Source organism: Heterodontus francisci, chromosome 3 (assembly GCF_036365525.1).
Source record: "Heterodontus francisci isolate sHetFra1 chromosome 3, sHetFra1.hap1, whole genome shotgun sequence".
NCBI lineage: Eukaryota > Metazoa > Chordata > Chondrichthyes > Heterodontiformes > Heterodontidae > Heterodontus > Heterodontus francisci.
The window spans coordinates 173155736-173227824 of NC_090373.1; the positions used below are offsets into that span (position 1 = coordinate 173155736).

Genomic DNA, 72089 nt, shown 5'->3' on the forward strand with positions numbered 1-72089 from the left:
CACCTCCTCAGGCAGCTCATTCCAGATACCCACTATTCTTTGTGTGAAAAATTTACCCCTTTGATCCCCTTTAAACCTCCTCCCTCTCACCTTGATTCTATGCCCTCTAGTTTTAGTCACCCCTACCATGGGAAACAGACTCTGGCTACCTACCCAATATATGCCTCTCATATACCTTTATCATGTCCCCTCTCAGCCTCCTTCGCTCCAAGGGAAGCAGACCCAGCCTATCCAATCTCTCTTTATAACTCAAGTCCTCCAAACCAGGCAACAGCCTGGTGAATCTTTTCTGCACTCTCTCTATCTTAATCACATCTTTCCTGTAGTGCAGCGACCAGAACTGCACACAGTACTCCAAGTGCAGCCTAACCAACGTTATGTACAACTGTAACATGACGTCCCAACTCTTGTACTCAATGCCTCGGCCGATGAAGGCAAGCATGCCATATGCCTTCTTCACCACTCTGTCTACCTGTGTTGCCACTTTCAGGGAACTATGTACTTGCACCCCAAGGTCTCTCTGTTCAACAACACTCTCCAGGGCCCTGCCATTCACTGTATATGTCCTGCCCTGGTTTAACTTCACAAAATGCATCACTTTGCACTTGTCTGCGTTAAATTCCATTTGCCAATCCCTTACCCACTTTCCCAGTTGATCTATATTCTGTTGTAACCTTAGACAACCTTCTTCACTGTCCACTATACCACCAATTTTGGTGTCATTTGCAAACTTACTAATCATGCCCCCTACATTCACATCCAAGTCATTAATATATATGACAAACAACAGAGGGTCCAGTACCGATCCCTGCGGCACACCACTGGTCACCAGTCTCCAATCTGAAAAACAACCCTCCATTACCACCCTCTGCCTTCTATCACCAAGCTAATTTTGTATCCAATTGGCTAGCTCACCCTGGATCCCATGTGTTCAAACCTTCCGGACCAGACTACCATGCGGGACTTTGTCAAAGGCCTTGCTAAAGTCCATGTAGACAACGTCCATCGCCCTGCCCTCTTCAAACCTCTTGGTCATCTCCTCCAAAAACTCAATCAAATTCGTGAGACATGATTTCCCACGCACAAAGCCATGCTGACTCTCCCTAATCAGACCTTGCCTTTCCAAATGCATATAAATCCTGTCTCTCCGAATCCCTTCCAATAACTTTCCCACCACTGATGTAAGGCTCACCGGCCTGTCGACCCCTGGCTTATCCCTGCTGCCCTTCTTAAATAAAGGCACAACATTAGCTATCCTCCAATCTTCCGGTACCTCACCCGTGGCTAATGATGATACAAACGATGGGCGGCACAGTGGTGCAGTGGTTAGCACCACAGCCTCCAGGGACCCGGGTTCAATTCTGGGTACTGCCTGTGTGGAATTTGCAAGTTCTCCCTGTGACCGTGTGGGTTTTCACCAGGTGCTCCGGTTTCCTCCCACCGCCAAAGACTTGCAGGTGATAGGTAAATTGGCCATTGTAAATTGCCCCTAGTGTAGGTAGGTGCTAGGGAATATGGGATTACTGTAGGGTTAGTATAAATGGGTGGTTGTTGGTCGGCACAGACTCTGTGGGTCGAAAGGCCTGTTTCAGTGCTGTATTTCTAAATAAATAAATAAAAAATCTCTGCCAGGGCCCCAGCAATCTCCTCCCTTGCTTTCCATAGCATCCTAGCATACACCTTGTCAGGCCCTGGGGATTTATCCACCTTAATGGTGCTTCAAAACTTCCAAAACCACCTCCTTTGTAATGTTGATACGCTCCAGGATATCGCTGTTCCCTCCCTTGAACTCACTAGCTTCCATGACCTTTTCCACAGTAAATACAGACGAGAAGTATTCATTTAAGACCTCGCCCATTTCCCGTGGCTCCACACATAGGTTACCAGACTGATCCTTAAGGGGACCTACTCTCTCCCTAGCTACCCTTTTACTCTTAATATACTTATAGAATCTTTTAGGATTCTCCTTTATCTTATCTACCAGGGAAATCGCATGGCCCATTTTTGCTCTCCTAATTTCCTTCTTAAGTATACTCCTGCATCCCCTATACTCCTCGAGGGACTTGCTTGATCCCAGCTGCCTATACCTGACATATGCCTCCTTCTTTGTCCTGACCAGACCCTCAATATCCCTCGTCAACCAAGGTTCCCTAAACTTGCCAGCCTTGCCCTTCCATCTAACAGGAACATGCCTGCCCTGAACACTTCCTATCTCACTTTTAAAAGCCTCCCACTTGCCAGATGTCCCTTTACCTGTAAACAGCCTCTCCCATTCAACTTTTGAGAGTTCTTGTCTGATGCCATCGAAATTAGCCTTCCCCCAATTTAGGACTTCAACCTGAGGACCAGTCCAATCCTTTTCCATAACTGATCATTGATCTCTCATCTTCCTAAGCCAGTCCACATTGTCAAGAAAACACGATATGCCAAATGAGGGATTATTAATTCATCAGTTGGAAACTTACATTAAACTTTTAATGGGAAAAAAATCCTGCAATTAACTTTTTAAAAATTAGCAGCCAAGATGGCCACCGCAATTTGTATCTGAAACACCATTTGACATTCCAAAGACTCACTCGGAGAGAGCGTTCTGGGCAGCATGAACCCAGAACAATGGTTTGCTCTAAGTGATTGAATTACCTAAGATTGCTTCATTAGCACGGCATTCAAGGCAATCTTAACACCTTGACTTTAAAAGATAAAACCTCTCCAAGTTTAAATATCGGCATCCTGGGACCTGGGAGCTAATTTCAAATTCATTTGAAGGTTCCAGACTGAGACTGTCATGTGACTGTCTATCCATCTTTATTAAAGCTGTAAGTTTTCCTTGAACAAAGACAGAGGGGCAGTAACTCAGTCTGTGCAGCAGGAGAAACACTACATGCCTCTCTCTCTCTCTCCAGATAACACAAGTTTGAACCTTGTCTGCGACTGTGGACCCTCCAAACTTACAGATTGCTACAGACAGAGAGCAGGGTAAGAGAGCCACCTACAAGTCTGCCTCCAAGAAAGCCTTGAGCCAAGCGGGCCAACCACAAAGTGCACTTTGACCAGCCAAGGACTTCAAGAAAACAACTTCAGCCGAAAGACCACTGAATCATCCAACTTCACAGACTATGAATTTAATTTTCATTTATTCTGGATTCTAATCCAACCACAAAATCTACTTTTCCCTCTGTAATCTATTTGTGTGTGTCTGAGTCTCGTGTGAATGTGTGCGTGAATATGTAGCGTAAATTTATTATTTTTTCTAGACCAGTTTTAGACTGTGACGCATCATAAACTCACCTCTTGTTTAAACTCAAGAAAACCAGTCTGATTGGTTCTTTCACGATCACATTAAAGGGAAAAGGGAAAACACTCACTAAGGTGGTAAGTACAACCACTTTTAAAAAAGGAATAAACCCTGTTGTGGTCAAAAAAGTGGAAGGGCAAGAGGGGAGCCTGGGACCCTCTCCTCACCTGGCGTAACAACATATACAATAATTTTTAAATTAGTACTTGTGTTTAAATAGAATCTCAGCATACCATGCTTCACACTGTTAATTGCTTTTGAAGTGCAGTTGTTCTGTGTGCAAATGCAGCAGCCATTCTGTGCCATCAACCTCCTTCACGTGACAATGAGATGAATTTTTAGTGGTGCTGGTTAAGGGAGGAATGTCAACAGGATGCTGTGAGAATTACCTATTCTCATTTAAATAGTTCCATGGGATCTTTAACATCCATCTGCACTAGCATAGAGTCATAGAGTTATATAGCACTGAAACAGGCCCTTCGGCCCATAGTGTCTGTGCTGGCCATCGAGCACCTAACTATTTTAATCCCATTTCCAGCACTTGGCCCATAGCCTTGTATGCTATGGTGTTTCAAGTGCTCATCTAAATACTTCTTAAATGTTGTGAGAGTTCCTGCCTCTACCATCACTTCAGGCAGTGTGTTCCAGATTCCAACCATCCTCTGGGTAAAATTTTTTTTTCCTCAAATCCCCTCTAAACCTCCTGCCCCTTACATTAAATCTATGCCCCTTGTTATTGATTCCTCCGCTAAGGGAAAACACTTCTTCCTATCTAACCTATCAATGCCCATCATAATTTTGTATACCTCAATCACGTCCCCCCTCAGCCTTCTCTGCTCTAAGGAAAACAACCCTCGCCTTTTCAGTCTCTCTTCATAGCTGAAATGCTCCAGCCCAGGCAACATCCTGGTGAATCTCCTCTGCATCCTCTCCAGTGCAATCACATCCTTCCTATAGTGTGGTGACCAGTACTGTACACAGTACTCCAACTGTGGCCTAACTCGCGTTTTATACAGCTCCATCATAACCTTCCTGCTCTAATATTCTATGCCTCGACTAATAAAGGCAAGTATCCCATATGCCTTCCTAACCACCTTATCTACCTGAGCTTCAGTGATCTATGGACAAGTACACCAAGGTCCCTCTGACCTTCAATACTTCATAGGGTCCTACCATCCATTAGCAGATCAAAACATTCAACTTCCACTATCTAGAAGGATGGGGCAGTAGACACAAGGAAACACCATCAGCTCCAATAAAAGCAAAATACTGCAGATGCTGGAAATCTGAAACAAAAACAAGAAATGCTGGAAATACTCAGCAGGTCTGGCAGCATTCGTGGTGAAAGAAGCAGAGTCAACATCCTGGGATTTCTGCAATGTTCCAATGAACATCAATGCAAGCTCAAGGCACAGCACCTCATTTACCGATTATTGTAATTGTATGATCACAACTGGGATAATGCAAGTGTGCAAAACCATTTTAATGTCCATGTCTATATAACTACTATATTCTTTAAGCTATATATCCTAGTCCCTTAGCCCATGTTGTCCTTGGCTACACTTTTTATACTCATTCGGGGGATGTAGGCATTGCTGGCTTAGCCAGCAGTTATTGCCCATCCCTAATTGCCCTTGAGAAGGTGGTGGTAAGCTGCCTTCTTGAACCGCTGCAGTCCTTGGGATGTAGGTACACCAACAGTGCTGTTAGGAAGGGAGTTCCAAGATTCTGACCCAGCGACAGTGAAGGAACAGCAATATAGTTCCAAATCAGGATGGTGTGTGGCTTGGAGGGGAACTTGCAGGTGGTGGTGTCGCCATGCATCTGCTGCCCTTGTCCTTCTGGGTGGTAGAGGTCACAGGTTTGGAAGGTGCTGTCGAAAGAGCCTTGGTGAGTTACTGCAATGCATCTTGTAGATGGTACACACTGCTGCCATTGTTCATCGGTGGTGGAGGGAGTGAATGTTTATGGATGGGGTGCCAAACAAGTGGGTTGCTTTGTCCTGGATGGTGTTGAGCTTCTTGAATGTTGTTGGAGCTGCACCCATTCCAGCAAGTGGAGAGTATTCCATCACACTTCTGAATTGTGCCTTGTTGATGGCGGACAGGCTTTGGGGAGACAGGAGATGAGTTACTCGCCGCAGGATTCCTAGCCTCTGACCTGCTAATGCAGCCACAGCATTTATGTGGCTGGTCCACTTCAGTTTTTGGCCAATGGTGTTATTAGTGGGGGATTCAACGATGGTAATGCCATTGAACGTCAAGGGGACATGGTTCGATTCTCTCTTGTTTAAGATGGTCATTGCCTGGCACTTGTGTGGCATGAATGTTACTTGCCACTTATCAGCCCAAGCCTGGATGTTGTTCAAGTTTTGCTGCATATGGACATGGGCTGCTGCAGTATCTGAGGAGTCGCGAATGGTGCTGAACATTGTGCAATCATCAGCGAACATCTCCATTTCTGACCTTATGATGGAGGGAAGGTCATTGATGAAGCAGCTGAAGATGGTTGGACCTAGGACACTACCCTGAGGAACTCCTGCAGTGATATCCTGGGACTGAGATGATTGACCTCCATCAGCCATAACCATCTTGCTTTGCGCTAGGTATGACTCAACCAGCAAACAGTTTTCCCCCGATTCCCATTGGCTCCAGTTTTGCTAGGGCTCCTTGATGCCATGCTTAGTCAAATGCTGCCTTGTTGTCACGGGCAGTCACTCTCACCTCACCTCTGGAGTTCAGCTCTTTTGTCCATGTTTGAACCAAAGCTGTAATGAGGTCAGGAGCTGAGTGGACCTGGTGGAACCCAAACTGAGCGTCACTAAGCAGGTTATTGCTAAGCAAGTGCTGCTTGATGGCACTGTTGATGACACCTTCCATCGCTTTACTGATGATTGAGAGTGGATTGATGGGGCGGTAATTGGCCGGGTTGGACTTGTCCTGCTTTTTGTGCACAGGACACACCTGGGCAATTTTCCACATTGCAGGGTAGATGCCAGTGTTGTAGCTGTACTGGAACAGCTTGGCTAGGGGCATGGATAGCTCTGGAGCACAAGTCTTCAGTACTATTGCCGGAATATTATCAGGTCCCATAGCCTTTGCAGTATCCAGTGCCTTCAGCCATTTCTTGATATCACGTGGAGTGAATCAGATTGGCTGAAGACTGGCATCTGTGATACTGGGGACCTCAGCATGCTGAACCGCAATAATGCACAGCCTTGGTAAACTGTTCAACCCTGAGTTAGGTTTCAAACCCCATACTCTATATATCATCAAGGCTGTTTAGCACTACCTCCATGACATCGCACACCTCAATTACAGCTCATTTCCATAGTTGATGAAATCTGCTTTGCCTCAAGACCTGACTTTTCCAACATCTGCACAGCCAACCTATTTATTTGATAAAATGTAAAGTTGTGAATTACAGTTTATTTCTCTCCATTTTCCTTTAAGAATTGTTTCTTAAAATGTTAGTGAGGAGCTCGTAGAAACCAAATATTAGTAAAACAAGAATATTCTTCTTTCAAACCTTTATCTTTTTAAACATATATATTTAATATGGAACCAAATATTCACAGTAGCAATTTATTTGAGGAAACAAGTGGGATATATTTCTAGGACTGAGAGTGTAACAAGCTTTTTAAATTTTATTCTGCCAACATTATTCTCACTCTAATCCATCATCAAGGCCCCTTCTGGTATTCTGCATTCCTGTGTTACGACCAGGTAAGAAAGAGGTCTAGAGTTCCCTTTCAGCCTTCACCTGATCTTACTGTAACAGGGTTGAATTTTAAACACACCATGTTTTTAGCTCCCCCTTGGTGAATCCTTGCTCACCGCTTTCCAATTATAAGGCAGGGAAACCAGCACAAACAGGCTTTCTCAGGTTTAAAGAAGAAAAGTTGAAATTTATTAAACTTAAACTCTAATTCGGTTAACGCCTACGGATACACAACGTGCCCATGCTAACATGAATACGTGATACACTGAAAGAACAGAAGAAAAATAAAGTGGAAAAGTTTGAGGCAATCTCTGAAGAGGGTTTTTTGTTACTGTTCTTCGAGCTCATAGTAGAGCCCTTGATTGTCTAGATCTTGCTTCTCATTGGGGCCCAGTATTCTTCTTAAACCTTGTTCACTGCAGGGGTTCATGTGTCCTCAATGGGTTTTGGAGTTCCGTGAGAAAGTGATGGGAGCAGACAGGAGAGGTCTTTTCAATCCAGGAGCAAACAGCTTTCTGCCGACTCTCAGTTCAAACTGGATAATTCAGAAAAAAACCCCAGACTGCCAGGTAGGTTAGTCATGTGACTAACTGGTTTGACCACATCTGTTTGTGCATTGTACTGGAGCAGAGGATAGCTCCTTTGTTCCAAGTACTGTCGGTGAATATGCAAAAAATGTCTTTCCAGCCAGGGACCTGGCAACTCCTTGTCACAGGTCTTCTCCCCGGCAACAATTTGAAATTTAATGTCCAGGTGGCAAAATTAATGTGCCTCATTCTTGGCAGATGGGGGCCTCCATGATACCTCCACACTCAGGGGAATGAAATGTGATTTGAGAAAAGGGGCATTTCATTAAAAGGGTTGAGAGAAAATATAAGATACTGAAAAAAAACATGCATTTCTCTCATTCATTTCCATTCATTCATAAATCCTAAAGTTTAATAAAATTGCCTGCCTTTTCTTGGTGCCAGTGCTGTTTTAATTGCCCCCTTTTTGGCATCCCAGTATCCATGTGGTTCTTTGGAGAAATTTTTATTCAGTTTGCCCATTGCCATGACTGCCTAGGGTCTTTGTTCCTGTTGAGGTCAGCCAAGGGTGGGGGGGGGGGGGGGGGGGAGCGCAGTGGAGGGAGGGGCAGTTAGATTTAATAGCCCTAAATTGAAGTTTTTTCCAAGAGAGTCAGGAGTGGGCAGTTCCACCCTGAAAGTGCTTTGCTGAGTCATGCAAAGGCTTTTGACTTCAGGGGATGGGTGGTTCCCTTTTTTTCTGACTGTGGGGGAGGATTCTTTGCTAATCTCCCCTTTGTTCTGTGGGACACTCCTGCCTGCAGCTATTTGTGCCAATTCTACTGCACTCCCCTGCAGAACTTCGACTAGGTGAGGCATCACCCTCTTGGTTTCTCTGCCCCTTAGAGGTCTTTCTTTGTCTCTACAGGTTCCTGTAAATGCTGTTAGAATCTCTGCCAGGGTGCTTCTAGAGTCCACATTTATGTAGGAGGATGTGGGGACAAACATTGCAAATTTCTCGGGGTTGGTTGTCCAGACAGTAGGGGTTTTCATCCAGGATTCCTCCCGGACTTCCTTCAACCTGCCCTCTTCGTCACTTTTTCCCCTTCCCTGAATAACCTTTTGCCAGCTGTGTGCCTGCCTGTCCGCTTTTGGTCTCGGCGGGGGTCCCTTACAGTTCACCAGCCCTCTGCTGGAGGGTCCTCCTAACACCGGTACAGGACTTAGGGGTGCAGGTTTCACTGTAGGTTGGGGTTTCCCCTCAACCTGGCACATGTGGCAACTCCTGCAGTACTCTACCACATCTTTGTGGAGCTTTGGCCAGTCAAACTGCTGTCTTATGCAGTCTTTGGTCTTTTGCATACTGGCATGTACAGCCACTGTCGTCACATGGGACCTTCTTAACATTTCTCTCTGGTACCTCTGCGGCACCACTAACCGGTGAACTACTGCCCGCTCCTTGCTCTCAGGTCTGTGAGGAGAACTCCATTTCCTCATGAGTACCTCATTCTTTAAATAAGGGACTTTCAATCAGGGACTCCCTGTGCTTCACTTTCTGACTGGGAAGCCAGTGCTAACTCTCGCAATACTGGGTCGGCTTGTTGAGCCTCACCTCGGGAAAATCCATTTAATTCATTCCCTGGGTCTCCTAACTTTACAAAGAAAGTCTTGGATAGGTAGACATCATGGTCATCTGCCTGCAGTGCCAATGCTGTCTCCTCTGGTGGAGCTGGTTTGATTATGGCCTGATTCGCTACACATGCAGGGGAACTGCAGGGGAACTGCCACTGCCCTGTCTCTCTGACCTCCTGCTGTCTTTCTTTCACTGCTGAGGGGGCTACCACCTTAACCCCAGCCAGAGTATTACCTAGGAGCAGGTCAACACCGTCCACAGGCAAACTATGGACAATCCTTATGGTCACCGGTCCCCAAACTAAATCATCGTGAATAGCACATACAGGGAGGTAGTCACACCGTACATAAAGACTGCTCAGGCAGAAAGCGAATGGGTGACCGCCAGGCAGAGTAGAAGAACTAGGCAGGTAGTGCAGGAGTCCCCTGGGTCCATTTCCCTCTCTAACAGATTTTCCACTTGGTGATAGCTTCTCAGGGGACTGCAGCAAGAGCCAAGTCTGTGGCATCAAGGGTGGCTCAACTGCACAGGAGGGGAGGAAAAAGAATGGGAGAGCTATAGTGATAGGAGATTTTATCGTAAGGGGTACAGATAGGCATTTCTAGGCCACAAACATGACTCCAGGATGGTACGTTGCCTCCCTGGTGCTAGAGTCAAGGATGTCACAGAGCAGCTGCAGGACATTCTGAAGGAGGCTGAACAGTCAGAGGTCGCGGCTCACATTGGTACCAACGACATAGGTAGAAAGAGGGATGAGGTCCTGCAACAAGAATTTAGGGAGCTAAGTAGCAGATTAAAAAGCAGGACCTCAAATGTTGTAATCTCTGGATTACTCCCGGTGCCACATGCTAGCGAGTATAGGAAAAGGAGGATACAGCAGATGAATGCGTGGTTGAGGAGATGGTGCAGGAGGGAGGGCTTTAGTTTCCTGGACCACTGGGTCTGTGTCTGGAGAAGGTGGGACCTGTACAAGTTGGATGGGTTGCACCTGAACCGGAACGGGACCAACATCTTTGCTGGGAGGTTTGCTAGTGCTATTGGGGGGCTTTTAAACTAATTTGGCAGGGCGATGGGATACAGAGTGGAGGTACGGTAGGGGCTGATGCACAGCCAAATTTGGAAGAGAAACTAAGTTAGTCTGGAAGGCAGAGCAAATATAGACCTGTTAAGGCACAAGCGAAAAAATGCAAGTCTGGATTGCATTTATTTTCACGCAAGGAGTCTTACGAGTAAGTCAGATGAATTGAGGGCATTGACTAACACATGGGATTATGATATTATTGCTATCACAGAGACATGGTTGAGGGAAGGGCAGGACTGGCAGCTTAATATTCCAGGGTATAGAATCTTCAGACGTGATGGTGGGGGCTGGGGGCATTGGGGGGGTGTAAAAGAGGAGGTGGCATTGCACTGTTGATCAAGGAGTCAGTTACTGTAGTAATGAGGGATGATATCTTAGAAGGTTCCTCAAATGAGGCCATATGGGTAGAACTTAAAAACAAAAAGGAGGCAATCACTTGGCTGGGAGTGTACTACAGGCCTCCAAACAGTCAGGGAAAGATACAGGGGCAGATATGTAGGCAAATCTGAGAGGTATAAAACAGTTACGGGTTATCCACTGACCACCTCCAGGCGCGTATCCATTGTCTCTCGAGATAAGGAGGCCCAAAAGAAAGAAGAAGAAAGAAAATTAATAGGGTAATAATAGTAGGGGATTTCAACTTCCCCGTTGACGTAGTCTACATGCTCTTCAGTAAGGCTTTTGATAAAGTCCCGCTGGGAAATTGATTAAGAAGGTAAGAGCCCATGGGATCCAGGGCAATTTGGCAAATTGGATCCAAAATTGGATAGTGGCAGGAAGCAGAGGGTGATTTTCGAGGGCTGTTTTTGCGATTGGAAGCCTGTGACCAGTGGTATACTGCAGGGATCGGTGCTGGAACCCTTGCTGTTTGTAGTGTACATTAATGATTTAGACGTGAATATAGGAGGTGTGATCAGTAAGTTCGCAGGTGACACGAAAATTGGTGGTGTCGTGAATAGTGAGGAGGAAAGTCTTAGATTACAGGACGATGTAGATGGGCTGGTAAGATGGGCAGATCAGTGACAAATAGAATTTAATCCTGAGAAGTGTGAGGTGATGCATTTTGGGAGGACTAACAAGATAATGGAATATAGAATGGATGTTAGGACCATAGGAAGTACAAAGGGTCAGAGGGGCCTTGGTGTACTTGTTCATGGATCACTGAAGGCAGCAGTACAGGTAAATAAGGTGGTTAGGAAAGCAATATGGGATACTTGCCTTCATTAACCGAGGTATAGAATATAAGAGCAGGGAGGTTATGATGGAGCTGTATAAAAGGATAGCGAGGCCACAGCTGGAGTATTGTGTACAGTTCTGGTCGCCACACTATAGGAAGGATGTGATTGCACTGGACAGGGTGCAGAGGAGATTCGCCAGGATGTTGCCTGGGTTGGAGCATTTCAGCTAAGAAGAGAGATTGGATAGGCTAGGGTTGTTTTCCTTAGAGCAGAGAAGGCTGAGGGAGGACCTGATTGAGGTATACAAAATTATGAGGGACATAAATAAGATAGATAGGAAGAAACGTTTTCCCTTAGCGGAGGTGTCAATAATGAGGGGGCATAGATTTAAGGTAAGGGGCAGGAGGTTTAGAGGGGATTTGAGGAAAAAAAATTTCACCCAGAGGATGGTTGGAATCTGGAACACACTGCCTGAAGGGGTGGTAGAGACAGGAACACTCACAACATTTAAGAAGTATTTAGATGATCACTTGAAATGCGATAGTATACGAGGCTATGGGCCAAGTGCAGGAAAATGGGATTAGAATAGATAGGCTTAATGGCCGGCGCAAACACGGTGGGCCAAAGGGCCTGTTTCTGTGCTGTATAACGTTATGACTCTATGACTCTAGGTCGCACTCCAGGAGCACCCAGTGTATGGGTACAGGCATACATTGTCCTCCAATACCATTCACCACCATTCTGGTGTTCATTGCACTCAGTGAGGGAAAGATCAGGCCTTTTCCTAGTAAAAAGGATCTAGTGGCCCCTGTGTCCCTGAGAATCACTATGGGCTTGCTTGGCCCACTCGAGGGTATGGGGTTACTTCCCTTCGGACACAAAGCCCTGACAGCCTTCAAGAATCCCACTAACTTTTCCTGCATTGGCTGTATTAAGCTTCCAGGGTCTCACTCTTACTGCAGTTAAAGCCACAGCTTGTAATGCTGTGCTCTCCTCCAGGATTCCTTCTTCACTGAGTGGGTGTACCTACAGGTTTTCCCTTTAGTTTCCAGCACTCAGCTCTTAAATGCCCTGCTTTATTACAATGGAAGCACACAGGTCTCCAGGTATCACTCTTGCTCACAGCCCCTTCCTTTTTGGCTGGAGGAGGGCCCCCTGTGTCTCCTGCTTTCCTTTATCTCCCAGGACTGCTTGGACTCCTATCACTTTCCCACCCTATCTGGGGGTGACTAGGAAAGGCCGCTTGCCATGCTCTCTGAACCCACTGTTCCTCTGCATGGGTCTTTCTGGAGAGTGGGAGAGAGTGTTTAAATTCCTCTAACAGAATTACTTCTCTGAGATTCTCATGGCTGAGCTGTACTTTAAGAGCCCTCAGCCACTGGTCAAAAGCCAGCTGCTTGCTTATTTCAAACTCCAGATAAGTTTGATTAGCTTGCTTTTTGAGGGTTCTAAACTTTTGGCGATAGGCTTCGGGTACTGATTCATAGGCCCCAAGGATAGCATTTTTGGTCAGTTCATAATTTGATGAACTCTCATCTGGCAACAGGGAATAAACCTTTTCCAGTTAGCTTGCTTAGCAATAAAAGAGACAAAGTCTCAGCTGGCCATTTTAGCTGCCTTTCCAGTTTCTCAAAGGACACAAAAAATTCTTCTATCTTCCTCATTGAATTTTGCAATTAGTTGAGAAAGTTTTAACAATTTTGTACCCTGCCCTGAATTACGCTTCTCCATATTGACCATGCTTTCACTGGGGTTACTCTGTCATCCCCTAGTTAACTCAAGCCACTTCAGCTCTCTTTCTTCGCATTCTTTCTGGAATATTCTTTCTGTCTCTCTGTCCTCTCTCTCTCGTTCCTTCTCCTGTCTTTCTATCGCTCTCTCCTCTCTTTCTCTTCACGTTCCTTCTGGAAGGCTTTCTCTTTCTCCCTCTCTCTTGCCTCAAATTCAAGTTTCCTCTGTTCCAATTGTATCTTTGCTAACAATACCCTGTTGAGATCTGCTTCTAACACTGTTTTTGCTTCTTCAGATTCAAGGGAAAAATGGTTTTCTACTAGCCTTAGGAGTTCAGACTTCCTAGCCTTGCCACGTACAGTGATCCCCACACTGCTCAGACATTTTCGCAACTCCTCCATAGACAGTGCTTTTAACTTATCCCAAGTTACTTCACCCTGGCTTGGGAAGCTACTGGCTTCAGTTGCAGACATGTTAGTGTTCAATCACACACAACCACAAGAATACCAGTAGTGAAAACTTCTCTTTTTGTTTGGGAACAATTTGGCTTCCCACTTCCAATTTCGTTCATTTGTCTATGGGTCAATTCCAGATGCTAGCACCCAAATTTCTGTTACGACCAGGTGAGAAAGAGGTCTAGGGTTCCCTTTCAGCCTTCACCTGGTCTTACTGTAACAGGGTTTAATTTTAAACACACCATGTTTTTAGCACCCCCTTTGTGAATCTTTGCTCACTGCGTTCCAATTATAAGGCAAATAAACCAGCACAAACAGGCTTTCTCAGGTTTAAAGAAGAAAAGTTGAAATTTATTAAACTTAATCTCCAACTCTGTAACCGCCTACGGATACACGATACGCCCATGCTAGCATGCATACACGATACACACATGCAGATCGGGACAGAAAGAATAGAAGAAAAATAAAGTAGAAAAGTTTGAGGCAATCTCTGAAGAGGGATTTTTGTTCCTGTGCTTCGAGCTCGCAGTAGAGCCATTGATTGTAGGTCGATCTTGCTTTTTGTTGGGGCCTTTCTTAAACCTTGTTCACTGTCGGAGACTTTTCTCTCTTGGGGTTCATGTGTTCTCAGTCGGTTTTGGAGTTCCGTGAGAAGGAGATGGGAGCAGACAGGAGAGACTGTGGCGAGCCAGCCAGGAGAGGTCTTTACAATCCAAACGCAACACAGCTTTTGGCCAACTCTCAGTTCCAAACTGTACAACTCAGGAAAAAACCCAGACTGCCAAGCAGATTAGTCATGTGACTAACTGGTTTGACCACTTCTGTTTGTGGATTGTATTGGAGCAGGGGATAGCTCCTTTGTTCCAAGCACTGTTGGTTAATATGCAAAAAATGTCTTTCCAGCCAGGGGCCTGGCAACCCCTTGTCACAGGCCTTCTCTTCTTCCCAGCAACAATTTGAAATTTAATATCCATGTGGCAAAATTAAAGTGCCTCATTCTTGGCAGGTGGGGGCCTCCATGACACCTGTCACAACACCAATTCCTTTTAAATTGACAGTATTGCTTTACCTTTTTAATAAGATATAAGGTCACTCATGTTTTGATGTTGTCATAAAAATGTGTTTGGTCCTGAGATCCTTATTATATAATACAATTCTTTTATCTCTGTACAGAAGCTAATGTTTTAAATTTCCTTTTTTATTGTGGAGAGCAGAAGCTAATAATAAACAGCCCAATGATTTATTTTTGAAGGTCACAGAGTCTAGATCAGAATAGTTGATTAGAGAAGGAGCCAAAGTTAATTTGCTTTATGCTAGTCATTTTTGTCACTGCTGCGACGATAACTTGAAATCTTTCCTTTTGTTTACTAATGCCAGACCTGAGGTAAAATACTCACATTTCTATTTGACTGTGCACCACTTTTAGAGGGGTTGTCTTCCTCAAATTGGTGCTAAACATGGATGAATATTCTATTTCTTGATTAGCGTTACAACTTGCATTTATATAAAAAAGAAAGACTTCATTTATATAGTGCCTTTCCCGACCACAGGATATCCCAAAGCGCCACACAGCCAATGAAGTACGTTTAAATGTAGTCACTGGTGTAATGTAAGAAATGTGGCAGCTAATTTTACGCACAGCAAGCTCCCACAAACAGTAATGTGATAACGACCAGATAATCTGTTTTTGTGATGTTGATTGAGGAATAAATATTGGCCAGGACACTGTGATAACTCCCCTGCTGTTCTTCAAAATAGTGCCATAGAATGGTTTACATCCACCTGAGAGGTTAGACAGGGCTTCATTTTAACTTCCCATCTAAAATACAGCACCTCCAACAATGCAGCTCTGACTCACTACAGTACTGTCGCATCAGCCTTGATTTTGTGCTTAAGTGTAGAGCAGGGCTTGAACTCACAAACTTTTGATATAGAAGTTAAGTACTAATTGTGCCAGTATAGGCAAGCATTCCAAGACACTTCACATGATTATAGTATGATAAAAATTGACATCAAAACAAAGAAGTAGATATTAAGACAGGTGACTAAAAACAGTAAAGCCAGTAAGTTTTAAGGACAGTCTCAAAAGTGGAGGAACAGTGAAGTTTATGGAGGGAATTATAGATCTTAGACCTAGATGTCTAAAGGCATAGTCACCAATGGAGGAGTGAGGGGAGTAGGGGATGCACAAGACTCCAGGTTTGGAGGAATGCAGAGTTCTCGGAGGTTGTTGCGCTGGAGGAAGTTATGAAGCCACACCTGCCCTCCACACCCTCCCTATCTCCCTGAAAAATCAGGTTGCTTACTTCAGGGACATGACATCACACTGCATTTAGCCCATCTGAAGTAAGATATTTCTATAATGGCCTAATTCAAGAATGTGTTCAGATTTCCTACATAACGGCGTCACTTCCTTTCACGTGTGTGTGTGTGTGTGTGTGTGTAAGTTACAATCCCCTTGGTTTGTAAGGTGCAACTAATGGCTGGATAATCCGACTGAGCCTTTGGAGGAGCTCCATAAACCTGTGATCAAACAGGTAATGGTATCACTGGCCCTTCCGATAGTGATGTAAATATATTCACATAAACAGAGTACAGTGCTCAGGGTGGGTTTTCAAGAGTCAGCAGTATCTAATGGGGGAGGGGTTCTGCAATCATGCAAATAATTTCAGTGTAGGTGAGAAAACCTTGGTCAAGGGACAAGGTGTTGCATCTCCGCCCCTGATCACACGAAATAACACGACACTGGAAGTTGTCAAGAAAACGTGCTATGCCAAATGAGAATTTTTACTTCATTGGTTGGAAATCTACAATAAACTTTTAGAAAGTAAAGCTGGGATCCTACATTTAATTTTTAAAAATCTGGCAGCCAAGTTGGCCACCATAATTTGCATTGAAATACCTCACATTCCAGGACATCGAATTGGAGACGCATGTCTAATGAGGTTCCATCCAGGACAATACCTCATTAATTTGGAATCAGCTAACAGTTTCACTTCTAATGGCAAAACATTCAAAGTCATCTTGGAACATTAACAGTGGAGACGTACCTCCAGGAGTTGAACATTGAAACAATGAGACCAGAGTCAGATTGAGAATTCCTAGACTTGAATCTAATTAAATTGCAAACGAGGACAATGGACAATCATGTGGCTGCCTCCCTATCTGTGAAAAACTAGCAGTCTTTTGCAAAAGGAAAAGCTACTCAGACTTTGAAGCAGACAAGCTTCGAGCGCTAACCAGATAAGACCCCAGTGGGACTGTGTGTGTCTCTCTCTCTTTTTTTCCACATATACAGCATGTTTTGAAACCTGTCTGCAACTGTAGAATATCCAAGTCTACCATTGTTATGGACAGAGAAGGCTAATGGTATGTTAGCCTTTATTTCAAGAGGATTTGAGTACAGGAGTACTGAAGTTTTGTTTCAATTGTATAGAACCTTGGTGAGACCGCACCTGGAGTACTGTGTGCAGTTTTGGTCCCCTTACCTTAGGAAGGATATTATTGCCATAGAGGGAGTGCAACAAAGGTTCACCAGACTTGTTCCCTGGATGGCAGGACTGTCCTATGAAGAGAGATTGGGGAAACTGTGCCTGCATTCTCGAGAGTTTCGAAGAATGAGAGGTGATCTCATTGAAACCTATAACATACTTAAAGGGATAGACAGGGTAGATGCAGCTGTTTCCCCTGGTTGGGGAGTCTAGAACCAGGGGACACAATTTCAAAATAAGAGGGAAGCCACTTAGGACAGAGATGAGGAGAAATTTCTTTACTCAGAGGGTTGTGAATCCTTGGAATTCTGTACGCCAGAAGGCTGTGGAAGCTCAGTCATTGAGTATGTTTAAACTCAGAGATTGACATATTCCTAAATACCAATGACATAAAGGGATATGGGGATTGTGTGGGAAAAAGGCCTTGAAGTGGATGATCAGCCATGATCGCATGAATGGCAGGGCAGGCTCAATGGGCTGAATGGCCTACTCCTGCTCCTATGTTCCTATGTTCCAGGGAAGAAAACCACCTATAACTCTGTCTCCAAGAAAAACCTGAACCAGGTGGGCCAGCCACAAGGTGCACTTCTACCAGCCAGAGACTTCAAGATCACAGCTTCATCCGGAAGACAATAGAATTACCAGATCCCACAGACTGTATATTATTTTTACTTGTTCTGGGCTCTAAATCCAAACCAAAGTATTCCTTATCACTCTGTAACCTATTTGTGTGTGTGTGATTCTCGGTGCATGTGTGAGTGAAAGTTGTTTGGAAAATATGATATGTCAAATGAGAAATATTAATTAATTGGTTGGAAACTTACATCAGACTTTTGATGGAGAAAATCCTACAGTTAACTTTTTAAAAAACTGGCAGCCAAGATGGCCACCACAATTTGCATCAGAAATACCTCACATTCACGAATATCGAAATGGAGACACAAGTCTAACAAGAAATCCGGACAGGACAATGCTTTGGCTAACTGAATGGAGTATCCTGATCACCCTCATTAGTAGGATATTCAAAGCTATCTTGAGGCAATCATGAGTGGAGATGTCCCTCCAGGCGGTAAACACTGACAATACAACTGAGAGATGTTTTGGGCTTTTAGACTTTGGGCCTCATGAAAAACAAAGGGGATTGAGAGAACCATGTGATTGTCTCCCCAGGCTGTGTAAATCTGTGAGTTTTGTTACACACAAAGAGACAAACAGTAACTGAGGCTGCAGCAGCAGAGACAGCTGTGTGCCTCCCTTTTTCTCTCTCTCTCTCTCCAGAAAACATCAAGTTTGAAAACCGTCTGCGACTGTGGACCTTCCAAGCCTACAGTTTGCTACAGAGACCAGGGGAAGAGAGCCACCTACAAGACTGCCTCCAAGAAAACTCTGAGCCAAGTGGGCCAGCCACAAAGTGCATTTTGACCAGGCAAAGACTTCAAGAATACTGCGTCAGCCAGAAGACCGCAGAATCATCCAAGCTCAGACAATGTATCTAACTCTTATTTACTCTGGATTTTAATCCAACCAATAAACCTGCTTTCCACTTTGTAATTTATTTATGTATGCGTGATCCTCGTGTGAATGTGTGCGTGAATGTGTAGCGTATTTTTTATTATTTTAGATCGAGTATAATAAACTTACCCCTTTCTTGTTTAAACTCAAGAAAACCTGTCCAATTGGTTCTTTCACAATTAAAGGTAAAACGCTCACTGAGGTGGTAAGTACAACCACTGTTTAAAAAGGGTTAATCCCTGTTGCAGTCAAATAAGAGGAAGAGCAAGAGGGGTGACTGTGACCCCCTCCTCACCTGACCATAATAAAGTGTAGCATAGTTTATTATTTTATTTACATCAGGTTTTTGGTTAAGTACAATAAACTCACCTCTTTCTTGTTTAAAATCAAGAAAACCTGTACAATCAGAACAAAGGTAAAAGGTTAAGCACTCACTGAAGTGGTAAGCACATCCACTGTTTAAAAAGGAATAAACCCTGTTGCAATCAAACAAGGAGAAGGACAAGAGGGGAGCTTTGTAACCCCTCCTCACCTGATTGTAACAAAGTTGTTAGCAAAGTCTGCTACCTTTGGTCCACGGTGACAGACAATCTGTCCCTTGATGCAGAGCTTGATACAGACGTAGGGAAAGCAGCTACCACCTTTGGCTGACTTGCGAAACGGACATGGAGTAACACCAAGCTGACCCTTAGGATCAAGGCCTGTGTTCTCAGCACCTTGCTGTATGGCTGTGAAACCTGGGCAACTTACAGCTACCAGGAAAAGAAGCCCAATAATTTAGGACAAAATCACAAATGCAGCAGTCTTCTCAAAGGCAGAGCTGCCAAGTGTGTTGGCACTAATCAAACAGAGGCAACTTCGTTGGATCGGACAAGTCCACAGGATGGAAGATGGTCGCATACCCAAGGACCTTCTGTATGGTGAGGTAGCTGAGGCCAAACGACCAGTGGGGCCGCCCAAAGCTTCGCTTCAAAGATGCTTTCAAGTGTGACATGAAGGGCCTAAATATCGATGATTGCACCTGGGAGTCACTATTGCCGAAAGAGGGAGATGGTGACACATCCTGTGGGCTGGCAACTGGTGCCAACATCAAAAACAACAACTCACAGCGTCACTTGGCAGCTTCACGTGCAGCATTTGTGGTAGAACCTGCCTCTCAAAGATTGGCCTTCACAGCCATCAGCAAAGGTGCACCAAGAGAAGACACCCACCTAAATGGATTGTTTGCTGCATGTCCATCATCATGGAAGAATGCCAACCAACCAGGTGAGATCAACACTGATGATAAGCACAACAACTTGCATTTATAAAGCTCCTTTAACATAGTAAAACTTCACAAGGCACTTCACCTGATTGTTATCAAACAAATGTGCATTCACCTGTCTGGGCCCTAAGTTTTGAAATTCCCTCCCTAAATCCCTCTACCTCGCTTTCCTCTCTTAAGACGCTCATTCAAATCTTCCTCTTTGACAAAGCTTTTCGTCACCTGCCCTAACGTCTCCTTACGTGGCCCAGTGTCAAATTTTGTCCGATAAAGCTGCTGTGAAGGGCCTTGGGAGGTTTTACTACATTAAAGGTGCTATATAATAGCAAGTTGTTGTTGTACAGGTGAGCTGAGAGCTCAGCACAGAAGGAAATAATGCTCTCACTATTTGGGGCTGTTTGCAGCTGCCACCTGAGTTGTTTTGCCTCCATAAGCAGAGGGCTAAACCAGCCCGTAAGGTACCAGGAGGCTGCTAGGGGGCTGTGCCACAGTAGTTGTCAGTAATTTAAGATGGGGAGGGACCTAAACTGTAAACAAACGGCTGAAGCTTTTCATCACTGTGTTCCCTGCTGAGACTGACTGATATAAACGGGGTGCCAGTGCAATATAAAAGTGATCAACCCCACAGAGTATCCTTTCCAGAAACAGGAAACTCTCAGTTAGGTTTAGGCCCTTGATTACATCATCCGCAGCTCCAGCAGATCATGTGCACAGCATAGCAAGCATAAGCTTCTCTATGAGTGTCAGTGCCACCTATGGGGTGAAATGGTAAAAACCCAACCAGTTTTATAAGTATATTAAGGGCAAGAAGATAACCAGGGAAAGAGTGGGGCCCATTAAGGACCAAAGTGGCAATCTGTGTGTGGAGCCGGAGGACATAGGTGAGGTTTTAAATGATTACTTTTCATCTGTGTTCACTATGGAGAATGACAATGTAGGTGTAGAGATCAGGGAGGGGGATTGTGATATACTTGAACATATTAGCATTGAAAGGGAGGAAGTATTAGCTGTTTTAGCGGGCTTAAAAGTGGATAAATCCCCAGGCCCAGATGAGATGTATCCCAGGCTGTTATGTGAGGCAAGGGAGGAGATAGCAGGGGCTCTGACACAAATTTTCAAATCCTCTCTGGCCACAGGAGAGGTACCAGAGGACTGGAAGGCAGCAAATGTGGTGCCATTATTCAAGAAGGGTCAGGGATAAACCAGGTAATTACAGGCCGGTGAGTCTAATGTCAGTGGTAGGGAAAATATTGGGAAAACATTCTGAGGGACAGGATAAATCTCCACTTGGAGAGGCAGGGATTAATCAGGGATAGTCAGCATGGCTTTGTCAGGGTGAGATCGTGTCTAACAAACTTGATTGAACTTTTCGAGGAGGTGACGAGATGTGTAGATGAGGGTAAAGCAGTTGATGTAGTCTACATGGACTTCAGTAAGGCTTTTGATAAGGTCCTGCATGGGAGATTGGTTAAGAACATAAGAGCCCATGGGATCCAGGGTAATTTGGCAAATTGGATCCAAAATTGGCTTAGTGGCAGGAGGCAGAGGGTGATGGTCGAGGGTTGTTTTTGTGAATGGAGGCCTGTGACCAATGGTGTACCACAGGGATCGGTGCTGGGACCCTCACTATTTGAAGTGTACATTAATGATTTAGAAATGAATATAGGAGGTATGATCAGTGAGTTGGCAGATGACATGGAAATTGGTGGTGTCGTAAATAGTGAGGAGGAAAGCCTTAGATTACAGGATGATATAGATGGGCTGGTAAGATGGGCGGAGCAGTGGCAGATGGAATTTAATCCTGAGAAGTGTGAGTTGATGCACTTTGGGAGGACTAACATGGCAAGGCAATATACGATGGATGGTAGGACCATAGGAAGTACAGAGGGTCAAACGGACCTTGGTGTACTTGTCCATAGATCACTGAAGGCAGCAGCACAGGTAGATAAGGTGGTGAGGAAGGCATATGGGATACTTGCTTTTATTAACCGAGGCATCGAGTATAAGAGCAGGGAGGTTATGATGGAGTATAAAACGTTGGTTAGGCCACAGCAGGAGTACTGTGTACAGTTTTGGTTACCACATTATAGGAAGGACGTGATTGCACTGGAGAGGGTACAGAGGAGATTCACCAGGATGTTGCCTGGGCTGGAGCATTTCAGCTATGAAGATAGACTGGATCGGCTGGGGTTGCTTTCCTTGGAGCAGAGAAGATTGAGGGGGGACCTGATTGAGGTATACAAAATTATGAGGGGCATAGATAGGGTAGATAGGAAGAAACTTTTTCCCTTAGCGGAGGTGTCAATAACCAGGGGGCATAGATTCAAGGTAAGGAGCAGGTGGTTTAGAGGGGAGCTGAGAAAAAAAATTTTCACCCAGAGGGTGGGTGGAATCTGGAACACACTGCCTGAAGGGGTGGTAGAGGCAGCAACCCGAACAACATTTAAGAGGTATTTAGATGAGCACTTAAACCACCATAGCATACAAGGCTACGGGCCAAATGCAGGAAAATGGGATTAGATTGGATGGGTGCTTGATGGTTGGTGCAGAAGCATTGGGTCGTAGGGCCTGTTTCTGTGCTATATAACTCTAGGACTCTGTGACTCAGTTCACTACCTGGTCCAGACTACACATGACTCCAGTCCCACACTATGTGGTTGACTCTTAATGCCTTATGATGTGTTGCTGAATAAGATACTCAGTTGTACAAACAAACTGTATTTGAAGGAGAAAGCCCACTGCCACCTTCACAGGGCAACTAGGGATGGGCAATAAATGGCAGCCTTGCCAGAGATGCCCAAATCCTGAGAACAAATTAAAACAGAATACACCCTGGGCTATATTAACAATGAACATTCTTAAGAAATTCCTTTGTCCACTATTTTAACAAAGATATTGAGCTATCCCTAATATCCCTAATAAAAAAAAATCTTGCGGCATGGATTCTCCTCATTGTGTTGTGATGTGGCCATATCTAGGAATGCCAGCTGACCAGTGAATGATAGCGTTTGATCAATCTGACCATATTTGGCTGTGTTCACTGTACCAGATGGCCTGTAGCTGAGTACACCAATAAAAGAGTCATATAATTGTTATTCCATGTGTATAATTCCACTAGCTCCTCAGTACCAACTTCAACCCTCCTCAGTGAGCAGGCTGGAATGTTAAACATTTCTTGTGTGACACTTTGTATTAGTGTGATAGATGAGCATTCAGTCTTTTATCCCTTCCTTTTCTATGCAACAGTACAGACAGCAGATCCCAATCATCTTTAATTGATCTTAGTTTTCCTGAAACAAACGTGTCAGGCCAGCGAAACATTAACCATTCTCAGACTGGAGCCTCTCCGGCACGTGCTACATTCCCCTGATAACCAATGCTCAGCAAGTTTTTAATCACCCCCTCCACCAATGTACTTCCCTCATCTCCTTGAGGCACCTATGCTTGCTGGGGTACAGTTCTCTTTGTGTAAGTTCCCTAATACTTCATCAAGGTTACTATTCTTCATGTACAAGATTAGACAGGGCATGTTGGCAAGGCTATCTGACTGTATCTTGTGATTATTGATGTGCGTGTGAGGGAAAGGGGAAGGACTTGGAAGCTGAGTTTTAACCAGTCCTCACTGAATGTCCCACAAATGCATGCATTTCAACAGAGTCACTGGACAGTGTAGCAAACCTGTCTGACTTGTCTGTACCTGCACCTCCTTTTCTAGACTTAACAATTCCTCTTCCACTTTATATAAAGTTAAGCTTAACCAAAAATCTGTTACCAGTATTGTAATTTGCACTAAGTCCTGGTCATTCATCACCTCTATGTTAGTTCCCGGCCTGGCAATGCTTTGATTTTAAAATTCTTATCCTTGTTTTCAGATCCCTCCAAGGCCTTGCCCCTCCCTATCTCTGTAACATCCTCTAGCCTACAATCCTCCGAGATCTCTGCACTCTGGCAATTCTGGCTTCTTGCGTATCCCCGATTTTAATCACTCCACCACTGGGGGTTCATGCCTTCAGCTGCCTTGGACCAAAACTCTGTAATTTGCTCCCTAAACTTCTCTGCCTTGCTACCTCTCCTCCTTTAAGACTCCTTAAAGGCTACCTCCTTGACCATGCTTTTGGTCACCTGTCCTTATGTGGCTCGGTGTTAATTTTTGTTTGATGGTACTCCTATGGAGCACCTTGGGATGTTTTACTACAGTAAGAATGCTATGTCAATACAAGTTTTTGTTGTTGTTAAATTGAATCATTTTGTTTATATTGCTCACATTCTTCCTACCGGAATTAATCACTTCATACTTCTCTACGTTAAATTTCATCTGCCATGTGTCCTTTTCACCAAACTATGTCCTCCTGAAGTCTGTTACTATCCTCATTACTCTTTGCTACATTTTGAAGTTTCATGTCATAGAGTCATAGAGAGATACAGCACTGAAACAGGCCCTTTGGCCCACCGGGTCTGTGTTGACCATCAACCACCCATTTATACTAATCCTACATTAATCCCATATTCCCTACCACATCCTCACAATTCTCCTACCACCTGCCTATACTAGGGGCAATTTACAATGGCCAATTTACCTATCAACCTGCAAGTCTTTGGCTGTGGGAGGAAACCGGAGTACCCGGCGAAAACCCACACAGACACAGGGAGAAACAGGGAAACCCACACAGTCACCACTGCACCACCTAAAAACTTTGAAATTATGCCCTATATAATCCAAGTCCAGGTCATTGACATATTTGAAAGAGCAGTGGTCGCAACACTGAACCCGAAACTACCCCTCTGTACATTTCTTTCCAGTCCAAAAAAACGAACAGTCATAACTCCTATATGCTTTCTGTCTCCTTAGGCAATTTCTTATCCTCTTTATTTCTAAAACTTCAATTTTTCTAACCGTGTTCACTATCTGGTTAAGCTCAGCTGAGTCAGCACAGATCAGGATTTGATTGTGGAATCTTCTGGTCTATATGCCTCAGTGCCATAGCAGGTGACATATTTACCACATTAGTGTGGTTGCCTTTTGCAAAATAAACATTCCAAAGCACTTGGTAATAGAGGAAGAGAGGTGACTCGATGTTTACCTAAGAAAATGGTATTTGTGCAGCCTTGTCAAGATGGAGAGAGACGTGGAGAGGCAGAAAGGTTTAGGGAGGGAATTCCAGAGATAAGGACTAAACAGCTGAAAGCTCTACCACCAATGATAGGACAAAGGTATTGGGGGTTGGGGGGTGGGGTGGGGTGTCGGTGCGGTGGTGAGGGGGGTGCGGTGCACTAAAGGTCAGAATCAGAAGAATTTATTTAGCATTTGTTTATTAGATTGCTCAACTTTACAATGGGTTAATCAGGTAAAACACGGGTGGACTCACTATTTAGTATGATCTCATTTCCACAGTACTGATAGATTTATTTGATGATACTGATTAAATTAGTTAATCTACAGGGGGCACATTGTTAATAAAGCAAGACCTCAAACAGTGTAATCATTCTGAAGGATGCTGACGTGGAACACTGCGCAATAATGTTGCTAATTTAAAATGAGTAGTTATAGTCATTTGTTGAAACTATGAAAGTAGCTGTTCTGTTGCCATTAGCGAAGGCTGCAACTGACAGTTTTACCACTCACAGGAGGCTATAAACACGTCACTGGACTATCAGAGTAATGGATTTGTGAAATAAAGTTCGCTACTGATCGATTCCAGCTATATTAGGTCATTCATGTTTCAGCAGACAGAAGCCCAGTTATTGTGCATTGACTTGTGAAGTAAATTGACGAAACTCTGCCAGATACTGAGGCGAGGTATCAGGGGACAGTCCAAAGTCAAGCAATTAGGAAGACAAATGGCATGTTGGCCTTTATTGCAAGGGGATTGGAGTACAAGAATAAAGAAGTCTTCCTACAATTGTACAGGGTTTTGGTGAGACCACATCTGTGTTCAGTTTTGGTCTCCACATTTAAGAAAGGATATATTTGCACTGGAGGTGGTGCAGCGAAGGTTCACTAAATTGGTCCCTGGGATGAGGGAGATGTCCTATGATGAGAGGCTGAGTAAATTGGGCCTATATTCTCTGGAGTTTAGAAGAATGAGAGGCGATCTAATTGAAACATACAAGATTCTGAAGGGGCTGAATAGGGTAGGCACTGAGAGATTGTTTCCGCTGGTTGAGGAATCTAACACACAAGGACACAGTCTCAGGATAAGGGCCCGATCATTTAGGACTGAGATGAGGATAAATTACTTTACTCAAAGGTTTGTGAATCCCAGAGGGTTGTGGATGCTCCATCGTTGAATATATTTTCTGGGATAGACAGATTTTTGGCCTCTGAGGGAATCAAAGGATATGGTGAACGGGCGGGAAAGTGGAGATGAAACTTAACATCAGCCATGATCATAATGAATGGTGGAGCAGGCCTGATGAGCCATATGGTCTACTCATGCTCTTATTTCTTGTGTTGTTGCATCTGATTGAAATATTCAGGTTCACATTAAGTTGGTTCTGATGGTCCAGGTGGACTATTGACACTATTTCTAGATGAGCAGGGGTTCTCATGGTGTCTTGGCCACATTTCTCCCTCAACCAATGCCAGCTCATCTCATTGATTTTTGTGCAATGTTGCTGGTGCAAAATGGCTGCTGTTGTTTGCCCATGTGAAAGCAGTCAGTGCACTTCAGAAAATAGTTATTGTATGTGCAGTGCTGTGAAGACTTCTTGACATGAAGTGTAAGTCCTGATTATATTACAAACAGAAATTCTCAGCTGTAACACAGCAAAGTATCAAGTCAAACCTCTCTCTGGCCAGAGTCATATCCCACTGTCACATTTCAGGAATTTTTGGGGCCATTTTTCCCCAGACAGGATCTTTGGAAAAGGAGTTACATGCGAACATATGAATTAGGAGCAGGAGTAGGCCACTCGGCCCCTCGAGCCTGCTCCGCCATTCAATAAGTTCATGGCTGAACTGATTACTTCACATTTCCACCTACTCCTGATAACCTTTCGCCCCCTCATCAAGAATCTATCTACCTCTGCCTTAAAAATATTCAAGGACTCTGCTTCCACCGCCTTTTGAGGAAGAGAATTTCAAAGACTCATGACCCTCTGAGAGAAAAAAATTTCTCCTCATCTCTGTCTTAAATGGGCGACCCCTTATTTTTAAACAGTGACCCCTAGTTCTAGATTCTTCCACAAGGGGAAACATCCGTTCCACATCCACCCTGTCAAGACTCCTCAGGATCTTATATGTTTCAATCAAGTTACTTTTAATGTTGTGGTTTAACTAACAACAACAGCTTGCATTTATATAGTATCTTTAACATAGTAAAATGTCTCAAGACACTTCACAGGAGCAATTTCAAACAATATTTGGCACAGAGCCACATACGGAGATATTAAAAAGCTTGACCAAAGAGGAGGTTTTAAGGAATATAACCCTTTGTTCTGATACTGCTAAGCGTTAATTTGGTAACACTCTCAGTTTGTAATCAGATTGCTATGGTTTGGAGACCTACACTAAGACTTGAATGCAGCGCACAGGGAGTGTAGTAAGAATAGTATATTAACTGCAAATAGAAAAAAAGGTCTTAAATCACCTGGAACTATCAGTAGAAATTTGCCCCTTAGCATTAAATGGCAAAGACCATCATCTATTACTCCTTCACTTTCCAGCCACATCTCCCATGTGCCTTTGAGCTGGATAACAATTGTTCTGTAAGTACTGCCAGGATTTCTTTCTATTTCTCTTAAATTCGATATGTTTTGGAAAATCACACCAGATAGATTCTATAGTTTTATTTTTTTAAAAGCCCAAGATAACTCCTTTCTAATTTACCATTGTTAGGGCACTTCAAGAGATAGATTCAGCACTCCCATCTGGGAGCCATGCACAAATGGAGCACAGGTCAGAAAATCAGAACTACATTCCACAACACCTATCTCTGACCTGTGTTCCCTTTGAACATGGCTCCCCTCTGAGAGTACAGATTGCTGAAAATCTTTTTATACCACACACATACATCATATCCCAGCCAACAGGATGGGCAGGCCTCATGTAATGTTGGTTTATAGCCAGTTACCAGGAGGTATATGAGAGTGCCCCAGGCTGTGCACTGTAATAGTAAAATACCAAAGACTGTGGGTGGCCATACTTGCTTCAGTAAAAGAAAAATTGACCCTGGCTATTGTGCTGAACAGAAGTAGAGTTTTGCCATGCCATGCTGCAGTATGGCTGCTGTTGAACTACTCTGCACCACTGTGTTACAACACATTCGAGCATTACTTTTTATTATCTTCTCACACTCATGCAAGGATGTAATGTATGCATCAAAGTCTCGAGGGAAGAGAACTGAAATGCATTAATACATTGACAGAGATTCATTATAGCAGCAAATAGTTTTATGTGTATACTCTCAAGATAGTTTTTTGACATATTTAATGCAGGAATATCCATGCTATGGCCGGTGGGCCAAACGCAACTTGCAATAACAATCTGGCTCACAAAGCCCAGAGAACTCAATTCCATTTGTATGTGTTCACCGTTTTGTTCTATTTCAATTTGGAAGGCCTGGAGTTTTCCAAAGGGCCATTCTTAACACTGTTGCCTCATTGATGGTAAATTTCTAAATGATCTGTCGCTAACATCAGCATCAGATATATGCAAATTTAAATTTTGCATTTGGCCCACAGCAATCCACACTTTGCAAAAGAAAAACATTGCAGATGCTGGAGATCTGAAGTTAAAAGAGAAAATGCTGGAAATACTCAGGAAGCTACTCCATGCCTTGTGTCTGCTTGGCCCACAAAGACAATAAGTTTGGACAGTCTTGTTTGTTGGAGAAAAGTTCAAGCCTTAGTAGAGCTGCAGAGAGGAAAATCAAAACTGTTCTGTGGTGTCAAAAGACAGGTAGAAAAGAGACCCTTCACCTTCAATGTGGAGGACTGACAGGGGACTTTCTATATATGATCACATTACTGTCCACAAGACCTTGCTGTGCACAATTAGGCTGCCACATTTCCCAACATTACAACAGTGACGACACCTCAGAAATAGTTCAGTGGCTGTAATGCACTTTGGAACCTCTTGTAGTCATGAATGTTGCTATATAAATGCAAGTTCTTTCTTTGTTAGATTTTGTTAGGTAGGGGGTGTCAAAGGATATGGAGCTAAGGTGGGTAATTGGAGCTGAGGCACAGATCTGCCGTGATCTAATTGAATGGCAGAACAGCCTTGAAAGGCTGAATGGCCACTCCTGTTCCTGTGTTCAAAGTGATAAAGGCAAATTTTGGATCAATGTCAGGAAGTTCTTCATGTAAACAAAGTGATCAAAATGAACTTTCAAAAACTTTGGGACCATTATGGAGACAACTGAGTAGTATGTGGGATAACTATGGGTTCAACTGTGGACTAGGGGGCACAGTATAAAAATTAGTCAGATCTTTCAGGAGTGAAATGAGGAAACACTTCAATGCATAAAGGGCAGTAGAATTTTACAACTCTCTTCTCCAAATGGCAGTTGATGCTAGATCAATTGTAAATTTTAAATCTGAGACTGACAGATTTTTGTTAATCAAAGGTATGTGATATGGGGAAAAGGCAGGTATCTGGAGTTGTTTTGCAGATCAGCCATGATCTCATTGAATGGCAGAAGAGGCTCGAGGGTCTAAATGGCCTACTCCTGTACCTATGTTCTTATGGGCTGAACAGAGGAGTTCCTATAGACTAAATAGCCTATCTCATCTCTTTATCTCGAGATATTTTGGGTCTAGCAAAGGCAGGTGATTTGCGAAAAAACAAGGATGTCAGTGAGGAGCAGATGGAACAGGGGCTGTTGGGTGTTTGGGCAGGGGAAGGCAGGGTGGTGAGGTGATGACAAAGTTAGGCCATGAACCAATGGGTCAATGGATCGAATGCAAGGATGCAGAGAAAAATGCTGTGATCCAGCTCAACTAGGATCAGCTGTTCTTATATCATTCAACACTGTTCAGTTAGAACTAGATCTTTATAAACCCACAAAGTGTTATGCTTATATCCAAAATTCCCAGTATGTATGAATTTTAGGCAGGAATATAAGAATAGAATAAAAAGGCAGAGATGAGAAAGGGTTATTCGGACCAACAAACTCATCCATCCAGTGGACTAATTCTCCTGCTCAGTGTTTACTTTCATTCTGAATGAGCCACAAAGCCTGCATTTCTACTACCCTGCCTGGCAGACTATTACAGGCATTTATTACCTTTTCTGTGACGAGGTCTCTTCATATCATTCCAACTTAAAACTTATTTATTATTAAAATATCCTTTTGGTCAATGCCTCATCCAGCCTGCCTTGTTCTGAAGTATGAATCCAGATTTATCTTATATCATCATTTATTTGCTTTCACTTCTAACCATTTTTCATATATGACATTTGTGGAATCTGGTCCTGAAAAAGTGCCTAAATATCCCTAAAAATCCATAACCATATCTAGCTCTGTCTTTCAGATGAGAGGTTAAACTGAGGCTCCGTCTTCCCTGTTAGGTGGATGTAAAAGATCCCCGGCACTATTTCAAAGAGCATGGGAGTTATCCCCGGTGCCCTGGACAATATTTATCTCTCAATTAACATCACAAAAACAACTTATCTGGTCATCCCATTGCTGTTCGTGGGAGCTTGCTGTGTGCAAATTGGCTGCTGTGTCTCCTACATTACCACAGAATCACAGAATTGTTACAGTGCGGAAGGAGGCCATTCAGCCCATTGTGTTCGCACTGGCTCTCTGAAAGAGCAACTCCCTCAGTTCCATTCCTCTGCCTTCTCCCCATAACCCTGCACATTCTTCCTTTTCATATAACAGTCTAATTCCCTTTTGAATGCTTCAATTGAACCTGCCTCCACCACATTCTCAGGCTGCGCAATCCAGACCTTAACCACTCACTGCGTGAAAAAGTTTTTCCTCATGCCACTACTGCTTCTCTTACCAAATACTTTAAATCTGTGCCCTCTCGATCTCGATTCTTTCACAAGTGGGAACAGTTTCTCTCTATCTACTCTGTCCAGACCCCTCATGATTTTGAATATCTCTTATCAAATCACCTCTCAACCTTCTCTTCTCCAAGGAAAACAGTCCTAACTTCTTCACTCTATCTTCATAATTAAAATTCCTCATCACTGGATTCATTCTCGTGAATCTTTTCTGTACTCACTCCAAAACTCTCACGTCTTATCTAAAGTGCTGTGCCCAGAACTGAAAGCAATACTCCAGCTGAGGCCCGAGATAGTGACAACATTTCAAATCTCCTTCTTTGGCTGTCAAGCACCTTTGCATGTTCTGATCTCATGAAAGACCTTATATTGTAGTTGAACTTTCTCACTGCCTGGTGCCTTGGGACTTTCTGTTAAAGGCACTATAAATACATTGTCAGATGCAATATATAAAAATGTATATATATCCAACTTGCTTTGTAGAACCTTTCCATTCTAATCCCAGCACCATCCTTTATTCAGGGAGCAGGTAGCTGGGATTTTTCCAGAGTCAATCTGATTCCAGCATTTTCTGTTTTTGGTTCAAATTTCCAGCAGTAATTTGTTTTTGTTCCTAAAATATTCTGCTCCATTCCTTTGGTCATTGTGAACTTTTTTTAAGCTTTCCTGGAGACTTTGTGGTATTCCAGCTGCGTTAATGTGAATTTATCTGTCTGTGTTTCTACCGAGCAGTTACTCTTCCATTCGCCCAGCATATTACCACAGTACAAATATATTCTTGGCTGTGTAAACACTGGAGAGGAGTTGGAATCTCAAATTGTTTCAAAAACATGGACTGGATTATGAACCGACAGGCATTATTCTGTTTTCACCTGACTTGATTATATAATTATATTCACTCTGAGTTTATTCTATTTACACGCAAGTTTTAGTTTCAAAGAATTTTTGAGCGGGTTCAGGTTATGTGCTGCGCTCGGTTTCGCGTTCTTTAGGCCGTAATTGTTAACTGCTCCAGCTCCTCGATCCAAATCTCCAGGATTTCAGTGATGTCCTTCTCTTCCCCAGTTCATACACCCATCCCACTGTACAACAGAGCCTGTGATGTGTCTTGCTTTATGCCCAGGGGGCATGACTGCTCATTGCACTAGCGTCTCTTTATATATGTGTGTGTATATATATATATATATATAGAACGGTCTCCTTTCATGCTGCAGAAGTTGAAGCGAAAAGGTACTTGCAACTCTCCCCCAAATTTTATCTGTCTCCTATTGTCAGCCACTTTGCAGGCTGATCAGCCCAGAAGGACTTTTCCTCAACCCACCTCCTTCTCCCAGCTGCTCGGTACTAGGGAGGGACGCACAGCAACAGGGAAGGCTGCTCCCAACTGATGTGGATGTGACAGACAAACACAGGTGGACATCGCTTGTCAGGAGTCAAGCGTGGCCACAGCAACTGGCCAGCTGCCACTGAAACTTACTCTTCAGCTCTGCACACACACTCACGCCCTGAGCATACAACGAACTTAAATGAGACACTGCCAGAGGCTGCTCTGGGGATTTTATTTTCGGCTCCTTGCGCACCCAGCAAAAGGGGAAATCAGCAATCTGTGTCGCCCATGGACAAATCGGCAGGATAATGGGAGAGATTTAACAGCATTCCGCCAAGGCTCTGGGGAAACCTGTAAGTATTTTTTTTATATTTCGCTCCCTCCTCCCTTGGCATTTCTCGTCTTGAATATGATGGGTCGCTCCTTTCTTTCTGGTTAGCTAGAGACCTGTGTGAGTTACAGAGGGATGTAACACATGCTCCTACTCTATGCACTAAACGCTGCCCGAAAAACAAATCACTGACCCTTTCGCTCGACTAATATTTATGGGAATTTTAAAGTGTCTAATGTCTATGGCAGTTTGGATTAAATAGACGGCAATAATATTGCGAAAGGTTGAAAAAAGAGTTAAAACTGTTTGAAACATAAGCAAAATAAAGTTTTGTTTATAATGTTTCAAGTAAGTTTTAGCTACTGCGCAGAAACAGATTGGAAAGAAATGACTCAGATTAACTCTTTAACAACACTGGTGCAGAACGGGCAGGGCAATTCCTATAAAAGATGGAGTGAAAACGAACACTATTTCTGAAAATAGCAAAACACTGCGGATGCTGGAAATCTAAAAGAAAATCAGAAAGTTCTGGGAAACGCTCAGTAGGTCTTGCAACATCTGTTTCTCTCTCCGCAGAGGCTGCCTAATCTCCCTGCTCTTTTTGTGAACAGCCTCTTTAGCATAATGCTGAAACGCAAATATTGGGCTAAAATACAGCCGCTGTTATTTATAACCATAGTAACAGAACGGTGTGACAGTACTTATGTAACCTTTAATTGCAGAGTTTTTTTTAATGTAACATTGCAGGGCAGGGCTTCTACTGATGTCAGTGCTCAATCCAAGTTCCTGACCCATTCTAGGAATAACTATTCCCAATCACATTTGGATAAATGGAGAGTTTACAAACATGTGTACCAACATACGAATGTGGAGCAAGGCCACTTGGCCCCTCGAGTCTGCTCTGCAATTCAACAAGATCATGGGTGATCTGATTGTAACCTCAACTACACTTTCCCACCTACCCCCAATAACCTTTCACCCCCTTGCTTATCAAGAAACTATCTACCTCTGCCTTAAAAATATTCAAAGACTTTGCTTCCACTGCCTTTTGAGGAAGAGAGTTCCAAAGACTCACGACCCCATCAGAAAAAACAAATTCTCCTCGTCGCTGTGTTACATGGGTGATCCCATATTTTTAAACAGTGACCCCCAGTTCTAGATTCTTCCACAAGAGGAAACATCCTTTCACACCCATCCTGTCAAGACCCCTCAGAATCTTATATACTTCAATCAAGTCACCTCTTACTCTTCTAAACCGCAGCAGATACAAGCCTAGCCTGTCCATAAGACAACCCGCCCATTCCAGGTATTAGTCCAGAAACCTTCTCTGAGCTACTTCCAATGCATTTACATCCTTCCTTAAATAAGGCAACTAATACTGTACACAGTACTCCAGATCTGGTTTCACCAATTCCCTGTATAACTGAAGCAAATCTCCCTATTTTTGTATTCAATTCCCCTTGCAATAAATGATAACATTCCATTAGCTTTCCTAATTACCTGTTGTACCTGCACACTAACCTTTTGCAATTCATGCACTAGGACACCCAGATCCCTCTGCAATCTCTCACTATTTAGATAGAAACATAGAAAATAGGAGCAGGAGTAGGCCATTCGGCCCTTCAAGCCTGCTCCGCCATTCATTATGATCATGGCTGATTATCCAACTCAGTAACCTGTTCCCGCTTTCGCCCCATATCCTTTGATTCTTTAAACCCAAGAGCTATATCTAACTCCTTTTTAAAAACATACAATGTTTTGGCCTCAACTGCTTTCTGTGTTAGTGAATTCCACAGGCTCACCACTCTCTGGGTGAAGAAATTTCACCTCATCTCAGTCCTGAAAGGTTTACCCCATATCTTTAGACTATGACCCCTGGTTCTGGACTCATCCACCATCGGGAACATCCTTCCTGCATCTACCCTGTCAAGTCCTGTTAGAATTTTATAGGTTTCTATGAGATCCCCCCTCACTCTTCTGAACTCCAGTGAATATAATCCTAACCGACTCAATCTCTCCTCATATGTCAGTCCCACCATCCCAGGAATCAGTCTGGTAAACCTTCACTGCACTCCCTCTATAGCAAGAACATCCTTCCTCAGATAAGGAGACCAAAACTGCACACAATATTCCAGGTGTGGCCTCACCAAGGCCCTGTATAATTGCAGCAAAACATCCCTGCTCCTGTGCTCGAATCCTCTCGCTATGAAGGCCAACATACCATTTGCCTTTTTTACTGCCTGTTGCACCTGCATGCTTACCTTCAGTGACTGGTGTACGAGAACACTCAGGTCTCACTGCATATTCCCCTCTCTCAGTTTATAGCCGTTCAGATAATAATCTGCCATCCTGTTTTTGCTACCAAAGTGGATAACCTCACATTTATCCACATTCCACTGCATCTGCCATGCATTAGCCCGCTCACTCAACTTGTCCAAATCACCCTGAAGTCTCTCTGCATCCTCCTCACAACTCACCCTCCCACCCAGTTTTGTGTCATCTGCAAATTTGGAGATATTACGTTTAGTTCCCTCATCTAAATCATTAATATATATTGTGAATAGCTGGGGTCCTAGCACAGATCCCTCCGGTACCCACTAGTCACTGCCTGCCATTCAGAAAAAGACCCATTTATTCCTACTCTCTGTTTCCTGTCAGCCAACCAATTTTCTATCCATCACAATACATTACCCCCAATCCCATGCGCTTTAATTTTACACGCTAATCTCTTATGTGGGACTTTGTCGAAAGCCTTCTGAAAGTTCAAATAAACCACATCCACCAGCTGCCCCTCATCAACTCTACCAGTTACATCCTCAAAGAATTCTAGTAGATTTGTCAAGCATGATTTCCCTTTCGTAAATCCATGCTGACTCTGCCTGATTCTAACATTGTTCTCTAAGTGCTCTGCTATAAAATCTTTGAAAATGGACTCTAGAATTTTCCCCACTATCGACATCAGGCTGACTGGTCTATAATTCCCTGCTTTCTCTCTACCTCCCTTTTTAAATAGTGGGGTTACATTAGCTACCCTCCAATCTGCAGGAACTGTTCCAGAGTCTATAGAATCTTGGAAGATGACCACCAATGCATCCACTATTTCTAGGGCCACTTCCTTAAGTACTCTGGGATGCATACCATCAGGCCCTGGTAATTTATCGGCCTTTAATCCCATCAATTTCCCAAACACCATTTCTCAACTAATACTGATTTAGTTCAGTTCCTCTCTCTCACTAAACCCTGTATTCCCCAACATTTCTGGTATGATATTTGTGTCTTCCTTTGTGAAGACAGAACCAAAGTATGCATTTAGTTGGTCAGCCATTTCTTTATTCCCCATAATAAATTCCCCTGTTTCTGACTGTAAGGGACCTACATTTGTCTTCACCAATCTTTTTCTCTTCACATACCTATAGAAACTTTTACAGTCAGTTTTTATGTTCCCCGCAAGCTTGCTCTCGTACTCTATTTTCCCCTTCTTAATCAATCCCTTGTTCCTCCTTTGCTGAATTCTAAACTGCTCCCAATCCTCAGGTCTGTTGTTTTTCCTGGCAAATTTATATGCCTCTTCCTTGGATCGAATGCTATCTCTAATTTTCCTTGTAAGCCATGATTTGGCTACCTTTCCCGTTTTATTTTTGCGCCAGACAGGGATAAACAATTGTTGCAGTTCATCCATGTGCTCTTTAAATGTTTGCCATTGCCTTTCCACCATCATCCCTTTAAGTAACGTTTCCCAATCCGTCATGGCCAACACGCGCCTCATACCTTCGTAGTTTCTTTTATTAAGATTCAGGACCCTAGTCTCAGAATCAACTACGTCAGTCTCCATCTTGATGAAGAATTCTGTCATATTATGGTCACTCGTCCCCAAGGGGTCTCGCACTACTAGATTGTCAATTATTCCTCTCTCATTACACAATACCCAGTCTAGGATGACCTGTTCTCTAGTTGGTTCTTCAACGTATTGGTCCAGAAAACCATCCCGTATACACTCCAAGAATTCCTCCTCTGCGGGATTGTGACTAATTTGATTTGCCCAAACTATATGCAGATTAAATTCACCCATAATTACAGATAATATGCTTCTTTTTTATTCTTCCTGCCAAAATAACAATTTCACATTTTCCCACATTATACTCCATTTGCCAGATCTTTGCCCATTCACTTAACCTATATCTATATCACTGATACCGCCTCAATGCAGCCCAGTCTCTGCCATTCATGGATGAGCTGGACGAACAGCCAACAAAATCAAAACTCAGTGATGCCATTGATTCTCTAGCCAGTGGAAAAGCCCCTGGAAAGGACGGCATTACCCCTGAAATAATCAAGAATGCCAAGCCTGCTATACTCTCAGCACTCCATGAACTGCTTTGCCTGTGCTGGGACGAGGGAGCAGTACCACAGGACATGTGCGATGCCAATATCATCACCCTCTATAAGAACAAGGGTGACAGCGGTGACTGCAACAACTACCGTGGAATCTCCCTGCTCAGCATAGTGGGGAAAGTCTTCGCTTGAGTCGTTTTAAACAGACTCCAGAAGCTGGCTGAGCGTGTCTACCCTGAGGCACAGTGCAGCTTTCGAGCAGAGAGATCCATCATTGACATGCTGTTCTCCCTTTGCCAGCTACAGGAGAAATACCACGAACAACAGATGCCCCTCTATGTTGCTTTCATAGATCTCACCAAAGCCTTTGACCTTGTCAGCAGACGTGGTCTCTTCAGACTACTAGCAAAGATTGGATGTCCACCAAAGCTACTAAGTATCATCACCTCATTCCATGACAATATGAAAGGCACAATTCAGCATAGCGGTGCCTCATCAGACCCCTTTCCTATCCTGAGTGGCGTGAAACAGGGCTGTGTTCTCGCACCTACACTGTTTGGGATCTTTCTCCCTGCTGCTGTCATATGCGGTTAAGTCTTCAGAAGAAGGAATTTTCCTCCACACAAGATCAGGTGGCAGGTTGTTCAACCTTGCTCATCTAAAAGTGAAGACCAAAGTACGGAAAGTCCTCATCAGGGAACTTCTCTTTGCTGACGATGCTGCATTAACATCCCACACAGAAGAGTGTCTGCAGAGATTCATCAACAGGATTGCGGCTGCCTCAACGAATTTGGCCTAACCATCAGCCTCAAGAAAATGAATATCATGGGACAGGACGTCAGAAATGCTCCATCCATCAATATCGGCGACCACGCTCTGGAAGTGGTTCAAGAGTTCACCCACCTAGGCTCAACTATCACCAGTAACCTGTCTCTCGATGCAGAAATCAACAAGCGCATGGGAAAGGCTTTCACTGCTATGTCCAGACTGGCCAAGAGAGTGTGGGAAAATGGCACACTGATACGGAACACAAAAGTCCGAGTGTTTCAAGCCTGTGTCCTCAGTACCTTGCTCTACGGCAGCGAGGCCTGAACAACGTATGTCAGTCAAGAGCGATGTCTCTACTCATTCCATCTTCGCTGCCTCCGGAGAATCCTTGGCATCAGGTGGCAGGACCGTATCTCCAACACTGAAGTCATCGAGGTGGCCAACATCCCCAGCATATACACCCTACTGAGCCAGCAGCGCTTGAGATGGCTTGGCCATGTGAGCCGCATAGAAGATTGGAGGATCTCCAAGGACATATTGTACAGCGAGCTCGTCACTGGTATCAGACCCACCGGCCGTCCATGTCTCTGCTTTAAAGACGTCTGCAAACGCGACATGAAGTCCTGTGACATTGATCACAAGTCGTGGGAGTCAGTTGCCAGTGATCTCCAGAGCTGGTGGGCAGCCATAAAGGCGAGGCTGAAGAGTGGCGAGTCGAAGAGACTTAGCAGTTGGCAGGAAAAAAGGCAGAAGTGCAAGGCGAGAGCCAACTGTGTAACAGCCCCGACAACCAATTTTATCTGCAGCGCCTGTGGAAGAGTCTGTCACTCTAGAATTGGCCTTTATAGCCACTCCAGGCGTTGCTCCACAAACCACTGACCACCTCTAGGCGCTTACCCATTGTCTCTCGAGACAAGGAGGCCAAAGAAGAAGAAGATATCCCTTTGTAGCCTCCTTATGTCCTCTGCACAACTTACTTTCCTACCTATCTTTGTGTCATCAGCAAATTAAGCAGGTTTTAAGCAAATGAAGGGCAGGTGATTGGGTGGAGTTGGTGGGAACAGGAACAAAAGGGAAGGTGTGTGATAGGGTAGAGGGCAGGAGAGATTAAATTACAAAACTGTCCTGGGACAAAGGCAAAGAGTGTGTTCATGCTTGTGGTGAAAGACAAAGCATCAGTCCAGAGAGAGTGTTATTAGCAGAAAAATAAGCAGCTTTGTCTGCATGAAAAACAAGCACATGGTTAAAAAATAAAATAACATTTAAAAATATTTTAAAAAAGGCCAATCATGCTCTGAAGTTATTGAACTCAAAATTCCCCTGGCCTTCACTTGCTTAAAACCTAATTCTTTTCTAACCTTTGCCAGTTCTGATGAAGGGTCACAGACCTGAAACGTTAACTCTGCTTCTGTTTCCACGGATGCTGCCAGACCTGCTGAGTATTTCCAGCACTTCCTGTTTTTATTTCAGATTTCCAGCATCTGCAGTATTTTGTTTTATTTTATTAAGAGATTTGGAAGGTTGTGATCCTACTTATATATGATGTTATTATCCCAGATAAGTTGTAGTTGACTTGTTGATGCCTTCTGAGCACTGAACTTATTTATTATGACCATCCAGCTGTACGCTGCATCACAATAACATCACCTTTCCCTCCCTCCCTTCAAGCATCTTTATATTCAGAAACTAGTGTTTCTGGTACAATACTCTCCCCCTGGATCCAACTTTTCGTGGGGCAGAGGGTGCAAGTTGAGACATTGAGACTATTGGCCTTTCACTGGGGACCTGACAGTGGAAAGAGACAGTTAAAAGGGGGCTTTTAAGGGGTCTTGGGTCTTTGCTTGAGCACCGCCCACTTTCAAGGAGAGAAATATAGAAGTATCTACTGACCCTTCCTCTTCCTCTTCCTCTTCTTCCTCTTTCTTTTCTGTGCCAAGCAGCACATGATGTAACCAATTTCCTCCATTGCTTATACATGCGACAGAATATGTTGTGGGTTGTTTCTATAACAAAGACCCTTTTTCGGTGGCCAGCTGGTAAGTCTGACTTACCACCCTTTACCAGGAGAACTGGCTAGATGTACTGGGAGGATTGTCACACCACTCACCTCAAGCGTGAGTACCTTGCAGGATGTCAACCTAGTATTCAGAGATCGGAACTCTTATCTCCATATGTATTGACTCTTAGCTGGGGAAAAATCTGAACTAACAAGGTCTGTGAGTTGGGATAACCTCAAGTATACCTCTTGGAAGTGGTTCTCAAACTGGGGTCCATAGAGACTTTCCAGGGGGTGCATGAAATAACATGAACTGCGAGCTGGGAGGCAGGAGCAGAGCATGGCCGCCACATGTGCAGTGCTGAGTGGGCTATTTCACCTAGGAGGGGCGTGCGCAAGAATAGACAGACTGCAGTGAGAAGTAGGCACACCCACCTCACTGATATCTGTAGGTAAAAACCTGCTTTCTTAAAAGCATTACTAAAACACTCTTTACATGCAGCACTCTCACATTATGAGTATTATACAGTATTATAATTTAGATGGGGGTTCCATGATTACTAATCCATTTGAAAAGGAATCCTTCAACCAAAAACATTTGAGAACTAATGCTGTAGGGAATCAGAAACGTAAACATAACAAGAACGGATTCAACATGTGCTTGAAGCAAAAGATTCAAGGCTACAGGGAGAGAGCTGAACCATGGGATTAGTTTTAGATTTCTCAAGCAAACAGCCCCGAATGGGCCGAATGGTCTCCTCCTCTGTTGTAAGCTTCGATGGTTCGAAGATTGCCAGGGCTTAGGTACATCCCAAACTATCGGCATGTCAGGTACACAGATACCCACTGCAAAACTGCCAAGGAGCCGAACATTTAACTATCACTAGACTACCAGGGGGTCAGATATATAACCATGGCAAGACCACTAGGTACTAGATACATAACCCTCATTAATCTGCCAAGGATTACACACAAACTCACAACTAGACTGCCAGAGAAGCAGACATACATAGCCACCATCAAGTGGGCAGACACATACTTGCTAGAAGACTGCTGGGATTAGGTGCATACTTGGCTTGCAGGGAGAGCAGATAAATGGCAAATTAAATTTAATGTAGTGATGTGTGATATGGTTCATTTTGGTAGCAGGAATAAGGAGGCCACTTATTCCTAAGAAAGTAAATGGGGTAGAGGAGAAACAAGATCTGGAAATATGATACATTGATCACTAAAAGTAGCAACACAAGTTGATAAGGTCATGCAGAGTGCAAATAAAGTACTGGGTTCATTTCTAGAGGACAAGAAAACAGAAACGAGAGGTAATATTGAATTTGTATTGAAACTTAGACCACATATTGAAGTCGTGGAGAAAAGATTTACAAGGATGTTATCGGAATTGAGAGGATGCAAATATCAGGAAAGATTGCGATTTGGGCTCTTTTCTCTGAAAAAGAGAAGATTAAGAGGAGACCTGATACAGGTCTTGAAAATGAAGGATTCTGAAGGGTTAATGTGGAGAAACTTTTCACTCATGGATGAATTCAGAACAAGTCATATTTCCGATGGCCACCAACAGATCAAACACATAAATTAGGAATATCCTGGGTAATTTTTCATGGATACTTTAGGCACTAAAGAGCCTTCAAGATGGCCAAGATGAGGCCTTCGGCTGAAACATCGGTTTAGCACACATTTAGTGCAAGATGCCATCGTGGTAAAGGAGTTGAAGCTTGCACTAGGAACGACTGCTTGAAGGATCATTAAGCAGCTGATTGCCACTTAAATTGCCTGCTAGCGTATGTTAATTCAGCTGCACAGCATTCTGGTGGCTAGCGCCCTCTCCTAACAATGAGCAGCTGATTGGGAGTAAACTAGTCATTGCAGAGGATTTCGAGCACTACTCATTCTTACTGTCCACTTGATGCTGGAGGTTTGAAGAGGACTGTTGAAACATATCTGGAAACATTCTGGGACACTTTGTCAAGATATCACCAACACTGTATCAACATTGATTCTGGAAATTTTCTGACGACTTTATCTAAAGAGAGTGAGTGCTGTTCTCTTGTATCCTATTGAACACCTACAGCAGTTCACATATCCTTGAAAATTGTGTCTAATCAGCACCTGTGTGCCAAACCTGTAGGTTTCTGGTTTAACTTCTCCAGGCAAGTTCAAAGTATGGTAATCAGCAATTAGCTCAAATGGCTTGCTAAACCCAGACTTTCATACAGGCGTGTCTTCTGAGCACAGCATCCATTTAGTGCCTGTTTCCACCCTTTCACCAAAATAACCCCTGGTCTCTTTAGACAGAGTGATGAGAATGTGAAATTTGCTGCCACATGGAGTAATTGAAGGAGATAGTATTGATACATTTTAAAGGCAGATTTTGTGCATAAATGAGGGAGTGAGAAATAGAGGGATACGAAGCAGTTATGTGAAGAGGTAATCAGAGTGGCAGGGAGACTAGTGTGAAGTGTAAAGTCTGTCATAGATCAGCTGGGTCAAAGAACCTGCTTGTGCTGTGAATGAGATGAACGTCCAGTTCATTGTTTTTTTATGATTTTGGATGAGGGAAGAGTGTTGACCAGGAGTAGTGCCATGGGACCTTTAACGTCTTGCTGAACTGCTAGAACAACCAGACAGGGCTTCAGTTCAACAGCACATCCAGTGGGTAGCATCTGTGACAATGCAGCATATCCTCAGTACCGCCCATAAATTCGCATATCGCGCTGCTTGCGAGTGCCACTCCCCACTGGGAGCACCAGAACGCAGAAATCCTGAATACAGCTTGACCCCTCACATCTGACAGTGCTACCAACTGGGCCAAGGTGACATCTGAGTAATGCAAGGAGCTTTGCTTCTGGGTCATGATGTGACTGTGTTAGGTGTGGGTGGCACTGACACCAGGTATCAAGAGTAGAAACACTGAGCATGGAAAATTAAGTGGCAATTTAATTTCTGTTTGTGGGCCTTAGTTGTGCACAAATTGGCTGTCACATTCTATAAAGCAACAGTGTTTACACTTCGGAAGTAACCTGCTGGGTGTAAAGCACTTTGGGGTGCCCTGAGGATGTGAGAGGTGCTATATAAATGTAAATTAAGTCTCTCTTTTGAACCCTAGCATTTTCTCCGATTGCATCTCGGCCTCACTGATTTTCCTTTCCTTATGCTTCTGCCTTTGACCTATCCTCTTTCTCCACTTGCTTCTCATTAGCTTCTCCTACACATTGTATCTCTGATGCTTCTTGGGCATCTTCTCAAGTTACTGATCCCCTTGCTGTTTCCTTTGTGCTTCTGATTAAAGGCCTGCTACCGGACCCGAACCCGACGGGACCCGATGACATGCGTCGGGTTCGGGTCGGGCCGCTCTTCCAGGTCAGGCCTTTGGGCTCGGGTCGGGTCGGGTCGGATCGGGTCCAAGTCGGGCCAGGTCTGGGTCGGACACACACAGCAAGGTAAGTGTTAAAAGTTAAAAACTTACCTGAGCTGTGAGTCCGGGAAGTCAAGCAGGGAAACTCTGAGTCTGTGCAGTGAGCGTGTGAGCGTCTCTATGACACTCATGCTGCAGCTTCCGGCAGATTGGGAGTCGGAAGGTAAGTGAAGGGAACATTGCGGCGGTCGGGTCGGGCTCAGGTTGGGTCGGGGCAGGTTGCGCTCGGGTCGGGTCATGCTCCGGGGGAAATGGAGGGACACGGGCCGGGTCGGGCTCGGGTCCGATGTGGTTCCGTTGGGTTCGGGTCGGGGGGATTTTTTGGTGACTCGAGCAGACCTTTACTTCTGATGGATCTTGTCCATCCCTTCATGCTCCTTAAGCTACATCCTGCTCTGCATCTAACCTGATGCATCTCTGATTCAGTATTAGATTAGAGATACAGCACTGAAACAGGCCCTTCGGCCCACCGAGTCTGTGCCGACCATCAACCACCCATTTATACTAATCCTACACTAATCCCATATTCCTACCAAACATCCCCACCTGTCCCTATATTTCCCTACCACCTACCTATACTAGTGTCAATTTATAATGGCCAATTTACCTACCAACCTGCAAGTCTTTTGGCTTGTGGGAGGAAACCGGAGCACCCGGAGAAAACCCACATCTTCATTCAAGGCATCCACATCTTCATTCTATTATTTTGTGTCTCATTAAATATTGCTGCCTCACAATGAAAACGTAAGCGGTACTATTGCAAGGGAGCAATATTTAACATTGTCTCAACTTCTCTTACATTTGAAACTAATATTGAAACAGTGAATACGTCAGTTTGGAAGCTCGAGAGGGGCTGGGTTAGTTGCAAATTCTCATTCTCTCTCTCTCTTGTTATTTCTCTCACAGGCTACTATTTATCACTGGGTAACAATTATGAACAAGAACTATGTCTGAGTTTTTTTTTTATGTTTTCCAAAGCCTAGGCTCACTGAGAGTATTTGTAGTGCCACCATCCCTGCCCTAACCAGGATCAGCTAACACCTCAGACCAGGGATGAACCCTGAGATGTTCCTGGTCTGGTTATACTGCTTCAGCTATTGTGACAGTCAACTCAGCTTTTAATGATGATGTTATGGCTCCCTTTCAGACTGCACGGAAAGGTTGCAGCTGTGCTTACAGCTCCAACAGTTTTGTACGAGAGAGGTGATATGTGCTGTGCCATATGTCATCACTACCTGCTGCTGTGGTGTGTCACTCAGACATATTGTCCCCTTCACAATGCAGCTATCCAGTAGCACAGCTCAACAGGAAATGAGCTTTTAAAAACTGAACCCAAACAATAAACAAGCGAGTGAGCAGGGCTCAGCAAATCTTAGTGAGTGAATAGTGTTCTCCTTAGAGCAGAAAATGCTAAGGGAGATGTAATAGAAGTGTTCAAAATCAGGAAGGGTTTTGATAGAGTAAATAAGGAGAAACTGTTTCCACCAGCTGGCAGGCCAGTAAGCAGAGAACACAGATTTAAGATAATTAGCAGAAGAACTAGAGGCAAGATGAGAAGAAAGTTTTTTATGCAGAGAGCTGTTACGATTTGAAACACACTGCCTGAGATGGTGGTGGAAGCAGATTCAATAGGGGATTGGTTAAAGACTTAAACGGTAAACATTTGCAGGTCTACAGGAAAAGAGCAGGGGTATCGGCACTAATTGGATAGCTCTTTCAAAGAGCCAGCATCGGCATGGTGGGCCAAATGGCCTGCTGTTGACCTGTATCATTCTATGATTCTGTGTGTAATGTTCAACTGCCATAATACATTTGTAGTATGGCTAAGCAAGAAAGAAACAGGTTAGCTTGCTCTTATTAGAGCAAATTCCCCCACCTGCCTAATGAGCTTTATTTTTTATTCATTCTTGGGATATGAGAGTCGCTAGTAAGGCCTGCATTTATTGCCCTGAAGAAGGTAGTGGTGAGCCGCCTTCTTGAACCACTGCAGTTCATGCGATGTAGGTGCATCCGCAGTGCTTTCTTCTGTCGTGGTTTGATACAACCGAGTGGCTTGCTAGGCAGCTAAGAGTCAACCATATTGCTGGGTGGTCTGGAGTTACATGTAGACCAGACCAGGTAAAGAGTGCAAATTTCCTTCCCCAAAGGGAATTAGTGAACCAGGTGAGTTTTAACAACAATCATTTCATGATCATTATTGAGACTCGCTTTTTATTCCAGATATATTAATTAATTGAATTCAAATTCTCCCAGCTGCCATGATGGAAATTGAATTCATATCTCCAGAGTATTAGTCTGTTCCGCTAGATTACTAGTCCGGTAATATTATCTCAATTCTACCATCCCTCACTGAGTGAAGTTTGATCCACAAGCCAGAATGGTCAGTTCGATCCCAGGTTGTTCCATAAATATGCTGATAATCTGCCTCATTTCTTTACACAGATCACCTCATGTTTCTCAGGGGAGCCAGCCGTTTCAGGTTTTGAGTCACCTGACCAAAAAGGACATACATTTTTTAGAGCTGCCTACTCTTGTGTTTGTCTTCTCTTTCGCTGTAGAAGAAAAAGCATCTTGTTCAAAGCTGCAAGGGTTTCAGGAGTTGACAATGTTTTAATCTGTTTAAAATAATAATTTTGGGGCAAGAACTTGAAGCCTTTTCACTTGGAGGATTTTTCTTCGTACCTGCTCCGAAATTTGGATGTTTTGGACATTTTTCTGACGCTGCCTAAGGGATGCCGGCCAAGACACCGATTTACCTGAAAACAACCAGCAACAAGAAAGGCAAGAAATTTAAGCTGAGGGACATTCTGTCCCCTGATATGATTAGCCCTCCTCTTGGAGACTTCCGACACACCATTCATATTGGCAAAGGAGGGGAGCATGATGTGTTTGGGGACATTTCATTTCTTCAAGGGAAGTATGACCTCTTGCCTGGAAATCAAGGCAAGGTAAAGCTGAGCCAGTATGGAGGGCACAATGAATTTTTACGGGCATACAGCACCCCGAATCCTACATTTTCCGAGACTCCCTCACCGGTGCTGAAGAATGCCATATCGCTTCCCAGCATTGGCGGGTCTCAAGCCCTCAACCTGCCTCTACTGACTGCCATGACCTTTGTCTCAAAGCAGGATTTCTCAGCCCCTCCCAAACCCCCTCGGATCCACCCAGCCACTGAGCAACACTTGCCAGACAAAGATGAGCAAAGGGGGAATGGAAACATTAGAAAAGAAGGAAAAGAAGTGAAAAAATGCCCAAAGGTATTACAGAATAGTGAACACAGCGTCAATCACTCGCATAATTTTATTGGGCAATCTATAGACTGTAAAAACGTGGAAGAAGATTCCATTCGCTGTCCCGCACTGTATGGAGTGACAAGAACAGCCAATTCATCGGAGGATTCTCTCTTCAACCTTACCGGTTCTCTTCTTTCACTTCAGCTGGATCTGGGACCTTCTATTTTGGATGATGTCCTCAACGTTATGGACAAAAAGCAACAGCTAGAGGTCAAGTAAAGGGCACATTCTCACCAAAGTCAACAACGGAGAGCTTGGACCTCTTTCACAGTACACTTGAACCACAGAACCTATATGTCTGCACATTGAGCTTGAAGAAGATATGTCAGCGTTGCCATCTGCTCCTTGGAAATGTGTGATGTGGCATCATCTGTCCTTCTCTTTTGACATTATTAGTGTTTCGACACTCTTATTTCCAACTGTAGCTCCAAGAAGCACAAAGGACTGGAGTGGTGGCTGCGACACAATTTCCCACTGCTGCATCTATGGCAAAGAACATCTTTCAATTTTTTTCCAGTTTTTCGACAGGGGAGCAGTCAGTTCATGTTTGTAAGTTGTAGCCGAGCCCGACTAAAAATTGTCAATGGCCGGGTCAAATTTCTAGAGCAGTGCAATCCTGTGCAATTGAACATGTGCTTGGTGGGTCAATGGTATCCTTCCCTCATCCAGGCGATTATATTAAACGCTTTATTTCCTCACAATTATTGTGGTAGTTGCAACAATCTCTTTGTTTTTGGTTAACTATTGCTTAAGTACTTTCCAAAGCAAATTTGTTTTTGTAAAACATATCGCTTAAATGTACACATGTTCCTTGAAACGAGTGCAACATCTGACACAGAATAAACTATGGGATATCGTGCAGTGTTGGTGCGTCACAGGAGTTATTTTCTAATGGCCCTTTATTGATGGTGTTCCTTCAGCCAGCAGTGACTGTGCCCACTGACTGTATAAAGCATTATTGTCGGGCTAGCTCCAGATCAAAATGCACAAATCACCATCTACCAGAGTGGCTGCCATTGTGTTGTTGCTGTCAATCATATGTTAATGAATATAGGAATCGATGTAGGCCATTCAGTTCCTCAATCCTGTTTCGCCATTCAATCAGATCATAGCTGATCTACATCTCAACTCCATTTACCTGCCATATGGCTTGATACCCTTACCCAACAAAGGTCTATTGATATTCATATTGAAAATTTCAATGGACATGTAATCCACAGCCTTTTCTGGAGCACCAGTTCTAGATTGCCACTACCCATCAGAGGGTTTAATTTCTCTGCATATACTCTATTGAATCCTTTTATCAGTAAGAATCCCCACCCCATGGCACAAGGCTTCATCCACCTGTTTGAAAGGCATTCAGGATAGAGGGGAGTCAGAGAACACACTGCCTGAACGAGTAAGGGTCAACGAGTAAAATCTCTTGTTTGCTGCTGCTCCATCCTTCCCCAATTTATACGGCTTTGTAACACAGGAGGCCATTTGGCCCATCATGCCTGTTCCAGCTCTCTTAAAAGAGTTCTCCACCTATTCTCAGACCTCTGCTCTTGCCCTTAAATGGTATTTGTAAAGATGGCAGGAGTTTCGCCTTTTAGAATCACCCAGTCACTCAATAGAGTGGACAGAGTGGCCTTTTCTTGTTCTGCACTTTCTTGCTCACTTCTAGTAGCTTTTAGCAGCAAGTTTATAATGAATCCAAAATGAGGTGGTGATTGTTTCATCATTGAAAATATTTAACCCTTGGGTCAGAAGCACTACAGGCATTCGTAATGAACAATGTTTTATAGTGAGCAACAGAAATTAGTATGATATTCTGCTTAATACTAGGTTGTCATTCTAAAAGTGCAGTATGAGATAGAACATCAGCTGACACAGTTAAGTTATACTGCCACTGCAGTTCATGCTGGTATCAGTAGCATGCATATATATTTACTGCTGCAATGTATAGTAGGAAAATGCCAAAGATGATATAAAATTAGAAGAAATTGCAAAGAAGCTTTGTGATAACAGCAGAGCTATTTTGTCTTTGATGAACTCCATTAAAGATTAGCAGAAATGAGATGAGAATACTTGTTAGCACCAACTAGAAGATTATTGTAAATATGACACAAATGTGAAATTCCAAATATAGTCCTCTTCACCTCTGCAAAAGATGATTTTTTCTTTCCCTCAGAAATTTACTTCCCTTGCCTCCTGAAGGCTTTGAGTCCTTGTTGGGATATGAGCTCCACACATGTCGGAGTACGAACTCCACACGTGTTCGGGTATGGACTCCACACATGTTGGGGTATGGGCTCCACATGTGTCAGGGTATGGGCTCCACACATGTCAGGGTACAGGCTCCCCACATGTTTAGGTACGGGCTTCACATATGTTGGATTACAGCTCCATCTGTGTTGCGACACTGGCTCCACACGTGTCAGGGTGTGACTGCATTAACATGCTCTTTGCTTTTGTCCCATGACAGTTTTGTTATTTAATCTCTCCTGCCTTTTGCCCTATCACACAGTTTCCCTATTGTTCTCTTCCCCACCAAACCCCCTGCCCCTGCACTTACATAAAACCTAATACTTTTCTAACCTTCGCCAGTTCTGATAAAAGGTCACAGACCTGAAACGTTAACTCTGCTTCTCTCTCCACAGATGCTACCTGACCTGCTGAGTATTTCCTGCACTTTCTATTTTTATTTCAAATCTCCCAACCTTGATTAGCTTTGTGATATAGGTGAATGCAAAATGGGCGTAAATAATTCCAGGTTTATCAATCTCTGACTAATACAGTTGGAAGGGATATAAAATCATTGGTATGTTGTGATAAAGTACTCAATAAAAGAATGAATTGCAGTTCTGGTCGCCACATTACCAAAAGGATGTAGATGCTTTGGAGAGGGTGCAGAGGAGGTTCACCAGGATGTTGCCTGGTATGGAGGGCGCTAGCTATGAAGAGAGGTTGAGTAGATTAGGATTATTTTCATTAGAAAGACGGAGGTTGAGGGGGGACCTGATTGAGGTGTACAAAATCATGAGAGGTATAGACAGGGTGGATAGCAAGAAGCTTTTTCCCAGAGTGGGGGATTCAATTACTAGGGGTCACGAGTTCAAAGTGAGAGGGGAAAAGTTTAGGGGGGATATGCGTGGAAAGTCCTTTACGCAGAGGGTGGTGGGTGCCTGGAACGCGTTGCCAGCGGAGGTGGTAGACGCGGGCACGATAGCGTCTTTTAAGATGTATCTAGACAGATACATGAATGGGCAGGAAGTAAAGAGATACAGACCCTTAGAAAATAGGCGACATGTTTAGATAGAGGATCTGGATCGGCGCAGGCTTGGAGGGCCGAAGGGCCTGTTCCTGTGCTGTAATTTTCTTTGTTCTTTGTTCTTTGTGCTGGGTTGTGCTATGTTTAGATCATCACCAACACATAGTGACCAGAGGAAACCTTCCCATTATGTTTAGACCATCACCAACACCAACCTTCTTGGCAATGCACTGCAGCTGTTAGCCAGCCTCAGTCTGAAAACAGACAATGTGTTTAACACAAGAACACAAGAAATAGGAGCCGGAGTAGACCACGTAGCCCGTCGAGTCTGCTCCGCCATTCCGTACGATCATGGCTGATCTTAGGATTCAAATCCACTTTCCCGCCTGCTCGCCCTATCCCTTGATTCCTCGAGAGACCAAAAATCTGTCTATCGAGCCTTAATTGTATTCAACAATGGAGCATCCACAACCCTCTGGGGTAGAGTATTCCAAAGATTCACAACCCTTTGAGTGAAGTAGTTTCTCATCGTCTCAGTCCTAAATGATCAGCCCCTTATCCTGAGACTGTGTCCCCGTGTTTTAGATTCCCTGACCAGCAAAACAATCTCTCAGCATCTACCCTATCCAGCCCCTTCAGAATCTTGCATGTTTCAAGGAGATCACCTCCCATTCTTCGAAACTCCAGAGAATATAGGCCCAATTTACTCAGCCTCTCATCATAGGACAACTCTCTCATCCCAGGGACTAATGTAGTGAACCTTTGCTGTACTGCTTCCAATGCAAATATATAATTTCTTAAATATGGAGACCAAAACTGCACACAGTACCCCAGATGTGGTCTCACCAAAATCCTGCACAATTGTAGCAAGACCTCTTTATTCCTGTACTCCAATCCCCTTACAATAAAGGCCAACATGCCATTTACCTTCCTAATTGCTGTAGCTGCATGCCAACTTTCTGCATTCCTTGCACGAGTATCCCCAAGTCTCTTTGAACAGCAACATTTACAAGTTTCACACCTTTTAAAAAATATTCTGCTTTTCTATTCTTACGACCAAAGTGAATAACTTTGCACTTCCCTGCATTACACTCCATCTGCCATCTTGTTGCCCACTCACTTAACCTGTCTATATCTCTTTGCAGCCTCTATATGTCTTCCCTGCAGTTTACCTTTCCACCTCGCTTTATATCATCATCAAACCTAGATGCATTACTCTCAGTCTCTTCATCTAAGTCATCAATATAGATTGTAAATAGCTGAACCCCAGAACTGATCCTTGCGGCACTCCACTATTCACTGCCTGCCAACTTGAAAATGCATCATTTATGCCTACTCTTTGCTATCTGTTAACCAATCTTCTGTCCATGCTAATATATTACCCCCAACTCCATGAATCCTTATCTTGCCTATTAACCTTTTATGTGGCACCTTATCGAATGCCTTTAGAAATCCAGGTATACTACATCTACTGGTTCCCCTTTATCTACCCTACTAGTTACATCCTCAAAAAACTCTAATAAATTCGTCAAACAGGATTTCCTTTAGTAAAACCATATTGACTTGTTCAAATCATACTGTGCTTTTCTAAGTGCATTGTTAAGACTTCCTTAATAATTGATCCCAGCATTTTCCCAACAACTGATGTTAAGCTAACTGGCCTGTAATTTCCTGCTCTCTTTCTCCCTCATTTTTTGAAAAGCAGTGTAACACTTGCCAACTTCCAATCTGATGGGACTGGTCCTGAATCTAAGGAATTTTGGAAAACCATTGCTCGCGTATCCACTATCTCTGCAGTTATCTCTTTTAGAACCCTAGGGTGTAGGCCATCAGGTCCCTGGGATTTGTCAGATTTTAGTCCCTTAAGTTTCTACAATACTCTTTTTCCTTAATTTCCTCACTCTCCTTATCCCCTACGTTACTATCTATTTCTGGTATGAAACTGGTGTCTTCTACTGTGAAGACAGACACAAAATATCATTCCCCATGATAATTTCTCTGTCTCTGTTTCTTAAGGACCAACATTTACTTTAGCTACTCTCTTTTTCTTTATATATCTATTAAATCTCTACAATCTGTAGATTAGTGACATTCTATTTTTTCTCAACTTTTTGGTGGCCCTTTGCTTGTTTCTAAAACACTCCCAATCCTCTGATTTGCTACTCTTTTTTGCAACATTGTAAGCCTCTTCTTTTAATCTAATACTAATCTTAATTTCCTAAGTGAACGACAGATGGGTCTTTCGTGCTGTGTTTTTGTGTTTCGATCGAATGCATGTTTGTTCAACATGTTGAATTGTTTGTTTAAAAGTTTTCCACTGTTCATTTGCCACCATACCTTTTAGTCTATTTACCCAATTTACCTTAACCAGTTCTCCCCTCAGACCTATGTAATTGGCTTTGTTTAAGTTTAAGATTCTTGTTTGATTGGAGTATGTCACTTTCAAACGTAACATGGAATTCAGTGGTATTGTGATCACTGTTTCCCAGTGGATCTTTTACTCTGACATTACTAATGAACCCTGTTTCATTACACTGGATCTAAGATAGCTTTATCCCTAGTCGGTTCCACAACGTACTGCTCCAAGTAACTGTCCCGAAAACACTCTACAAATTCATTTTCTAGACAACTCTTGCCAATTCCATTGTCCCAGTCTATATGAAGATTAAAGTCCTCCACAATTATTACATTGCTTTTGTGACAAGCGCTAATAATTTCTTGTTTAATGCTCTGTCCAATGGTATAACTACCGTTAGGGGGCCTATAAACTACTCCCACCAGTGTTTTCTGATTCTTGCTATTGCAGTGAGTGTGAAGAAGGGAGTTTGGTAAGTGAGTGAATTTTAAGGGTTAATCTCTCAAGGCAAGTTTTTGTTTTGTTTACATCTAGCAATTAATTGAAATTCCTGTTTCAGTTAAGAGGTAAGTTAGGTTTCTTGCAGTTTTAAACAGGAGTATACTAACACTCTGAGAGTATAATGACCAGAAAGTAAGTCAATAAATTAGACTTCTCATAGAATCGTAGAAAATGTAAAGCACAGGAAGAGGCCACTTGACCGCATCTAAAGTTTCTTCACAAAAATGCACCTTTGTTGTTGTTTTGGTCAATAGTAAGATATATTTTAATGCCTTTATCTTTCCGAAAGTGGCTCATCTCCCCCCATGTAAGACAAAAATTGTAATATGGCCCCCCACGCGAAAAGGTTGGACAACTCTGCTATAAACCTTGAGTCAGCATGAAGCTATCTTTTGCACCATAGTGATGTAAGGCAAGGAAAATAACTGGCCATCTCTCTTCAATTTTTGATTTGGCATTGCTTAAGATAATCTGGAAAAGGCTGTCCTGAACCAAAAGTGCTGTGCATTGGCTACAGTGTAACTATCTGTGAGCTCTCTACAGTCACTATAAATGGTCCCTGGGGTTCTGAGGCTGATGGCACAATACTCTGTACAGGTATGAATATGTAAGTAATATGAGAAGGCTGAGGGGTGACCTGATTGAGGTATACAAAATTATGAGGGGCATAGATAGGGTAGATAGGAAGAAACTTTTTCCCTTAGCGAAGGTGTCAATAACTAGGGGGCATAGATTGAAGGTGAGGGGCAGGAGGTTTAGAGGGGATTTGAGGAAAAATGGTTTCACCCAGAGTCTGGAATCTAGAACACACTGCCCGAAGGGGTGGTAAAGGCAAGAACCCTCAACACTTAAGAAGTATTTAGGTGAGCACTTGAAACGCCATAGCATACAAGGCTATGGGCCAAGTGCTGGAAAATGGGATTAGAATAGATAGGTGCTTGATGGCCGGCATGGACACGATGGACCGAAGGGACTGTTTCTGTGCTGTATAACTCTATGACTCGAGATAGTTACTTAGGTAGCTAGCTTAAACTGGTTCCTGAGCTGTAGCAGAGCTGACACAGCATTATTTTCAAAGTATAAATTGAGGGGACTCTCAGTGCTGCTTGTCTGCATTGAGTGCTGCTGGAGGGCACAGAGTGTTAAGAAGAGAGTTTGGTAATTGAGGGAGTTCGGTAAGGAGGGGAACATAAATTAAGAAGAAAATAAATTTGAGTGCACAGAGTGTAAAGTGGGAGTTTGGTGCGTGAGGGAGGGGCTCCTTTCTTTCTTTCTCCTACCTTTTTTCAGCCTCCAGTAGCTGCCTGTCTCTTCGGTACAGGGGAAGGAACTGATTGATGAGTAACTGCTAAGTTATTTTACTTCTCATTCTAATAAAAAGTTTTTAAAGTTTTGTTATGCCAGGTCAGCTTGGCCAAATGGAATGTACGTCCTGCGGTATGTGGGAAATCATGGATGGACCACATGTCCTAGACGAACACATCTGCAGGAAGGGTCACCGGCTGCAGAAGCTTGAGCTCCGGGTTTTGGAACTTGAGCTGCGGCTGGATTCACTATTGCGCATCTGCGAGGCAGAAGACTACATGGATAGCACATTTAGGGAGGTGGTCATACCGCAGGTTTGCAGCATGCAGGCAGAGAGGGAATGGGTGACTGCCAGGCAGTCTAAGAGAACAAGGCAGGCAGTGCAGGAGTCCCTTGAGTCTATCTTGCTTGCTAATTGGTTTTCCATTTTAGATACTAGTGAGAGTGATGGTTCCTCGGGGGATTGCAGCCAGAGCAAAGTCTGTGGCACCACAAGTGGCTCAGCTGCACAGGAAGAGAGGAAGAAGAGTGGAAGAGCAATAGCAATAGGGGAGTCAATCATCAGGGGATCAGACAGGCATTTCTGCGGCAGTAAACATGACTCCAGGTTGGTGTGTTGCCTCCTTGGTGCCAAGATCAAGGATGTCACAGAGAGGCTGCAGGACATCCTCCTGGGGGAGGTTGAATAGCCAGAGATCGTGGTCCACATTGGTGCCAATGACATAAGTAGGAAGAGGGATGAGGTCCTAAAAGCAGATCTTAGGGAGTTTGGAACAAAATTAAAAAGCAGGACCTCCAAAGCAGTAATCTCAGCATTACTGCCAGTGCCACATGCTAGTGAGCATAGGAAGAGGAGGATTGATCGATTGAACATGTGGCTGGAGAATTGGTGTAGGAGGGAGGTCATCAGATTTCTGAGGCATTGGGACCAGTTCTGGGGCAGGTGGGACCTGTACAAGATGGACGGGTTACACCTGAACTGGACTGGAACTAATATTCTCGCAGGGAGACTTGCGAGTGCTGTTAGGGATGGTTTAAACTAGCTTGCCAGGGGGATGGGAACCTGAGGGGTAGTTCAAATTGGAAGGAAGGAAAGCTGGTAACAGGAGGTAGAAAAGTAGCAAATGACATTAGAAGGCAGGCGAAACAAAGGCAAGCATCAACTAGACTAGCCAAAGTTAAGGGCACTCTACCTGAATGCACACAGCAGTCGCATCAAGGTAGATGATTTAAAGGCCCAAATAGAGGTGAATGGGTATGATCTAATTGCCGTAACGGAAATGCGGCTACAGGGTGACCAAGGCTGGAAACTGAATATTCAAGGATATTTGACATTTAGGAAGGGCAGGCAAAAAGGAGAAGGAGGTGGTGTTGCGCTGATAATAAGGGATGGGATCAGTACATTAGTAAGGGAGGATCTCAGATTGCAAGAACAAAATGTGGAATCTGTTTGGGTGGAGCTAAGAAACAGCAAGGGGCAGCAAACATTGGTAGGAGTTGTTTATAGGCCACCAAACAGTAGTGGTAGTGTGGGGCATGGTATTAATCAGGAGATTAGAGCAGCACGTTGCATGGGTAATACAGTAATCATGGGTGACTTCAATCTGCATATGGACTGGGTAAACCTAATGAGCACTAATGCTGTGGAGTGTGTTAGAATAAGGAGGATGAAGAAACTGATAAAGAAAGGGAGAAACGGATATGAAGCTAGCAAAAAATATAAAAATGTACTGTAAAAGCTTCTACAGTTACGTAAACGGAAAAGTTTGGCTAAGACAAATATGGGTCCATTACAGGCAGAATTAGGAGAATTTATAATAGGGAATAGAGAAATGACAAAGAAGCTAAATCATTACTTTGTGTCTGTCTTCACTGAGGACTAAACAAGACATCTCCCAGAATTAGAGATCCAAGAATGAGGAATTGAAGGAAATTAGTATTAGTAAGAAGGCTGTATTGGAGAAATTAATGCGGCTGAAGGTTGATAAGTCCCTAGGACTTGATATTCTACATCCAGAGGTTGAAAGTGGTAGCTATGAAGATAGTGGATGCATTGATGATCATCGCCCAAAGTTCTATAGATTCTGGAGTGGTTCCTGCAGATTGGAAGGTTGCAAATGTCACCCTACTATTTAAGAAGGGAGGGAGAGAGAAAACAGGGAATTACAGACCTGTTAGCCTTATATCAGTCATTAGGAAAATGATAGAATCTATTCTAAAGGATGTGATAACTGGACACTTGGATAATGATGATCTGATTGGGCATAGTCAACATGGATTTATGAATGGGAAATCATGTTTGATGAACCTGTTGGAGTTCTTTGAGAATGTTACGAACAGAATTGATAAAGAGGAGTTGGTGGACGTGGTATACTTGGATTTTCAGAAGGCTTTTGATAAAGTTCCCCACAGGAGGTTGGTTAGCAAAATTGAAGAACCTGGGTTAGGAGACAATATACTGGAATGGATTAAGAATTGGTTAACAGACAGAAAGCAGAGAGTAGGACTAAACGGGTCATTCTCACATTGGTAGGCTGTGACTGGTGGGTTACCGCAGGGATCAGTGCTTGGGCTCCAGCTATTCACAATATATATCAATGATTTGGATGTGGCGACCAAATGTAGTATTTTCAAGTTTGCGGATGACACAAAACTAGGTGGGAATGTATTTTGTGAGGAAGGTGCGAAGCAGCCTCAAGGGGATTTGGACAGACTTATTGAATGGGCAAGAACGTGGCAGATGGAATATAATGTGGAAAAATGTGAGTTATCCACTTTGGTAGGAGGAATAGATGTGCAGAGTATTTCTTAAATGGTAAGGGATAAGAAAATGTAGATGTACAAAGGGACCTGGGTGTCCTCTTCAATAAGTCACTGAAAGCTAACATGCAGGTGCAGCAAGCAATTAGGAAGGCTAATGGTATGTTAGTCTTCATTGCAAGACGATTTGAGTACAGGAGTAGTGAAGTCTTGCTTCAATTGTATAGAACCTTGGTTAGACTGCACCTGGAGTACTGTGTGCAGTTTTGGTCCCCTTACCATAGGAAGGATATTATTGCCATAGAGGGAGTACAACAAAGGTTCACCAGACTTGTTCCTGGTGGAACTGTCCTATGAAGAGAGATTGGGGAAACTGGGCCTGTATTCTCTAGCGTTTCGAAGAATGAGAAGTGATCTCATTGAAACCTACAAAATACTTGAAGGGATAGACAGGGCAGATGCAGCTAAGATGTTTCCCCTGGTTGGGGAGTCTAGAACCAGGGGACACAGCTTCAAAATAAAGGGGAAGCCACTTAGGACTGAGATGAGGAGAAATTTATTTCCTGAGAGGGCTGTGAATCTTTGAAATTCTCTACCCCAGAGGGCTGTGGAAGCTTGAGTATGTTTAAAGCAGAGATTGACAGATTTCTAAATACAGATGACATAAGGGGATATGAGGATAGTGTGGGTAAAAGGTATTAAAGTGGATGATCAGCCATGATCATTTTGATTGATGGGGCCGGCTCGATGGGTTGAATGGCCTACTCCTGCTCCTATGTTCCTGTTCCTAATTTCCACCCATACTTATTCTACTCCATTATTTTCTGAGGCCAGATCCTTTCTCGCGAATATCCTTTCACCCTTTACCATCAGGGCTACCTTTTGCCCTTTGTCATTCTGCCTGTCTTTCCGAAATATTGGCTGGGATTTTACAAAGCTCCTGACATTGGGCTCCGTGGTGGGGAAGGGGCGGAGCTGGAAGATTGTTCGGGCAGCGACCCGTCACGGATCCCAACTGTGGGAGGGCCAGGCCCGATCTTGCCAGCGGTGGCGAGGCCCGTGGCATTCCCCCACGCCCCCCCCGCCACTGGGCAACGGGACCTAGATTAAAATATTCAAATTAGCAGAATGCATACATTTAAATAAAATTGACTCCAATCTTACCATTGGGCCACGATCTTCTGAGCGTCTGGGGAAAGCAGGCGCTGAAGTGGTGGGGAAGGGGGGAATTTAATATTTTTAGTGCAGGGGATGGGGTCAAATTCACATCCTTAGTGTAGGGGATGGTGGGAAGGGGTGACCTGTGCACTTGGTTCAGTTGGTGCAGTGGGGTGGCGGTGGGGAGTGGTGGTGGAAGGTCAAGTGTGGAAGTTAAGTGTTTTAGTGGCGGAGAGGGCAAATAATGAATGTTCTTGTTTTTGGGGGGTGTGAAAGGGGCAGCAGATTTTTAATCAGTACAGTGGGGGGGTATAACCTTAAAAATTTAAATTAGCGGGCAGGGCTTAAAAAATGGCGCCAGCTCCTGCGCACATGATTGAGTGGGGTGTGGGGGTGGGGGGGGGCCCCAACTGGCATATTATTGTGGGCCGCCAGGAGGAGGATCGCGGCAGCATGGGGCCACCATTTGTTTTGCCCGCAACCTCTGCCGGCGGCAGGTGCATAAAATCCAGCCCATTATGTGCCCTGAAATATTTATTTCCCAACCTTGATCACCATGTAACCATGTCTCTGTAATGGTGATTAGATCTAAATCACTTATCTCTATTTGTGCCACTAGTTCATCTATCCTATTGCAGATGCTTTGTGCATTCAGATGAAGAATCTTTAATTTCATTTTTTTTACTTCTATTCCAATAGCCTTATTTTCAATTTTGTTAAACTCTCTATCCCATTCTGCTTGCCTTTACCTGATGCCTCGATATTTCTGTTTGGATTTCTAAATCTCCCCTCACTCCAGCCCTCCTATGAGTTCAAAACCTCTAGTCTTATCTGCTGGCGCACTCATAAATTTGTATGATCTGTCCCTTCCTGCCACGCTTTGACTATCATTACCCTTATTGCTATCTTGTTCTCTTGTCTTCTGTTCTCTCGTTAACTTATCACATCTTTCCTCACTTGATCCTTCGCCCCCACTATTTAGTTTAAAGCCTTCTCTATTGACCTAATTATACGACTCACCAGAACGTTGTTCCCAGCATGGTTCAGGTGAAGACCATCCCAACAGTACAGCTCCCACTTTCTCCACTACTAGTGCCAATGTCCCATGAATTGAAACCCATTTCTCCCACTCCAATCTTTGAGCCACACATTTAATTCTCTAATCTTATTTACCCTACATCAATTTGCTCGTGACCCAGGTAATAACCCAGAGATTATTATCTTTGAGGTTCTGCTTTTTGATTTAGCCCCTAGCTGCTCATACTCCCTATGCAGAACCTCTTTCCTAATCCTATCTGTGTTGTTGGTACATAAGTGGGTCATAACAACTGGATCCTCCCCCTCCCACTGCAAGTTCCTCTCCAGCCCTGAGCAGATGTCCCAAACCCTGGCACTGGGCACGCAACACAGCCTTCTGGACTCTTGCTCTCAGCTGCAGAGAAATGTGTCTATCCCCCTGACTATATCGCCCCCTACTGCTACTACATTCCTATTTATTCCCCCCGCTTGAATGGCTTCCTGTACCTCAGTACCATGGTCAGTTTGTTCATCCACCCTGCAGCCCTCATTCTCATCTATATAAGCTGAAAAAACCTCAAACCTTTTGGAAAATTGCAAGGGCTGAGGCACCTCCACTTCTCTCTTCTCGATCACCTCACCTGCCTTACTTGCAGTCACACCCTCCTGTCCCTGACCACTGACCATATCAGAAGACATTATCCTAAGAGGTGTGACTGCCTTCTGGAACAAGGTGTTCAGGTAACTTTCCTCCTCCCTGATGCAACACAGTGTCTGTAGCTCAGCCTCCAGCTCATTGACCCTGAGCCGAAGCTCCTCGAGCCGCAAACACTTACTGCAGATGTGGTTGCCGTGGATTACACTGGCGTTCACCAGCTCCCACATACTGTAGCTGCAACACATCATCTGCCCTGCCATCTTTATAATGTATTAATTTATTTTTCTTAATTAATTTACAATTCATAAACTCCACTACTACTAAGCCTCACTACTAATAGGCTTTACTACTGCTGGTTAACCTTACTCTGAATGAAACCTTACTAATAAAATACTTGAGGCTCAAAGATTCTTATTCCTATTACTCCAACTAATGTTATACTAACCCCAATTAAAATTACTTGGTTTAGATAAGAAAAAAAGAGAAAATGTTCACCAACTAATCACTTACCTTCTATGCTGGAATGTCACATATCAATTCCTCTTTCCCCCTTTTGCACTGAATTCTCATGTGAACCAAATTCCCACACTCTGACTCTGTCTCACTCAGGCGAAGTCTCCTCTCTGTCCAGCCCTTCCTCTGTTAACTGCTTAACCCTTCCGTGTGACAGCTTGTCTCAGTGGGTAGCACTTCTAGTCCCTTTTAATCAGAGGGTTAATGGTTTAAGCCTCACCTCAGGACTGTAGTGCATAATCTAGGCTAGTTCTCCTGTGCAGTACTGAGGGAGTGCAACACTGTCAGATGAAGCATGAAACCCAGGGGCTTGTGCAGCTGGTTTAGGTGGACACAAAAGATCCCATGGCACTATTCTCCAAGTATCATGACCTGCATTCCACCCTCAACCCAACAAAAGTGGATTGACTGGTCAGTTAGTTCATTTGCTGTTTGTGGGACATAACAGCAGCATTTTAAACCAAATTTTGAATTAAATGCAAAGTGCTTTGCGATATCCTGAGAAATTTGACTAAGTGTTGTATAAATGCAGGTCATTTGTACTCTTATAAAGTATCCACTTTATAAGAAATAGAATCACTCAGGGTACCTACATCTTTTCCTCTATTTATGAAAATTGTGACAGAGGCTTCCTGTTTTCTGAACGAAAGGGGAAGAGATAAAATTATCTCTGTTTGAGCTGATCGATTAGTGTTCTGGTCCAGATGGCACTGGTAATCAGCCCTTTTAACATTCCGAACATTCCTGTCAGTAGCCACTTAAATTTTTGTTTCTTGCTCAGGTCACAGAGAGACCATTTAAATGCAAAGTTTTTCTGAAAATATCAAACGTCTTTTAAAAAGTCATAAAACCTGTTCATTCAGAGCCAAAAGCTCGTTCACGGGTCATTTGATTGTACTGGTGACAGCGCAGTCAGTTAGTACAAGAAAACCACTTCTTTAAATCAACTTTCATACAAAGATGAAGACGAATGAGGTTTGATGAGATTAGTTCCTCTGGAACAAATGCTTGTAATGGCAAATTCCAATTAGGCTGCATCACACTCAGAATTCAGTGACTCAGTAGCTGAATCTCAGCTTGATCCACTCTGCCTGTCTGCAATTGTGATCAACGGCTGCTTTCCCAACTTCAAACTTCTGGAACATCTCCAACAACTAGATTTTGCTCCAACTGTATTCTGCACTGACTACATTCTGCACTGACGACAATCTACACCGAATACATTCTAAACGAATACTTTCTACATCGACTGCATTCTAACCGATTACTTTCGACACCGATTACTTTATACATGACTACATTCTAACCGACTACTTTCTGCACCGACCACATTTTAACCGAATACTTTCTGCAATGACGACATTCTAACCGACTACATTCTAACCGAATACTTTCTGCATCGACTACATTCTAACCGAATACTTACTGCACCGACTAAATTCTAACCGAATACTTTCGGCATCGACTACTTTCTGCATCGACTACATTCTAACCAAATACTTACTGCACCGACTACATTCTAACCGAATAATTACTGCACCGACTACATTCGAACCGAATACTTTCTGCATCGACTACATTCTAACCGAATACTTTCTGCATCGACTAAATTCTAACCGAATACTTTCTGCATCGACTACTTTCTGCATCGACTACATTCTAACTGAATACTTTCTGCATCGACTACTTTCTACATCGATTACATTCGAACCGAATACTTTCTGCACCGACTACAATCTAACCGAATACTTTCTGCATCGACTACTTTCTGCATCGACTACATTCTAACCGAATACTTTCTGCACCGACTACTTTCTACATCGATTACATTCGAACCGAATACTTGATACATTGACTACATTCTAACCGAATACTTTCTGCACCGACTACATTCTAACCGAATACTTTATACATCGACTACATTCTAACCGAATACTTTCTGCACCGACTACATTCTAACCGAATACTTTCTGCAACGACTACATTCTAACCGAATACTTTCTGCACCGACTACTTTCTACATCGACTACATTCTAACCGAATACTTTCTGCACCGACTACATTCTAACCGAATACTTTCTGCAACGACTACTTCCTACATCGACGACATTCTAACCGAATACTTTCTGCAACGACTACTTTCTACATCGACGACATTCTAACCGAATACTTTCTGCACCGACTACTTTCTACATCGACTACATTCTAACCGAATACTTTCTGCACCGACTACATTCTAACCGAATACTTTCTGCACCGACTACTTTCTACATCGACTGCATTCTAACCGAATACTTTCTGCACCGACTACATTCTAACCGAATACTTTCTGCACCAACTACTTTCGACATCGACTATATTCTAACCGAATACTTTCTACAACAACTACATTCCAACCGAATACTTTCTGCATCGACTACATTCTAACCGAATACTTTCTACAACAACTACATTCTAACCGAATACTTTCTGCATCGACTACATTCTGACCGAATACTTTCTGCATCGACTACATTTTATCCGAATACTTTATACATCGACTACATTCTAACCGAATACTTTCTGCACCGACTACTTTCTACATCGACGACATTCTAACCGAATACATTCTGCACCGACTACTTTCTACATCGACTACATTCTAACCGAATACTTTATACATCGACTACATTCTAACCGAATACTTTCTGCAACGACTACATTCTAACCGAATACTTTCTGCAACGACTACATTCTAACTGAGCACTTTCTGCATCGACAACATTCTAACCGAATACTTTCTGCACCGACTACATTCTAACCGAGTATTTTCTGCATCGACAACATTCTAAACAAATACTTTCTGCACCGACTACTTTCTGCACCGACTACATTCTAACCGAATACTTTCTGCACCGACTACATTCTAACCGAATACTTTCTGCACCGACTACTTTCTGCACCGACTACATTCTAACCGAATACTTTCTGCACCGACTACATTCTATCCAAATACTTTCTGCACCGACTACATTCTAACCGAGTACTTTCTGCATCGACAACATTCTAACCGAATACTTTCTGCACCGACGACATTCTAACCGAATACTTTCTGCACCGACTACATTCTAACCGAGTACTTTCTGCCTCGACTACATTCTAACCGAATAGTTTCTGCACCGACTACTTTCGACATCGACTACATTCTAACTGAATACTTTCTGCATCGACTACATTTTAACCGAATACTTTATACATCGACTACATTTTAACCGAATACTTTATACATCGACTACATTCTAACCGAATACTTTCAGCATCGACTACATTCTAACCGAATACCTTCTGCACCGACTACTTTCTACATCGACTACATTCTAACCGAATACTTTATACCTCGACTACATTCTAACCGAATACTTTCTGCACCGACTACTTTCTGCACCGACTACATTCTAACCGAATACTTTCTGCACCGACTACATTCTAACCGAGCACATTCTGCATCGACAACATTCTAACCGAATACTTTCTGCACCGACTACATTCTAACCGAATACTTTCTGCACCGACTACATTCTAACCGAATACTTTCTGCACCGAATACTTTCTGCACCGACTACATTCTAACCGAATACTTTCTGCACAGACTACATTCTAACCGAATACTTTCTGCACCGACTACATTCTAACCGAGTACTTTTTGCATCGACAACATTCTAACCGAGTACTTTCTGCACCGACTACATTTTAACCGAATACTTTCTGCAACGACTACATTCTAACCGAGTACTTTCTGCATCGACAACATTCTAACCGAATACTTTCTGCACCGACTACATTCTAACCGAATACTTTCTGCACCGACTACATTCTAAACAAATACTTTCTGCCTCAACTACATTCGAACCGAATAGTTTCTGCACCGACTACTTTTGACATCGACGACATTCTAACTGAATACTTTCTGCATCGACTACATTTTAACCGAATACTTTATACATCGACTACATTTTAACCGAATACTTTATACATCGACTCCATTCTAACCGAATACTTTCATCATCGACTACATTTTATCCGAATACTTTATACATCGACTACATTCTAACCGAATACTTTCTGCACCGACTACTTTCTACATCGACGACATTCTAACCGAATACATTCTGCACCGACTACTTTCTACATCGACTACATTCTAACCGAATACTTTATACATCGACTACATTCTAACCGAATACTTTCTGCAACGACTACATTCTAACCGAATACTTTCTGCAACGACTACATTCTAACTGAGCACTTTCTGCATCGACAACATTCTAACCGAATACTTTCTGCAACGACTACATTCTAACCGAATACTTTCTGCACCGACTACATTCTAACCGAGTATTTTCTGCATCGACAACATTCTAAACAAATACTTTCTGCACCGACTACTTTCTGCACCGACTACATTCTAACCGAATACTTTCTGCACCGACTACATTCTAACCGAATACTTTCTGCACCGACTACTTTCTGCACCGACTACATTCTAACCGAATACTTTCTGCACCGACTACATTCTATCCAAATACTTTCTGCACCGACTACATTCTAACCGAGTACTTTCTGCATCGACAACATTCTAACCGAATACTTTCTGCACCGACGACATTCTAACCGAATACTTTCTGCACCGACTACATTCTAACCGAGTACTTTCTGCCTCGACTACATTCTAACCGAATAGTTTCTGCACCGACTACTTTCGACATCGACTACATTCTAACTGAATACTTTCTGCATCGACTACATTTTAACCGAATACTTTATACATCGACTACATTTTAACCGAATACTTTATACATCGACTACATTCCAACCGAATACTTTCAGCATCGACTACATTCTAACCGAATACTTTCTGCACCGACTACTTTCTACATCGACTACATTCTAACCGAATACTTTATACCTCGACTACATTCTAACCGAATACTTTCTGCACCGACTACTTTCTGCACCGACTACATTCTAACCGAATACTTTCTGCACCGACTACATTCTAACCGAGCACATTCTGCATCGACAACATTCTAACCGAATACTTTCTGCACCGACTACATTCTAACCGAATACTTTCTGCACCGACTACATTCTAACCGAATACTTTCTGCACCGAATACTTTCTGCACCGACTACATTCTAACCGAATACTTTCTGCACAGACTACATTCTAACCGAATACTTTCTGCACCGACTACATTCTAACCGAGTACTTTCTGCATCGACAACATTCTAACCGAGTACTTTCTGCACCGACTACATTTTAACCGAATACTTTCTGCAACGACTACATTCTAACCGAGTACTTTCTGCATCGACAACATTCTAACCGAATACTTTCTGCACCGACTACATTCTAACCGAATACTTTCTGCACCGACTACATTCTAAACAAACACTTTCTGCCTCAACTACATTCGAACCGAATAGTTTCTGCACCGACTACTTTTGACATCGACGACATTCTAACTGAATACTTTCTGCATCGACTACATTTTAACCGAATACTTTATACATCGACTCCATTCTAACCGAATACTTTCATCATCGACTACATTTTAACCGAATACTTTATACATCGACTACATTCTAACTGAATACTTTCTGCATCGACTACATTTTAACCGAATACTTTATACATCGACTACATTCGAACCGACTACTTTCTGCACCGACTACTTTCTGCACCGACTACATTCTAACCGAATACTTTCTGCATCGACTACATTCTAACCGAATACTTTCTGCACCGACTACATTCTAACCGAGTACTTTCTGCATCGACAACATTCTAACCAAATACTTTCTGCCTCGACTACATTCCAACCGAATAGTTTCTGCACCGACTACATTCTAACCGAGTATTTTCTGCATCGACAACATTCTAAACAAATACTTTCTGCACCGACTACTTTCTGCACCGACTACATTCTAACCGAATACTTTCTGCACCGACTACAGTCTAACCGAATACTTTCTGCACCGACTACTTTCTGCACCGACTACATTCTAACCGAATACTTTCTGCACCGACTACATTCTATCCAAATACTTTCTGCACCGACTACATTCTAACCGAGTACTTTCTGCATCGACAACATTCAAACCGAATACTTTCTGCACCGACGACATTCTAACCGAATACTTTCTGCACCGACTACATTCTAACCGAGTACTTTCTGCATCGACAACATTCTAACCGAATACTTTCTGCACCGACTACATTCTAACCGAATACTTTCTGCCTCGACTACATTCTAACTGAATACTTTCTGCATCGACTACATTTTAACCGAATACTTTATACATCGACTACATTTTAACCGAATACTTTATACATCGACTACATTCTAACCGAATACTTTCAGCATCGACTACATTCTAACCGAATACTTTCTGCACCGACTACTTTCTACATCGACTACATTCTAACCGAATACTTTATACCTCGACTACATTCTAACCGAATACTTTCTGCACCGACTACTTTCTGCACCGACTACATTCTAACCGAATACTTTCTGCACCGACTACATTCTAACCGAGCACATTCTGCATCGACAACATTCTAACCGAATACTTTCTGCACCGACTACATTCTAACCAAATACTTTCTGCACCGACTACATTCTAACCGAATACTTTCTGCACCGAATACTTTCTGCACCCACTACATTCTAACCGAATACTTTCTGCACAGACTACATTCTAACTGAATACTTTCTGCACCGACTACATTCTAACCGAGTACTTTCTGCATCGACAACATTCTAACCGAGTACTTTCTGCACCGACTACATTTTAACCGAATACTTTCTGCAACGACTACATTCTAACCGAGTACTTTCTGCATCGACAACATTCTAACCGAATACTTTCTGCACCGACTACATTCTAACCGAATACTTTCTGCACCGACTACATTCTAAGCAAATACTTTCTGCCTCAACTACATTCGAACCGAATAGTTTCTGCACCGACTACTTTTGACATCGACGACATTCTAACTGAATACTTTCTGCATCGACTACATTTTAACCGAATACTTTATACATCGACTACATTTTAACCGAATACTTTATACATCGACTACATTCTAACCGAATACTTTCTGCATCGACAACATTCTAACCGAGTACTTTCTGCACCGACTACATTTTAACCGAATACTTTCTGCAACGACTACATTCTAACCGAGTACTTTCTGCATCGACAACATTCTAACCGAATACTTTCTGCACCGACTACATTCTAACCGAATACTTTCTGCACCGACTACTTTTGACATCGACGACATTCTAACTGAATACTTTCTGCATCGACTACATTTTAACCGAATACTTTATACATCGACTCCATTCTAACCGAATACTTTCATCATCGACTACATTTTAACCGAATACTTTCATCATCGACTACATTCTAACCGAATACTTTCTGCACCGACTACTTTCTGCACCGACTACATTCTAACCGAATACTTTCTGCACCGACTACATTCTATCCAAATACTTTCTGCACCGACTACATTCTAACCGAGTACTTTCTGCATCGACAACATTCTAACCGAATACTTTCTGCACCGACGACATTCTAACCGAATACTTTCTGCACCGACTACATTCTAACCGAGTACTTTCTGCCTCGACTACATTCTAACCGAATAGTTTCTGCACCGACTACTTTCGACATCGACTACATTCTAACTGAATACTTTCTGCATCGACTACATTTTAACCGAATACTTTATACATCGACTACATTTTAACCGAATACTTTATACATCGACTACATTCCAACCGAATACTTTCAGCATCGACTACATTCTAACCGAATACTTTCTGCACCGACTACTTTCTACATCGACTACATTCTAACCGAATACTTTATACCTCGACTACATTCTAACCGAATACTTTCTGCACCGACTACTTTCTGCACCGACTACATTCTAACCGAATACTTTCTGCACCGACTACATTCTAACCGAGCACATTCTGCATCGACAACATTCTAACCGAATACTTTCTGCACCGACTACATTCTAACCGAATACTTTCTGCACCGACTACATTCTAACCGAATACTTTCTGCACCGAATACTTTCTGCACCGACTACATTCTAACCGAATACTTTCTGCACAGACTACATTCTAACCGAATACTTTCTGCACCGACTACATTCTAACCGAGTACTTTCTGCATCGACAACATTCTAACCGAGTACTTTCTGCACCGACTACATTTTAACCGAATACTTTCTGCAACGACTACATTCTAACCGAGTACTTTCTGCATCGACAACATTCTAACCGAATACTTTCTGCACCGACTACATTCTAACCGAATACTTTCTGCACCGACTACATTCTAAACAAACACTTTCTGCCTCAACTACATTCGAACCGAATAGTTTCTGCACCGACTACTTTTGACATCGACGACATTCTAACTGAATACTTTCTGCATCGACTACATTTTAACCGAATACTTTATACATCGACTCCATTCTAACCGAATACTTTCATCATCGACTACATTTTAACCGAATACTTTATACATCGACTACATTCTAACTGAATACTTTCTGCATCGACTACATTTTAACCGAATACTTTATACATCGACTACATTCGAACCGACTACTTTCTGCACCGACTACTTTCTGCACCGACTACATTCTAACCGAATACTTTCTGCATCGACTACATTCTAACCGAATACTTTCTGCACCGACTACATTCTAACCGAGTACTTTCTGCATCGACAACATTCTAACCAAATACTTTCTGCCTCGACTACATTCCAACCGAATAGTTTCTGCACCGACTACATTCTAACCGAGTATTTTCTGCATCGACAACATTCTAAACAAATACTTTCTGCACCGACTACTTTCTGCACCGACTACATTCTAACCGAATACTTTCTGCACCGACTACAGTCTAACCGAATACTTTCTGCACCGACTACTTTCTGCACCGACTACATTCTAACCGAATACTTTCTGCACCGACTACATTCTATCCAAATACTTTCTGCACCGACTACATTCTAACCGAGTACTTTCTGCATCGACAACATTCAAACCGAATACTTTCTGCACCGACGACATTCTAACCGAATACTTTCTGCACCGACTACATTCTAACCGAGTACTTTCTGCATCGACAACATTCTAACCGAATACTTTCTGCACCGACTACATTCTAACCGAATACTTTCTGCCTCGACTACATTCTAACTGAATACTTTCTGCATCGACTACATTTTAACCGAATACTTTATACATCGACTACATTTTAACCGAATACTTTATACATCGACTACATTCTAACCGAATACTTTCAGCATCGACTACATTCTAACCGAATACTTTCTGCACCGACTACTTTCTACATCGACTACATTCTAACCGAATACTTTATACCTCGACTACATTCTAACCGAATACTTTCTGCACCGACTACTTTCTGCACCGACTACATTCTAACCGAATACTTTCTGCACCGACTACATTCTAACCGAGCACATTCTGCATCGACAACATTCTAACCGAATACTTTCTGCACCGACTACATTCTAACCAAATACTTTCTGCACCGACTACATTCTAACCGAATACTTTCTGCACCGAATACTTTCTGCACCCACTACATTCTAACCGAATACTTTCTGCACAGACTACATTCTAACTGAATACTTTCTGCACCGACTACATTCTAACCGAGTACTTTCTGCATCGACAACATTCTAACCGAGTACTTTCTGCACCGACTACATTTTAACCGAATACTTTCTGCAACGACTACATTCTAACCGAGTACTTTCTGCATCGACAACATTCTAACCGAATACTTTCTGCACCGACTACATTCTAACCGAATACTTTCTGCACCGACTACATTCTAAGCAAATACTTTCTGCCTCAACTACATTCGAACCGAATAGTTTCTGCACCGACTACTTTTGACATCGACGACATTCTAACTGAATACTTTCTGCATCGACTACATTTTAACCGAATACTTTATACATCGACTACATTTTAACCGAATACTTTATACATCGACTACATTCTAACCGAATACTTTCTGCATCGACAACATTCTAACCGAGTACTTTCTGCACCGACTACATTTTAACCGAATACTTTCTGCAACGACTACATTCTAACCGAGTACTTTCTGCATCGACAACATTCTAACCGAATACTTTCTGCACCGACTACATTCTAACCGAATACTTTCTGCACCGACTACTTTTGACATCGACGACATTCTAACTGAATACTTTCTGCATCGACTACATTTTAACCGAATACTTTATACATCGACTCCATTCTAACCGAATACTTTCATCATCGACTACATTTTAACCGAATACTTTCTGCATCGACTACATTTTAACTGAATACTTTCTGCACCGACTACTTTCTGCACCGACTACATTCTAACCGAATACTTTCTGCATCGACTACATTCTAACCGAATACTTTCTGCACCGACTACATTTTAACCGAGTACTTTCTGCATCGACTACATTCTAACTGAATACTTTCTGCATCGACTACATTTTAACTGAATACTTTATACATCGACTACATTCGAACCGAATACTTTCTGCACCGACTACTTTCTGCACCGACTACATTCTAACCGAATACTTTCTGCATCGACTACATTCTAACCGAATACTTTCTGCACCGACTACATTCTAACCGAGTACTTTCTGCATCGACAACATTCTAACCAAATACTTTCTGCCTCGACTACATTCTAACCGAATAGTTTCTGCACCGACTACATTCTAACCGAATACTTTCTGCAACGACTACATTCTAAACGAATACGTTATACATCGACTACATTCTAACCGAATACTTTCTGCAACGACTACATTCTAACCGAATACTTTCTGCACCGACTACATTCTAACCGAGTACTTTCTGCATCGACAACATTCTAAACAAATACTTTCAGCACCGACTACTTTCTGCACCGACTACATTCTAACCGAATACTTTCTGCACCGACTACATTCTAACCGAATACTTTCTGCACCGACTAATTTCTGCACCGACTACATTCTAACCGAATACTTTCTGCACCGACGACATTCTAACCGAATACTTTCTGCACCGAGTACATTCCAACCGAGTACTTTCTGCATCGACAACATTCTAACCGAGTACTTTCTGCACCGACTACATTCTAACCGAATACTTTCTGCACCGACTACATTCTAAACAAATACTTTCTGCCTCAACTACATTCTAACCGAATAGTTTCTGCACCGACTACTGTCGACATCGATTACATTCTAACTGAATACTTTCTGCATCGACTACATTTTAACCGAATACTTTATACATCGACTACATTTTAACCGAATACTTTCTGCACCGACTACTTTCTGCAGCGACTCATTCTAACCGAATACTTTCTGCACCGACTACATTCTAACCGAGCACATTCTGCATCGACAACATTCTAACCGAATACTTTCTGCACCGACTGCATTCTAACCGAATACTTTCTGCACCGACTACATTCTAAACAAATACTTTCTGCACCGACTACTTTCTGCTCCGACTACATTCTAACCGAATACTTTCTGCACCGACTACATTCTAACCGAGCACATTCTGCATCGACAACATTCTAACCGATAACTTTCTGCACCGACTACATTCTAACCGAATACTTTCTGCACCGACTACTTTCTACATCGAGTACATTCTAAACGAAAACTTTATACATCGACTACATTCTAACCGAATACTTTCTGCACCGACTACTTTCTGCACCGACTACTTTCTGCACCGACTACATTCTAACCGAATACTTTCTGCACCGACTACATTCTCACCGAGCACATTCTGCATCGACAACATTCTAACCGAATACTTTCTGCAACGACTACATTCTAACCGAATACTTTCTGCACCGACTACATTCTAACCGAATACTTTCTGCACCGACTACATTCTAACCGAGTACTTTTTGCATCGACAACATTCTAACCGAGTACTTTCTGCACCGACTACATTTTAACCGAATACTTTCTGCAACGACTACATTCTAACCGAGTACTTTCTGCATCGACAACATTCTAACCGAATACTTTCTGCACCGACTACATTCTAACCGAATACTTTCTGCACCGACTACATTCTAAACAAATACTTTCTGCCTCAACTACATTCGAACCGAATAGTTTCTGCACCGAC

General features: G+C 43.1%; 1 protein-coding gene across 1 annotated transcript; it reads left to right on the top strand.

Moving 5' to 3' along the window:
* Positions 1-31916: 31916 nt before the first annotated feature.
* cdc42ep3 (CDC42 effector protein (Rho GTPase binding) 3) lies at positions 31917-47146 on the top strand. Its single transcript, XM_068019489.1, has 2 exons — positions 31917-32503; positions 45450-47146. Exon 2 carries the CDS (start codon positions 45740-45742, stop codon positions 46517-46519), a length of 780 nt encoding a protein of 259 aa, XP_067875590.1. The 5' UTR covers positions 31917-32503; positions 45450-45739; the 3' UTR covers positions 46520-47146.
* The last annotated feature ends 24943 nt before the right edge of the window (positions 47147-72089 follow it).

Coding starts and splice junctions, on each gene's coding strand:
- cdc42ep3 (XM_068019489.1), top strand. CDS start 45,740: ATGCCGGCCAAGACACCGATTTACCTGAAAACAACCAGCAACAAGAAA.